The 70,508-nt window shown below is 35.3% G+C and overlaps 1 protein-coding gene across 3 annotated transcripts; it reads right to left on the bottom strand.

Annotated features, from left to right (window-relative positions):
- Positions 1-15,059: 15,059 nt before the first annotated feature.
- Positions 15,060-37,343, bottom strand: LOC120076572 (transcription factor BEE 3-like). Of its 3 annotated transcripts, none has more exons than XR_005481575.2 (7): positions 36,984-37,343; positions 36,584-36,703; positions 26,524-26,589; positions 26,346-26,414; positions 25,592-25,675; positions 24,987-25,046; positions 15,060-15,405 (listed from the first exon to the last, which is right to left on the bottom strand). XR_005481575.2 is itself a non-coding variant. In XM_039030447.2 (7 exons), the coding sequence occupies exons 1-6, from the start codon at positions 37,182-37,184 to the stop codon at positions 20,255-20,257; spliced, it is 576 nt and encodes a 191-aa protein (XP_038886375.1). In that variant the 5' UTR covers positions 37,185-37,343; the 3' UTR covers positions 15,060-15,405; positions 20,220-20,254. The 3 variants fall into 3 exon arrangements, 2 of the variants coding, with proteins under 2 accessions (XP_038886375.1, XP_038886374.1); XM_039030447.2 differs by lacking the exon at positions 24,987-25,046 and adding an exon at positions 20,220-20,290; XM_039030446.2 differs by lacking the exon at positions 24,987-25,046.
- Between the last annotated feature and the right edge of the window lie 33,165 nt (positions 37,344-70,508).

Below are 70,508 nucleotides of genomic sequence, written 5' to 3' on the forward strand. Positions count from 1 at the left end.
ACGATCGTATAGATGACTACGTTGCTATGAAGCACGATCATCTAGACAATCATAGAATAAGCGCTAAGCAACTTTTCCTTCGCGATTGTGTAGTCAGTGACTAAGCGATAAAGCTTGCTGAGCTACACGATTGTTTATTGCGCACGCGTTCACCTTGCTGTCGAGTATCCTATACTCAACGATCGCTTACCCCATCGTTTACACGATCTGACCAATGCTTGGTCTTCTTCTTCCTCAAAGTAATATGCAACTCCTTGCCTTGAAGCTTCATCACGAGTGACTCACACTAACTTAAACACTTTGAATTACAGACTCGATAGCAAGTTAATATGCCCAAAAACACAGGGGCAGTTACAATTAACTTTGAATGTAAAAAAATTAAATAACTAGAGGCAACCATCCGTAAAACTCCATTAATCCACATCCACAAACATGTTTAACACTTAAACTGATCGCAGACACGCTTCACCCACCAAGAATGTAAATGTTATTCTATACAACAATGGATTTGGAATATCAGAACCTGACTCTAATATCAATTGAAGGAAATCTTATCAAAGAGCACCCATGAGCGGAAGCGCGATCGATCCAAATTCATTGTGACAAAATTCCAAGCATTCACAAACATACAAACTAGTTATGTATATTAGAACAAATGATGACACGCTTTCATAAATAAATAAAAAGAGAATGAGATACATACTTTTGAAGAACGTTTCTTCTGACTTTCTCTTGCTCTCGTGGAGTCTGGAACAACAACATCTCGCTATCTCTTAGAACGCCAACCTAATCGTCTAGTGGACCATCTTGTCAACCACGGACAACCTTCTCCACGAAAAAGCAGCCTCTCGGACACCACCACTCAGTAACCTGGGTATTCTCGGAATGAGAATCCAAGAGGTGTGGGCTTTGTTGGATTTGGTAGAGGTTTGGAGGACACAACAATCACACTCAACGACCAAGCAAGTGGGAGAGTATTATGTCTATCATATAGACTTTGTGCTTGATCGTTTAGTGAAAAAAAAAAAATAGCATGTACATGATGGTTTAGGAAATTAGGTATGATTGTTTACATAATTGTTTAGTGAAACTCGCTTGCCACACAATCATTTAGTAAAAGTCTACACGATCGTTTAGAGAATGACGCGTGTACACGATCGTTTAGACAAACACTTGAAGGCTGTCGTGTAGTCTCTCGTGAGCTAAACGGTAAGCAGTGTACTTAATGAAGCGATATCTTTACAAAATTAAGAAATTTTCATTTTATCTTTCAGTTATGAAAATTGAATGAAACCTCCCACTTCATGCCCAGTTAAAGAAGAAATTGCCTACAATTATCTCATAATTGTTTTAATTAAAAATAAATCTAATAACTAACTTATTATATTATATTTATAACCTATGGTTTTAATATCACACCATATACAACATTTAAACCATAGTCCTTTTCGCCTTTACTTGATAGAAATCATATTTATATCATTTTCCTCCAATTAATGTATCTCATACATCATGTCAACTATATCACATATAATTGAACCAGTTTAATCATATCATGTATAATCAAACTCCCTCTTGTCAATTTGAACACTTGAAATTGACCCAAAAATTGATTCTCAACTTGAATCCATTGAGAAACCAAGGGGACCTTATGGACCTATAGCTTGAAGCTCCAATAGTACGTGAATACCTGACTAAACTCTTTAGTCACGAAAATCCACCATCCGTTAACTATCGTGCACTCTAGTAAAGACTGACAGCTGCACTTTTCTCAATATAGATATATTTTTGTGCCCATTGGATATAACTAGTCAACAGTACGATAATCCTTCATAGATGCTCGTAAGTATAGCTAGGCCAATTTACCATTTTGCCTATGTAGTTACATTTAACTCCTTAAGTACCACTGATCCCTTTAATGAACAATACATCATAGTTCTACTATGAGTGGACACCTCTCAGGCCTTGAGAAGGCGTGTGGCGCTACATTGTTTAAGCCCCGGAATCAGCCCTTAAGGGAGCAATCAATCTACTTACCCCAGCTTTGGGGAAAAAGTGAATTTCATCTTGTGAAGTTGAGTTTCTAACTCCTCAATCAGACGAATCCCAAAAGTGTAGGTTTGAGTTGGCAATCTGGCCACTCGCACCCATGCAAATCAAAGGATTGCCCTCAAAGGCACGAGTTCCCAACTCACTCAGGATTAAGGTCATGTTACTTATGGTCATCCTAGTCAAGTGAAGTCTCTGTCATGAACGTCGTTATATAACGAGATTAAATACTTCATGGTCTGGTCTTATCAAACTATTTTGTATAGGACACCCACGCTCGCATGTCTTCACATGAATGGTCAGGTTCAGACCATCTGTAGCATGTCACAACACTTGTAACTATCTATAAAGCAGGCCCCGTCCGTAGTGTCACCAAGATAAGGTTTCCTTCCTATATCCATATACTATAGACCATTTTGTTTATCACTTAAGGCATGATCCACTTGTATGTCTTCATATACATGCTTAAGTTATAACGATAACCAGGGATCTTAGTTTATTGTGTTTGTGGTAAATGCAAATAAAACATCTCATGTTTTGTAGACAATAGTGACGAAAATATCTCATATTATTATATCACAAGCATTTGCAAACTATAGGACCCTACGAGAGTTTAGAGCATCAACCCCAACTCTTAGTTTATTGGTTTGTGGTTAATGCAACTAAAATATCTAATATTTCATAGACAATAGTGAAGAAAATATCTCATATTATTACATTACAAGCGTTTGTTCATACAGGACCTTACGAGATTTAGTGCATTAACCCCAACAATCTCCCACTTGTCCTAAAGCAAGTGGGTGTACAAGATAAAAACAAGTACAAAACAACAAACTAGGAGACTGAGGCCCAATACAAAATCTCCCACTTGCCCTAGTCCAGCTGCAAACGATTTCATAGACCCATGCTTTGTTGGTGACCCTAAAAAACTGTAGTCGTGAGAGCCTTCGTAAACGGGTCAACAATGTTGTGCTCCAAAGTGATCTTCATGAAGATCACGTCCCCTTGATGCACAATCTCGTGGATGAATGATACTTTCGCTCTATATATTTGTTGCACTTGTGACTCCTAGGCTTCCTGGAGTTCGCCATAGTACCACTATTATCACAATAAAGAGACATGTATGGAATAACTTCAAGAAAAGTCAGGAACTTCCTGAGCCAAATGGCCTCCTTAGCAGCTTCACAAGCCGCTACATACTCAGCCTCCATCATGGAGTCAGCGATGCACCCCTGCTTAGGGCTTCGCCATACTACAGCTCCTCTGTTAAAAGTGAACACTGATCATGAAGTAGATTTTTGTGAATCCTTATCAGTATGAAAATCAAAGTTCGTGTATCCAATAAGGATCAAATCCTTAGATCCATATACGAGCATGTAGTCTCTCGTTCTCTGAAGATACTTGAGGATGTTCTTGATGGCAGTCCAGTGACACTATCATGGATTAGACTGATATCTACTGACTATCCCCACAGAGTAGCAGATGTCAGGTCGAGTGCATAACATCACATACATCAAACTGCCAACTGTAGATGCATAGAGGACCCGTCTCATTTCCTCAACCTCTTGAGCTGTCTTAGGACACTGTTCCTTAGACAATGTAACTCCATGCTGAAAAGGTAGTAGGCCCTTTTTGAAGTTTTGCATCGAGTACTTGATCAACATCTTGTCAATGTACGATGCCTAAGACAACGATTGCACTTTATTCTTTCGATCCCGAAAGATCTGATTACCAATAACAAACTAAGCCTCTCCCAAATATTTCATTTGGAATTGGGTCGCTAGCCAGTTCTTAACTGAAATCAGTAAACCTACATCATTTACGATGAATAGGATATTGTCTACATACAACACTAAGAAAACTACTGAACTGTTGATGATTTTCTTGGAGACACAAGGCTCATCAACGTTTTGGTCAAAGCCGTAAGATTTGATGTTCAATCCTTCACTTTGCAAATCACTGATGATAATTTGCAATTCTTCAATTTTATTCACTACCAATTTGGTATAGATCATCTTATAATCCTAGAATTTTCCTACAAGAAATTTCTTAGTACCCGTATCTTCTAGTTTTTACTTCTTGTCTAATGTAACAACCCAGATTTGTATGCATACGGGAAATTAAATGTCAAATATTAAGCAGGACGAAATTTTGTTTAAATGGGTGGTAAATGTAATACCCTAACCCTAATTTAGAAAGTTGGAAAATAAATAAAATATATAATTAAGAATGAAAAATATATAAATTTAATAGAAAAATCGGGTGGAAATTTAGAAGGGGAAAAATAGGAAATTTGTTAAAAAATAATGAATAAGGGAGCAGAATCAGGGAGGATTAATTAGAAGTTGGACACTAGTTAATTCAGGAGACAACGGGCAATAGATAACTTTTTGTTTGGGCACTACTCATTGGAAGAATTGGAGATGAATTAATTGCCCATATACTCTTAAAATTTGAAAGAGTTAAAAAGAGGAAGTGGAATCCACAAGCAGTGAAGGCAACCACGCGTGAAAACTAGCGAGATTGGAGAGAAAATTGAAGAGAGCGAGATTTGAGAGAAAATTGGGGAGAGCGAGAGTAAAGAGAGCAAGATTCTCAGCGAGACAATGGGAGAGAGTGAGCGCGGAAGCGAGAGCGGGAGTGGGAGCGAGACGAGCGAGAGCGAGATCGAGAGTCACAAGAGCCAAACCAGTGAGAAAGCTGAAGAGAGCGAGATTCTGAGAACAAAGAGAGTGAGATTTGGACAGAAGCATGGATTATGCGTTGAATTTGGCCACGATCTTATAGAATATACATGGAAAAACCCTAAAATTGAATACTAACAAAGAATGATGACGTAAGGGCAAACGTTAGCCAAGATTAGGTGTCTTATTGAGAGGAATCCTTAAACCCTAAGTAATTTTAAAGAAGCCACCTGTACAATGATTTGTCACACTGAGAAGAGCTGAAAACTACTATAAATAGAACCCTTTGCCTGAAAATTTAACCCATTCTCAAAAAAATCTCAGTAACAAAGAATCGTGTGAAAAAGTAAGTGTGAGTGAGGAAGTTCTGTGAGGTTAAAAGAGAAAAGCTCGGGTAAGGTGCTGCCCAAATTTCTGCCCAAATTTCCTTCTAGTTTAAAAAGGGAAAGCTCTGTTGATCAAATCATAAAGAATAATAAGGAATAATTAGATCACCGTCAAGGTAAGTAGTTTATCTCACCCTCTCTTTAAATGTTCTATGGTAGTGTACCTTTATTATGTTGCATGATTATGTTAATTGTTATATTGTATTACATGTTTAGAACACGTTTCTCTACAAGGGACCCCATGCATTATGTTTGTTCACGATTACGTTAAAATCAAGTTTTAATTAGTTGTAAGTTATGCTTCCAGTCTAATCTTACGTTTATGTTAATGGTTGATGCTGGATGCGACTCTGGCCCTACTGACTGCATGACCCGTTAATCATCAGATGGGTTAGTTTCCTCTTAAGTCCTCATCTTCCTATCAGGGCGGAGAAATTTATGCTTCCAGGGCTGGCAGGGCATGTATGGTTGCACCCCTCCAGGCCTAATCTTACATTATGTTTATGCTAGGGACTAGCAGGGTATGTATGGTTGCACCCCTCTAGTCCAATATTACGTTTATGCTAATGGTTGATGTTGGATGTGATTCTGGCCCTACTGACTACATAACCCGCTAATCATCAGATGGGTTAGTTTCCGCTTAGGTTCTCATCTTCCTATCAGGGCGGAGAGATTTATGTTGGAAGCATAACCGACCACCACATGTTATTATACGTTTTCGGTTCCAACCATATGTTTTCATGACATGTTGCTTGTGATTGTGCATTTGGTCACTACCCTACGTGAGAACTACTTACTGGGTATATTATATACTCATCCTATATTTTTACAGACTTTGTAGGTAAGAACACAACGTAGATGGCAGAATTGGACGTCGCTCAAATGACCAACCATCAAACTCACTATTATAGGCACATGCATTTTGTACCACCACGCTAATGTTTTATGGATCCTGGTGTTTTGATAAATAAACTTTTTATATAGTTTTTCTATCTAATTAATAAAACTTAGATATATTCTTTGAAATTTTCACCAAAACTCATCTCATGATAGAAAAGTCTAAGTATGCATGTCGTAGCGGTCGGATCATAATGTGTAAGGATCTAGTCGTTACATCTAATGCCTCCCACACAAGTTTTGATGTATTGTAGGCATTTTAGTAGATATTATGCAAAGTGTTCTCAAGCCCACTCGGTATATAATTATGACATAGGAAGTCTGAATGCATCCATGCTTGCTTTGCAACTTCTGTTTCAGGAGTTATAGCTTCTGGTGGGGTAACTAGGCAATCTTCCGTCAATGTCTGAGTAAGATTCAGGGTGGTGAGATAGAAGATCGTCTTCTGTTGCCATCTCTTGAGATTGTCTCCTTTGAACTTCTCTGGTTTTTTAGCATGAGATTTGACAATGGGCGATCTAGTGATGGTAGAAGTAGCAACATTGGTGGAAGAGTTTGCAGCCATCAGTTCAAATATAATAATTGTCTTCAGATTATTAGGGAAAATGGTATATATAGAACTTAATACATTAGCAAACTGATTACACCTCAATTACTAGAAACAATACACTCAATATATAATATTTAAACGAAAGCTAAAAGGTGTAACAAGTCTTAGATATGAAAATAACTAAAGACTTGAAAGAACTTAAAAAGCTTTGGAGACTGAAAACATAGTCGAGGCACGCTTATAGGAAATTATTCATTCTGCACGGGCTGCAAGCAGACTATAGTGATTGTATCAGCAGGATACAATGACTAATTTTGGTAAAATTGCAATCTCAAACTACTTGAATCTAACAGAACTCTTGAATACTTGCTGTCAACTCAACTCAAGAACAAAAGAAAGAAAGAAAGAAAGAAAGGAGACAACTCTTCAATTTGGAATGGGATGCTACAAATGAAGAACCAAGTTGCTATTTATAGGCTAATAACTTGGTAATTCTCCAAATGACAAAATAAAATCAAATAAATATAAGAATTGAAACATTTGCCAAATTTAACTCAATTCAGTTGTTACCTGTCATAAATCAAACATAACTCATTCAAATTGAAAAAAGTACAAATTTAACTTTCATACATATTAAATTTGTATATGAAACATCATTTTAATTTGAAATTTCAATTAAATTCGAAAGTTTCTAAACAATGAGTTTAATCTAAACAACTAAATTCATTTTATGTTTCAAATCTTCACCAAACCTTCACTTTCTTTTACTATATATATCAAACATGTCGAAATTAATTTATATTTTGTGTTGAGAATCAAAGTAACTCATATTAATTGTTAACTATTTAAGTTGTTTTGAGAATCAAATTATCTTTTGAACACTTTAAGGAATTTTCAATATTATTTTTTAGAATTTTGACACTTTTTAGTAGGGGTGTGCATCTGTTGGTCGGTATCGGATCTTGGAGAAAATCGGCACCAAAAATCGAGAAAACGAGTACATGAAATCCGACCGTCGGTCGGTCAATTTGGTTGGTTAGTTTTGTTTTTTTTTTTTTTTTTTTTTTTTTTTGGCAAACAAAGCCAAAATGAATGAATATATAAGATGGATTGATGAAGAGTTTTTATTAGGTTAACATAATTTATAACTTTTTAAAATTTAAATCAATCATTTTTTATGAAAAATTTAAATCAATCATTTTTTTATGAAAAATTTAAATCAATCATGTAGTGGGCTTGAAATTTAGGCAACATAAAAAAGAAAATAATAAATTAATACTAAGACAATAGGCTTGTGCTTGAGTTGATGGTATTGAGCTTACTTTTATACTTAATTTTTTATAAACAAAATTAAAAAAATAATATTTAAATATATATATCGGTTGGTCGGCTGGTTTTCCAAAAGTTTTTATATGAAGGTCGAAAATCATCCGACCGACCTCAATTCGGTCAGTTTCAATCGATTGGATCGGTTTTTGGTGTCTTTATGCTCACCCCTACTCTTTAGGTGCTTCTTAGTAACTTTTTAAGTTGGTTTTGAGAGTGAAATTACCATTTCATATTTAGGTTGCTTTGAGATTTAAAGTATCACTTATACACTTTTTAGAAAATTTATAATTAATTTTGAGAATCAAATTGACTCTTATAAACTATATTTAGGTTGTTTTTTTAGTCAAATTGGCTATTTGATTTTTTTTTTTTGGTACTTTTTAAATTTGTTTGAGAGTGAAGACGTCATTTAGACACTTTTATGTATATTTTAGTTTGGTTTTGTAGTGAAAATAACACTTGAGCATTTTAAGAGTTGTTTTGAGAGTTAAGGTATAACAAACACACTTTTTAGAAACTTTATAATTTGTTTTGTTAATCAAATTGACTTTTATGAACTATTTAGGTAGTTTTGGGAGTCAAATTATCTTTCAAACATTTTTTAGGAATATTTTATGATGTTTTAAAAATTTAGACACTTTTTAGGTGATTTTGATACTGAAAGTGGCAGTTGAGCATTTTAAGTGAAATAATATTTGTTGAGACGAAAAATGATAATTGTATTCTTTCAATCTTTAAAGAAAATTTTTGGAATGATATGTCTTATTTTTTTGTGTATTTTCATTGATTTTGGGTGTGTTTGGTTTAACTTTTCAAGTGGTTAATTTTGAAAATATGTCATTTTGAAACAAATTGAAGTATTTGACAACTATTCAAAATAGCTTTTGAAATACTTTCAAAGTATATTTAAACAATTTTTATCAAAAGAGTTTAAATAAAAATGATTTTTTTTCTCTAGTCATTCCAAACATCCTTCTTCTAAATAATTTTCAAATATAACCCATTTAGTCAAATTGTTTTTGTAATAACATTATTCTTAAAAAAAAAAATTAATGGTAGTAGTGAAACTGCATCTTTTTAAAAATTTTTGCGTCTACAAAATTTGTGATAAAAAAATGGTAAAATTATTAATGCTGGAACTGGCTACCCTCCGATGGTGAAACTTGACAACAACGAACAATAACGAATGGAAGTTGTTAGAAATGTAAAACCTACAAAATAAAAAATCGTTACAGACTGAGTCGTGGATCTTGCTCCTTTAAGACGTTTTAGGGCTCTACCCAAGTGTGCAAACAGTTCAACCGTATTGCCTCATCGTCCCTAAGATAACAACCCAACAATATAAAACTGTCTCGATTGGAGATGCACAATACCTGACAGAAAAACTCAGACCCTTCGATATGATATACTCGAAAAACGGATGGAAATAGAGGAAGGAATGGAGAGGGATTAGATTTGTGAGTGGAAAATGAGCTGTGAGAAATGATGGAAGGTTGGTGCTTTTTATACACCTTGAAAGCCAACTGGAGTGCAAAACTGCCAAGGAGGAAGACACGTCCAGCCACAGAACATGTGCGTGTAGAAGTTGACGTAGGCTATGCAGGCGGAAGATCGACGACTGAAGACCAAAATTGTTATTAGCTTTATTTACAAATAAATAAATAAAATAATAATAAATTTTAAAAAAATAATTTTTATTAAAAATAATCGTGCACACACGCATGCTTGGCCTCGTCCGACTGATCAACCGGATGGACGATAGTGGTGGCGCATGCGTGTGGGACGTCCACCGTACCTGCATATATCTATCTCCTCACTCCCTCTAAAATATGGATACCCCCCTTGGGGCCTAAACCCACAACTTGAGGTAGGAGTATATGAAGGAGATTCCACTTCCCAACCTAAGCAATGTGTGATTCTCAAAAAAAAAAAAGAAAAAAAAAAAAAATCTTTTTTAAAAACTCATATTTTCACCAACAATCCCCCACTTGAAAATTTAAAAACATAAGAAAAGCATTTTTCATCGAGCAAAATTAGTTTATACAAGACTGTGTATAAGTAAAGGTTTCTTATGACTTGAACCTTTACGTAGTATAGATGATTCAGAATATACTATAGTAACTCATGGTTTTGAACTCTATCTCTAACAACATCTCACACATAGTATCATTAAGGTGTAGTTCAAAAGTTCATGCTTTAAGGCCTAGCATGTGTATCCCGGTTTAGTGAACACTCTAGCGAGTTTACCTAAAAACTCCATAGGAAGGGGTCCCCACTTCCATATTCACATAGGCGAGTTTATCAAGAGTACTCCTGTACCTAGGTACCCCACTTGAAATCAAGTATAAATCTCATTAAGACCTAACTTCAACCTTTCTTACACTTTAGGATATCATGTTTAGACTCTAGGTCATAGAAAGGGGACTGTGTTAGTTTTAGCATGATTCACTTTATGTCACTTGTGATAAGTTATTATCCGTTGAACCTGTTTCTTGGGATGAGTCTACAGGTTGGATTTTCCTCACAGTGATTCATTTCTCTATAGGCATGAGTCTAATCCTTTCTAGGGTTTTGGTACTGTACTTATGACATATTTGTCATCTCTTTCCGTTGTAATAACGGTTATGAACTTTTGCAATTGCTGCAGTACTATTGCAATGGATCAATATGGATAGTATCGGTTTTTCCCATAGGGGAATCTCTGATAGCAGACTTCTAAGCCAGCCCACTTCTTTAGTAGCTGTTACTAGTGCTATCATTTCTGACTCCATCACAGATTGAGCAAAAATAGTCTGTTTCTTGGACTTCCAAGAGACAGCTCCGCCTGCTATATTAAAGATATAGCCATTTATAGCCTTTGAATCATCCAAGAGAGTGTTCCAGTCAGCATCACTGAATCCTTCTAGGACAGCGAGAAACTTCTGATAATGTAATCCTAGGTTTTGGGTTTTCTTCAAGTACCTTATAACCATTTCTATAGCATTACAATGCTCTATTATAGGTCTGCTTGTAAACCTATAAAGTAATCCTTTGGCATAAGGTATATCAGGCCCAGTGCAATCAATAGTGTATCAAAGACTACCTATCATACTTGCATACTCAGATTGATTAACACTGTCACCAGTGTTCTTGAACAACTTAACACTTATGTCAAAGAGTACATGTTGGTTTACATTCAAAGTAATTATATTTCTTTAGAATCTTTTAAACATAGTGAGATTGATCCAAAGAAATTCCCTTTTCAGACCTAGTCACTTTTATGCCTAAGATTACACTCGCTTCTCCTAAGTCTTTCATGTCGAAGTTTGCACTAAATGTAGATTTGACATCATTTATGACGTGCAAGTTCAACTCAAAGATTAACAAATCATCTACATACAGACACAAAATAGTGCAAAGATTATTTTCAAACTTATAGTAAATGTATTTGTCACTTTCATTAACCTTGAAACCTTTAGATAGGATTAGGTTATCAAACTTTTCATGTCATCGCTTAGGAGCTTGTTTCAGACCATAGAGAGATTTATCTAGCTTACAAACCTTATTGTTTTTTTTACCATGGACTATAAAGACCTCAGGTTGTTCGATGTAAATCTCTTCTTCAAGTTCACCGTTTAGGAAGGCGGTCTTTACATCCATCTGATGTACTACGAGGTTATAAAGGGCAGTGAGAGAAAACAAAACACATATTGAGGTAATTCTAGTGACAGGGAAGAAGGTGGCGAAGAAGTCCATATTTTTTCTTTGTCTAAAGCCCTTTGCCACTAACCTGTCTTTAAACTTGTCAACCATTTCATTAGGTCTAAGCTTCTTCCTTAGGATCTATTTGCACTCTATTGCCTTACAACCTGGGGATAGGTCTACTAAGTGACAAGTCCTATTTGACTCAAGAAGGTCCATTTTATCATTTGTAGCTTCTTGCCATAAGTTGGCATCTACAGAGGACAGGGCAGCTTTTAGGTCTTTAGGATCTTCTTCTACATTATAGGTCTGGAAGTCATCCTCAAAATATTTGGCGATTCTAGTTCTTTTGTTTCTTCTAGATTTTTGGTTGATTCCTCTGTAGAGGTAGGATTCCTAACTAGGATTAGACTACTGGATCTCGAGCCCCCACTATTTCTCGATTTCAAAGGAAATCTATCCTTAAAGAAGTCGGTATCGATTGATTCAATGATCACTTAGTTTACTAGATCATAAAACCTGTAGGCTTTACTATTTATGCCATAACCTATAAAGACACACTCATAGGCTCTACTAGCTAGCTTTCTTCTTTTAGGGTCGGAATCCTTACAAAGGCTAGACATCCTCATATTTCAAAGTATGACAAGTTTGGTTTCATATTCTTGAGGACTTCGTAAGGTGAAGTTGTGTTTTTAAACTTTGGTATTTTATTTAGGACATAACACATGGTAAGGATAATTTCACCCCACCAATAAGATGCGACTCCTGAACTAAGTAAAATAGCAACTACTAGCTCAACTAAAGTTCTATTTTTTCTTTCAGCTTTAAAGTTCTTTTCAGGAGAGTAAGGTGCAGTCTTTTCGTGTATAATACCATGTGAATTAAAGAACTCATTAAAGGATTTTGAGTCACATTCAAATCCACTATCACTACAAAGTCTAAACCTTTATGTTAAACTAATTTTCTACTTCAGTTACAAACGATTTGAAAGAATTAAATGCAATATTTTTGTTTTTCAATAAATACACAAAAGTGAAATCAGAGCACGTTAATAAAAGTAATAAGATATCTTTTACTGTTCCTAGTCAAAATGACATAAAATTCACATAAATTAGAATGAATTAAATCTAGAGGCTCAGATTCCCTATGTACAGATATATGCGGAGTCTTTGTTCTTTTAGCCTGACTACAATACTCGTATTTATCAAAATCATTCATGGATAACTTAGGTATCATTTCCAGCCTAATCATGTTACTGATTAATTTCTTTTTAACATGACAAAGTCTAGCATACCAAACATTCAAAGAATACAGCATATACATAGAAGATTTCATTTTATTTATGTCTGTATTCAATCTGAACATTCTCTTAGTTGCATAACCTTTCCCTTTGAATAATTATTCTTAGTAAGGGAATAAATTATTCCCGAGGTAAACTTTAGCTCCATCTCGCCAGTTCCAGTAACTTTCGTTGAGTGGTGATCCCCCAATAGAATATTTTTATCCTTAGTTTCAATATAAGTTTTAAAAAAACTAAGGTCGTGACAGACATGGTGCTTAATGCCAGTGTCTATCCACCACCCCTCAGAACTACCAATCACATTTACTTATGTGATCATGGCAACTAACGGTTCCTCTGTCAGGTTTTCGTGATCAGCAAGACAACACCTGTTCCTACAGTTCCTAGCCATGTATCTAGGTTTATTATAGTTAAAGCAATGGAATTATACTATTTCTCCCGGGTAGGGATGAGGAGAGGGGTTCTGCTTCTTCTGTTGGTTCTGGTTCTTAGAACCACGGTTCTGACCTTTCCTCTTTGTCTCTTTGGACTTAGATAAGCTTTATCACGGTAGAGGCAGATCTCCCAAGTATGATGTTTACCTCCTCCCTCTGGTCTTGCTTTTGGGCTTCTTCCTCAATCCTTAGTCAAGTGATAAGACTCTCCAAGGAAAACTCCTTGGTCTTATACCTCAAGGTGTTCTTAAAATTCTTCCTCAATCCTTAAGAGGGTAAGTTTGTCAATAATAACAGCAACTTGACATTTTTCGTCTAAGGGTATACCTTCAGTTTATTTCATGGGCTATCTTTTGTAGTTCATGGGACTAGGCCTCCACAGATTTTTCATCCATCATCTAGAACTTGAGGTAATGGTTGACAATGTATTTTTTCGACCCATCCTCCTCGATATCATACTTCTTTTGTAGGGCATCCTAAATTTCCTTTGTTATCTTCATTGTGCTGTAGTAATCATACAGGTCATCAGTCAAACCATTTAAAATGAATTTTTTATATAAAAAGTATTTTTCTTCCCAATCAGCTCTTTTATTTGTTGTTCAGTCGGGTCTTCATTCAGAATGATTGGCTTATCCTTGGTACAAGTGTTGGCAACTTTCTTGACAGTAAGGAAAAATAGCATCTTCTAGTTCCACTGTTTGATGTTTGCTCCTTCGAATCGAAATGGACGATTGAGATCAAAAGTCATAATGTCATTATGATTGTAAGGGTCACCACAATAGCGTGATGAAAACGTCTTAAAATTGTTGGAATCGGCTATAATCTGACTAGGAAACTTAAGAGTGGCGAACAGTAATGAACAACATCGTCAGAAATGTGAAACCTACAAAATAGAAACTTGTTACAAGCCGAATCATGGATCTTGCTCTCGTTAAGACGTTTCACGGCTCTGCCCTAGTGTGCAAGCAGTTCAACAGTATTGCCATATCCTCCCAGGATAAAATAGCCCAAAAGTATAAAACTGCCTTGATCGGAGATGCATAGTCCCGACCAAAAAACTCACACCCTTATGATATGCTTAGAAAACGAATGGAAACAAAGGAAAGAATCTAGAGGATTGGATTTGTGAGTGGAAAATGAGTTGTGAGAAATGATGGAAGGCTAGTGCTTTTTATAGGCCTCGAAGACCAACTGTAGTGCAAAACTGCCAAAGAGAAAGACGCGTCCAGCCACAGAACGCTTGCACGTAGAAATCGACGTGGCCTATGCGGGTGGAAGACTAATGAATGAAGACCAAATTGTTATTAGTTTTTTTTTTATAAATAAATAATAATCAAAATTAAATAATAAAATTAAAAAAATAATTTTTATTAAAAATAATCACACTCACCTCGCCACGCCTGAGTGACTGCGTGTGAGATGTCCACCGTACCCACATTTATCTGAGATGTCCACCGTACCCACATTTATCTATCTCCTCATTCTCTATAAAATATGGGTGCCTTTAGGGTCCAACCCCACAACTTGAGGCAGGAGTGCATGAAGGAGATTTCACTTCCCAACATAAGTAATTTGGGATTCTCAAAAGCATTTTTCTCTTTTTTGAAACTCAAATTTTCACCAACAATCAACTTTCGGACTTTGTAATGTCGAATAATCATATTTGTAATCGATAAAAAATTTCTTTCCTTGAGTTTAACAATGGTGGGAGATTGAATCATTGATTTCTAGAAGATAATGTCAATTACCATTATATTAAGTTCACTTTGACCAATAAAAAATTTATCTCGTCTATACTTTTAGAGATTTATTACATTCAACTTTAAAAGGGTAAAATTAAAACTCACAATAACCTCAATTAACTAATTGAAATCATATATTTTGTTTATCTTTAATCATATATATATAGTAATGTGTTTTCATGGAAACAATTTAAAGCATTATAGCTTGAAAAGAAGGAAAGGAAGTGTGTTGAGATTATTTTGTATTGAAGTTAGAGAGGTGGCAAAGTAGAGTGGTGGTTAAAGGGCCCTCCATACCCTTCTTTAAGTACAATCCTCTCCACATGTTGCATATGATCACACCCCTTTGTGGCCTGCCAAAAACAACTTTTGTCAACCCTTTAAGCTTTGTATTTAACTCAAACAATTCCATCAATAATTTATTATTATTATTCTAGAAGCTCATATATAAGACTAATTATAATAAAGTTATAATGAAAGTGTGAAGCCATGTATGTTAATTAAGCATGATAGTTATGTGCGTGTGTGTTTATTTAATAATATTGATTTTTTTTTTTTTTTTTTACTTTTGCTTGGTTGGATAGCACTTTCGTTTTTCTTTTCTTTTGAAAATTATTATTGTTTTTCTCATTTCTATAGTTTTTATATTTCTTGGAGAAATATTTGAATTCCCAAAAAAATACAAAAAATAAAAATAAAGTTTAAGAACTTGACACGAATTTTGAAAATACTTCTAGAAAATAGATAATAAAACAAAGAAACTCATTAGTGGAGTAATGTTTATAGTTTTTAATTTTAAAAAACTAAATACAAAAAATCGTAAGTCACATTTGGTAACCATTTGGTTTTTGGTTTCTTGTTTTGAAAATTAAACTTATAAACACTCATTTAAACACTACTTACTTTCTTATCTACTTTTTTTACCAATGTTTTAAAAGACCAAACCAAACTTTGAAAGTTTAAAAAAGTAGTTATTTAAAAACTTGGTTTTCTTTTTAGAATTTTGCTAAGAATTTAACTCTCTTAAAATTAAGAAAGATGTAACGACCTTACTTGAACAGGATTCTTTAAGTTGTACTATTGTGTCTTTGAGTAAACTAAGAAAAAGGTAAATCATGGTAAGAAATTGGGAGGAATTAGGCTTAATTTGCAAAAAATTAAAAACTGAAAACAAAATAGTTACCAAACTAGTCCTTAGTTATCAAACGGAGCCTCCATTATTTTTAACATAATGATACTAAATTAAGCATTCTTGTAAAATGCTCCTTAACATAAATTATTTATAAAAACTAGAAAGAAAAAACTAATTGGAAAAATACATTTTTAGTCCCTAAGTTTCAAATGCTACACTTGCCCTTGAGATTTGAGTTTTGTTTCAATTGTTCCCTAGGTTTCAATATTTATTTTTCCCTCATAACCTCAAAATTTCACTATATACTCACTTTCTGTCTTTAGTGTTGATTCCTTTTAATTACTTTGAAATAATTATAAGAATTGTTATTAATTAAATTTCACTACTTTTTATCATTATTAAAATTAGTTGATAGACACTAATGTCGAAGAATAAGAGTGAGTATTTAGTGAAAAAAATGAGGTTTAAATTGTAAAATTTGAAATATAGGGGCCAAATTGAAACAAAACTCAATAAGGGTCAATTTATAACAATTTGAAACCAAGGGACTAAAAATAAATTAACTTAAGAACTAAAAGTGTAGTATAGAGAGTATACATGGGTTGGGTTGGGTAGAGTTAGAGGAGTATACACAGGTTAGGTTGGGCCGAGTTAGAGGCTTTTTTTGGACCAACCCGAAACATCGAGTTGGTTAAATACGTAATCATATCGGTTCTTTATCAACAGGAAACCAAACCGAACACAACCCAACCCAACCAAACCTAGTATTTTTTTGTTGAGTCAGGTTGGATCTGTTGGAGTTGATGCCCTAAATCTCGTGGGTCTATAGTTTGTAATTGAGTTGTACAAATAGTTTATTTATTTAATAAAATTCGAGGTGTTTTATTTGACATTTAGTAGCATCAACCTACAAAACACAAGCATCCAAAGTTATCTTCTGTACCTTAAACATGTATGTGGAGACATAAAGGTAGATCGTGTTTAAGTGATAACTTGAATTGTCTGTAATAGATGGATAAAGTTGGGTGCCTTATTCTGGTGACACTACAAATACAACTGACTTTATAGATATTACAATTGTTGTAAAGTTCTATAAATGATTTGATCCTGATCATTCATGTAGAGACATATGAGCAATGGTATTCTATACAAAAGGATTTGTATAAGACCAAACCACAAAATGAATAGTCTAATTATATAACACCTTTAGTAGTAGAGACTTACATTTCACCAAGATGACCATAGGTGACATGACCTGAATTCTGAGTGAGTTGTGAACTTTACCTATGAATATGGTCCTTTTATTTGTATGGGTGAGAGTGACTAGTCCGTCGACTCGATATGCCTACTATTTTGGAGATTCATCTGATTGAGGAGCAGAGAAGATAGCTACACAAGACGGAAATCACTCCGTCCCTAATGTTGGGGTAAGTAGATAAATTGCTTCCTTAAAGGCTGATTCTGAGACTTGAACAATGTGGTGCCACACCCTCTCTTGGCTCGAGAGCACCTTGGTCATAGTTGGACTTTGATTTATTGTTCATTAAATGGATCAGTGCTACTCAAGGAGTTAGATGTAATTACAGAGGCAAAACAGTAATTTTGGCCAAACTGTACTTACGAGTAATTTGTGAAGGGTCATGACGCCGTTGATTGGTTATATCCAATGGACATAAAAATATATCTGTAGTGCGAAAAGTGTAGTTGTCGATCTTTAGTGGAATGACTGACAGTTAATGGGAGTTGAGTAATTTAATTCAAAGAGTTTAATTAATTATTCAAGTATCATTTGAGCTTCAAACTATAGGTCCATAAGGTCCCCTTAGTAGCTCAACTTGGATTATTGAGAATTATATTAATTTTGGTTTAATTTTAATTGTTCAAATTAATTAAGGTAATTAATTGTATATGATATAATTAATTTAATTTAATCATATGTAATATAATTAAAATAATGTATTTGATACATTATAACATAAAATTTATTTGAAAGGAAATAAATATTTGAATATAATTAAAATATTAATTATATAAATTGGATTCATATAAATACTATATGTTGAATTGATGAATTTGACTTATATTAAGTACCGTAGGTTTAATGAGAGAATTTCAAACCCTTGGTTACGTTTTTTTTCTATTATTTAAATTATGGATTATATGTTATATTCGACTTAACATATAGCATAATGTATATTATATGATAAGTGAGTTATTATATAATTTATATTATATTAATTAAATTTAAATTTAGTTTTTATTTAAATTCATTCTTTAAATTTAATTAAATGAGGGAGTTGAATAACTCCTTCCATGATTTTCTCACGTTTGATCGTGAAATGAGAAGTTAAAAGGGATCTTTTTCTTGATTTGTAACGCAGAAGAGAGATCTCAGATAATGTAATTCCCCAAAAGAATTCTCTTAGAACATCCATCTCTTTCAAAAATAATCTCTCATTTTTTCCCTAAATTATCTATACAGAGCCCCCAGACATTTCTGTGATTTTCATCCCATAAGAAAATACATAGGTCTCACTGTTGGTGGGGTCCAACCAAATTGAGATTTGGCATTGTTGTGTTTTTTGGGTGTTCGTGATCCAAAAGGGTTCGTGACCAACCGAAAGGAATTCATGAAGATATTGTGTCTTCAAAGGTTAGTATAACAAACCCTAAATTCCCTCTCTACTGTTTTTAAGACATGTTGTAAAATTAATTTTTCTCATTTAGAATGCATAACTAGGTTTTTATAATTTTAATTTCTCTGAAAATTGAAAATTGGGATCGACCCCAGCTTTCGCATTGGACCTCACAGTCCTTCAATTAGTATCAGAGCCAGGTTGTGTCCCAAGTTTTTTTTTCCAAAATTATTATTTTTTATTTCATGGTGGGATTGAATTATCGCACTGTATTCAATATTGATGATTTTTTTTTTTTTTTTTTTTTTTTTGTAATTATGGATGTTTTTGGGAATGGTCTTTAGATTATTGCTTTCATTTACAAATTTGTTTATAAGGGCTCGTTGTTTTGGGCATAAATTTGCAAAAGAGTCAGTAATTTGTAAGTTCAGTGTCGTTTGTGAGTTTTCCAGCTTTTTTTTTTTTTGTCGAGAAAACGTGGCTCAAATCGAAGCCAAAATGAAGAAGAAAGACATTTTGGCCAATTTGTGTGCGGTTCATGGATTTTGGGCTTCCCGGTGCACTTGGTTCAAACCGTTCGCGGTTTGGTTTGTGACACTAGGCCGTTTAGCCTATTTTGAAGCTTTTTTTTTTTTGTAATATTTTTTTAATTGATTAAACTAATATAAAAGTTATATTAATTTAAATAATTGTTAAGAAGTCCAGTCTCAATCCATTTATTGGTATTTAAATTATGCATTTGATGTATGATTTACTTTTTTTACATATGTCATAATATATGCCATATAGAAAATCCCACCATAGGTTATGTATTTTTTCATGTATGATATATATTATAAATGTTATAATATAGTTGTATGATTTAATTTTATAACATGCTCATGCATCATATAATATAAATGTTATAATATATGTTTGCATGCATAATAACATTGTCATGCATCATTTATATTATAAGAGTTATAATATATAGCTGGATGTATGTATGAATGTTATAATTTTATTTTCATTACTTGAGTATATAATGGTTATGTATGTTTAAGAAATGATAATTAAAATTGAGATTGCATGAAGCATGACACTACTTTAGGTAATTTTATAATTGTTACAATTTTACTTACTTTGTCAATAGTTGCAATCTTGGGTTTTAATTTACTTCATTTCTTTATAATTGTTATAATTACATGAAATTAAAAATTAAAATCAATAATAAAGAGTTGCATGCTAACTTAGGATAAAATCATTTTTTAAAATAGTTTTAAAATATGATTCACATAGACCTACATTCACAATGTTTCTAATTTGATTAGAAATTTGTTTAATCTTTTTAATCAGTTTAACAGGATTAAATTGGTTTTAATAAAAGATTAAAGTTGTAGCAAATATATCTATAAGGAACCTTTGTCTAAGGCCAGTTCGGTCTAGGCTTGGTATTTAAGCTGACGGAAACAGAATACTCCTACCTGAGAACTGATTTAAAAGGTGAATTAGATACATTTGCTACAAGCATGTAATTGTTGATTAAAATTTTATTAAAATGTTTAATGAACAATAATCAAAGTTGTTTCACTATCCAAAGTAAATGTTGCTGTTGGGCAAATTTAAACAATCTCTTAGTAAAAATAAGTAGTATCTTTTATAAATTAAATTAACCCGACGTAAAACACTCAGTGGGAGGAAAATAGAGTATATGATACTTCATTATTCCTATCATGTTTCTCCTTCATAGTTCACACCGTAAGACCTATACTCGTCATTGACACATCTTTTCTTGTGTCCCCCTACGTGTGGCGTTTGTATAGGTCAATACCAAGGTTAATGAAGAGAGTATTTATAGTAAGTGAGAACAGGATGTGTGTCAACACATCCCACGGTCTCTCTCTGTAGTTTGTAGTAAATTTTCATGCTCGGGCTTGAGGCACCTTTGCTTGTGTCCCTATACGAATGGCATTTGCATGACTCTTTACTCAAATTCCATAAATGGATAGGGCTGCTTTAGTTTTTGCCCCAATCGATTTTTTCCTACGGTTGGCTCATTGAGACAGAACTCTAGAATCTAAAATGAGGGGTTACACTTGTAAGAAAATATTAAGCTAGTTAACAATTTCTGGATCGAATAATGGTGACTAATAATTATAGGAACAAAGAGTTGTTCTATTTATTGGTTGAGATGATTTTATTTTAGTGAATGGGTACCTGATCAACCTACAGTGGCTTTTACCCTGCCTCATGAAATATCATTGCAAAATACATGTCACATAGGGTGCATTAAAATATTTTGCTAAATTTGATTGGTTTTTGAAACATAGGTAATGCATGGATTACTAATATAACTAAATTGTATGTTTCAACAATATTATCAAAATAACTTCCGTGACACTTAACATGTTATCTGCTGACAAATTAACCAGCAATAATTATATAACCTAGAAAACACAATCAATATAGTTCTGATCATCGACGACTTGAAATTTTTCTTCGTTGAGGAGTGTCCTCAAGTCCCCACTTCAAATGCCACTTGAAGCGTTTGGGAGGCATACGAACACTGGGTACGGGAAAATAAAAAGGCTCGAGCGTACATCTTGGCAAGTCTTTCCGAGGACTTGGCCAAGAATCATGAGCCCATGCTCACTTCCCACGAGATAATGGAGTCCTTGTGGGGAATGTTTGGATAGCCGTCCACTCAACTCAAGCAAGATGCACTCAAATTCATCTTAAATGCTCATATGCCAGAGGGGGCCTCTATTCGAGAACACATTTTGTACATGATGGTCCACTTTAATGTGGCTGAGATGAACGGGCCTGTTATTGATGAGGTCAGTCAGATTAGCTTCATCTTGCAAAATTTACCTAAAAGTTTCCTACAGTTCCATAGCAATGCTGTTATGAACAGGATTGACTAAAACCTGACCACCTTGCTCAATGAGCTACAGAATTACCAATTTTTTTTATGAAAATCAAAGAATAGAAGGGTAAGGCAAATGTTGCCTCATCCTCAAAGAAGTTCTGTAGAGGTTCGACCTCTAGAACTAAGTTTATGTCTTCCTCTTCCAGCTCCAAAAAATGGAAGAAGAATAAAGGTGCAAAGGGGAAGGCTAACCTACCATCTACTCCAAAAAAGGGCCAGAAGGCCAAGGCTGTAAAGGAAACATGTTTTCATAGGAGGGACGTTGGAGAAGGAATTGTTCCAAATACTTGGCGAAAAAAAACGAAGGCCAAGGTAAATATAATTCACTTTTATTGGAAACTTGCTTAGTGGAGAATGATGATTCACTTGGATAATTGATTCGGGGGCCACTAACCATGCTTGTTTTTCATTTTAAGGAATTAGTTCATGTTGGCAACTGAAGGCTGGTGAGATGACGATGCGCCGTGTTGGAATTGGGCACGTTGTCTCAACTACGACAGTGAGAAGACTTCGACTTTGCTTACAGAAATCATATATTTTATTAGATAATGTATATGTGATTCCAATCTTGAAAAGGAACTTGATTTCTATAAAATATTTGCTTAAACAAAATTACTCTTTAAATTTTAATGTAAATAAAGTGTTTATTTACAAAAATGGAGTACATGTTTGTTTTGCAAATCTCAAAGATGATTTTTTATGTGCTAAGACTGTTAGCAACAAAAGCTCTCCTAAAAATTAAACTGTTTAAGACTGCAGTAACTCGGAATAAAAGATAGAAAATTTCTAAAAAAGAAAATGCCATCTTTAGCACCTAAGATTAGGACACATAAATCTCAATAGAATTGAAAGACTGGTTAGGAACTGACTTCTAAGCGAGTTGGAAGAATTTTTTTTACTTGTATGTGAGTCATGTCTTAAAGGCAAAATGACTAAAAGATCTTTTAGTAGAAAATGTCATAGAGCCAAAGAACCCTTAGAGCTTGTACATAGACCTTTGTAGTCCGATAAATGTTAAGGCAAGAGGAGAGTTTAAATATTTCATCACATTTACTAATGATTATTCCAGATATGAATATGCTTATTTAATGCAACATAAGTCTAAAGCCCTTGTAAAGTTTAGGGAGTATAAGGCTGGAGTTGAAAATGCATTAAATAAAACAATTAGAACATTTCAATTAGATCCAGGTGGTAAGTACATGGATCTGAAATTCCAGGACTATTTGATAGAACATGGATTTGTATTTCAACTCTAAGCACCTGGTACACCTCAGTAAAATAGTGTATCATAAAGGAGAAATCGAACCCTGTTAGACATGGTTCGGTCTATGATGAGTTATGCTTCCTTACCTGACTTGTTTTAAGGTTATGCAGTATAGACTGCAACCTACATTTTGAACTATGTTCCATCTAAAAGTGTTATTAAAACACTTTTGGAGTTATGGAATGGTCATAAAGGTAGTTTACGCCATTTCAGGATTTAGGGTTACCCAACACATATGTTTGAGGAAAATTCTAAGAAATTGAAACCTTGTTCAAAGTCGTGCCTATTTGTAGGTCACCCTAAATGAATGAAAGGTGGTTACTTCTACGATCTTAAAGATAATAAAGTGTTTGTGTCGACAAACACTACATTTTTAGAAGAAGACCACGTAAGGGATCATAAGCCCTGCATTAAGATAGTGTTAAATGAACTTTCCAATGAAACTACTGAACCTTCAACAAGAGTTGTTAAAGAGCCCAATACCTCAACAAGATTTGTTGAAGTTGGTTCATCTAGTAGGTCACATCCACCTCAAATGTTGAGGGTGCCTCAACGTAGTGGGAGAGTTGTGAACCCGTATATATGTTATATGGGTTTAACAGAAACCTTAGCTATTATTGCTGATGATGATGTTGAGGATCCATTGTCTTATAAGAAGGCAATAGGGGATGTTGACAAAGATATATTATTTACCCTGTTAATTTTTTTTAATACATATATATATATATATATATATATATATATATATGTATATATAATCTTGCAAATAAATATATATAATATATAATTATATATATACCCTAAAAATAAATTATTTACAAATATTTATATAATTATATATAATTAATATATATTAAAAAAAAAGAACAACAAGGATGGTCTCACGGGGACCCGTTTTTCCTAGCGGGGAATCCCCGTCCCCATCCCTGCCTTCAATTGGCGGGGATGGGGGAAAATACCCCTGCGGGGATGGGGATGGAGAATCTCTCTTGCCTTGCCCCAGCCCCATTGCCAACCCTAAATATAGTATAATGTATATTAAATGATAAGTGAGTTATTATATAATTTATATTATATTAATTAAATTTAAAATTAGTTTTTATTTAAATTAATCTTTTTAAATTTAATTAAAGGAGAGAGTTTAATAACTCCCTCCCATGATTTTCTCATGTTTGATTGTGAGATGAGAATTTAAAGGGATTATTCTTTTTCCTGACTTGTAACGCAGAAGGGATATCTCAGATAGTGTACTTCCCCAAAAGAATTCTCTTAGAACATTCATCTCTCTAAAAAATAATCTCTCATTCTTCCCTAAATTATATATAAAGAGCCCAACACACTTCTGTGGTTCTGATCCCTAAGGAGAATACGGAGGTCTCACGGTTGATGGTGTCCAACCAAATTGAGATTTGGTGATGTTGTGTTTTTTGGGTGTTCGTGATCCAAAAGGGTTCTTGATCGGTCGAAAGGAATTCGTGAAGATTTTGTGTCTTCAAAGATTAGTATAGCAAACCCTAAATTCATTCTCTACTGTTTTTAAGAAGCATGCTGTAAAATTAAATTTTATCCTTTAGAATGCATAACTAGGTTTCTGTAATTTTAATTTATGAGAAAATTGAAAATTGGGACTAATCCTCACTTCCGCATCAAACTTCACAGTCCATCAGGGTCATCAGGTTGGGTTTTTTTTTTAATTATTATTTTATTTTTGCCTTCCGTTCCTATCAATTGAATCTGATTTTTGTTAATGTAGAGTGGTTTCAAACTTCAATTGACAGGGAGATCATGAACGATATGGAGCTATTAAAGACATGAGTTGAAGTCGTGAGAGATTGAGAGACTGAGAAAGGATTGAGGTTACTCAAAATCAGAATTAGAACCAAAGAAATAAAAATCGCTAAAATTAGAGCTTAAAAGAAATCCAAAAAACCCGATGAAACGAAAAATTGGGGGTGAGTTAAAGAAGAAGAATGAAGGCATCAGTAATTACAAACCTTATGAGAGAGGTTTTCTTCTTCGAGACCATGACATTTGTATTATTCTCATTAGATACTCTGCGACAAGCATAAAGAGTTGAGTGAAAACGTAGTAGGGCTTGACTCCTTCACATTCTCAGACGACGATGGTGGAGGTAGTGGATGGGGGTTGAGGGAGGGGGAGTCTGTTAGAGAATAGACGGCAGATCTGATGCAGTGTAAAGACCAAGAAGGGGATAAGCCAAGAGAAAAGTGGGATTGTTGAAAATGAAGAGGAAATTCGAGGAGGATTTGAGAGACGAAGTGTTTTTGAGAGGTGAAGTCGTCGGAATCGAAGGAGATGGAACATTGATGAGTTGAAGAATAATATAGCTCAACTAGCATTAAGTATATAAAGTGGCTTCGATTTTTGAAGTTCGATCTCACATCCCACATTTCCAAGTTTTTATTAATTTAGTACGTAAAGATATTCATTAATATACCACAGGCTTTGAGCATTTTGATTTTACATACTTGATTTTATACATGTAGAATAACATACTAAACTTCTATAGTAATTATTTTTTGAAAAAGTTGATGAAATTATTTTATAAAATGATAATTTATGCCGTCAAAGTCCGTACCTGCAATATCTCAATGCCATCAGTCTCGGGGCTGTTGTTGAAGTCATAATAGCGACTAGCAACTGAAAGCTTCATGGACAGGAACTTCAGAAAACAAAATAATATAATTAGCTATGTTAACATAATATTGGAACCATTTTATTATTTACTTACTATATAGTCTTACATATAGAATCCATTAACTTTTCCGATAGACTTCAATAAACTACTATATATGTCTATTATGACACAAATAGACAAAGATAATAATCTATTGCAGTAAAAGTTTGTTATATTTATAAATATTTTGGTTTATTTTTCTATATTTGAAAACAACCCTTTTTGTAATCCATTTACATATTTTGTTTTCAATTTTTGAAAAATAAAATTTTAAATCATACTTTCATTAATATAATTCCATTGGTATGAAGTTGTATTATAAATTTAATATACTCTCTCCACTCCCCCACATGCATGGACTTATACAATCATGATTCCAATTAGAACATTTAGACCTACACAAAATTTTAAAAACTAAAAAGAGTATTGCCGAAATTCAAATTAATTAGGACTTTCCACATAAATAATGTTTAAATTATCATTAAATTCAAAAGTTTTTTTTTCTCGTTTTGAGTATAACAACTATAAGGTGGAGATCGAATCTTGAACTTCTGAAAAGGAATGTCATGCTAATTATTATTGAGTTAAGCTCACTTTAACTATCAAATTTAGAAGTTTATACTATTGAACGTGAGTTTATGGTATAGTTACTAACCTCAATCTGATTCTGCAGAGATTGGATGTAATTTATGATCACATCGAACATAACTGCCATTCCCATTGTCTGAACAACATTATTAAAAAAAATATCCTTAATATGTTTTCTCTAACCAATATTGAGAAAAGAAATATATTAATAATTTGTAGATTTTACTCTCCTTTGTTTTGATTACCTTGTAGCATCCTGGAACCAAGTCCTGTAAGAATCTCAGCCTCTGGTTTATCTTTTCTCTTCTTACCTATAACCAAATTGTAATTTGTAAATCCTTTACACTTCTAAAAGTCACTGCACATTTTTTTGGGCAATTGCAATTTTAATTAAAAAAAATGGAAAATTGAACGTGTGTCTCTAAGTTTTACATGTTTATAAACATATAAAAAAACACATTCGCATGAAAATTTAATTATCGTCTGATTTCTATGTAATTGTTATGTGATTGTTATCTGATTTCTATCTGATTTCTATATGATTGCTATGTGATTATCACATTTGCAATTACAAAAAAGTTAAAGTCATTGTAATAACCCACATTTGTACGCATACACTACAGGAAATTAAATGTCAAATGTTAAGCAGGATGAAATTTTATTTAAAGAGGTGGTAAATGTAATACTCTAACCCTAATTTAGAAAGCAGGAAAACAAATAAAATATATAATTAAGAATGAAAAATATATAAACTTAATAGGAAAATCGGGTGAAAATTTAGAATTGGAAAAAAATAAGAAATTTATTAATTATCTAAAAATAATGAATAAGGGGGCAGAATCAGGGAGGATTAATTAGAAGTTGGACGCTAGCTAATTCAGGAGACAAATGGCAGTAGATAACTTTTTGTTTGGGCACTGCTCATTGGAAGAATTGGAGGTGAATTAATTGCCCATATACTCTTAAAATTTGAAAGAGTTAAAAAGGGGAAGAGGAATCCACAAGCAGTGAAGGCAACCCACACATGAAAACTAGCAAGATTGGAGAGAAAATTGGAGAGAGCGAGAGTGAAGAGAGCGAGATTCTTAGCGAGACAGTGGGAGAGAGCGGGAGCCACGAGAGCGAGAGCAAGAGTCATGAGAGCCAAACCAGCAAGATTCTGAAAACAGAAAGAGCGAGATTTGGACAGAAACGTGGATTATGCGTTGAATTTGGCCACGATCTTATAGATTATACATGGAGAACCCTAAAATGGAATACAAACAAAGGTTGATGACGTAAGGGCAAACGTTAGCCAAAATTAGGTGTCTTATTAAGAGAAATTCTTAAATCTAAGTAATTTTAAAGAAGCCATTTGTAGGATGAGTTGTCACACAGAGAAGAGCTGGAAACGGCTATAAATAGGAGGCTTTAGGCTGGAAGTTAAACGGATTCTCAAACAAAACTCAGTAGTAAAAATCGTGTGAAAAAGGTGAAGTAATTCTGTTAGTTAGAAGGAGAAAACGCAAGGCGAGTGCTGCCCAAATTTCCTTCTGATTTAAGAGGGAAAGCTCTACTAATTAAACCATAAGGAATAATAAGGAATAACTAGGATCGCAGTCAAGGTAAGTAGTTTATCTCACCCTCTCTTTAAGTGTTTCACGGTAATGTACCTTTAATATGTTGCATAATTATGTTATTGTTATGTTGCATTACATGTTTAAAATATGTTTATCGACAAGGGACTCCATGCACTATGTTGGTTCATAAGATTAAATTTTAATTAGATAAAGATTATGCTTCTAGGGCTAGCAGGGCATGTATGGTTGCACCTCTCTAGACCCAATTCTATGTCAAGATTATGCTAGGGTCTGACAGGGTATGTATGGTTGCACCCCTCTAGTCCAATCTTACGTTTATGTTAATGGTTGATGTTGGATGCGACTCTGGCCTTACTGACTATATAACCCGCTAATCATCAGATGAGTTAGTTTCCGCCTAAGTTCTCATCTTCCTATCAGGGCGGAGAAATTTACATTAGAAGCATAACCGACCACCACATGTTATTATATGTTTTCGGTCCCAATCATATGTTTTCAGGACATGTTACATGTGATTGTGTATTTGGTCACTACCCTATGTGAGAACTACTTACTGGGTATATTATATACTCATCTTATTTTTACAGATTTTGTAGGTAAGGACACAACGTAGGTGGCAAAACTGGACATCGCTCAAATGGCCAACCATCAAACTCACTATTATAGGTATATACATTTTTGTATCACTACGCTAATGTTTTATGGATCCTGGTGTTTTGTAAAATAAACTTTTTATATAATTTTCTACCTAATTAATAAAATCCTAGATATGTTCTTTTGAGATTTTTTCCAAAACTCATTTCATGATAGAAAAGTCTAAGTATGCATGTCGTAGCGGTCGGACCATAATATGTAAGGATCCAGTCGTTACAGTTTGGTATCAGAGCATTTGAGCCAATTAGGCTCTACTAATTACAAGAGTCGTGGTGTTTGATGGTTCGGCTTGTTAAGTGATGCCCACGGTTATGCCAAATACGCTGGTAAGTGGAATTTTCAAACAAGTAATTTAGTAAATAACTTAGTAAACATAAGGTATGAGTTAAAAAAAAAATTAAAATTAGATCGCTTCCTTATTATGAAAATAAAATGTGTGTACCAGATGCCACCACAAAGGGTTCCAACATGACGAGGTAGACCTCGAAGTGAATCCATAAGGGATCAAAATCAAGGACATGGATAGACGCCTTACGTGTTACTTACACCAGATGCGTTACGAATACTAATACAAAATATGAGTAATGGAAACACAACCTCGTCCATCACACCAATAACCAACGATATAAATGACTTGAAGTTCATTCGAGAATTTAGGAATTTCAATCCTTCAACATTTGATGGATCATCTGTGGATCCAATTATAGTAGAGAATTGGATAACAGAAATAGAAACTATTTTCCGCCACGTGAATATCCCAGAAGAAAAAAAAGTAAATTGTGCCACCTTCATGTTAAGAGGCAATGCAAGGTTCTGGTGGGAATCCACACAAAGAACAATCAAAGGTTCAGTCTCATGACAACAATTCAATCAGGCTTTTTATAACAAGTATTTCCTTTTGACAGTGAGATATCAAAAGGAAGTAGAATTTCTTAATCTTCGTCAAGAGAACATGTCGGTGGCAGAGTATGAACGGAAATTTGATCGCTTATCCCACTTTGTCCCTCGACTAGTGGACACAGAAAAGAAGAAGGTGGAAAGGTTTATTTGGGGATTAAAAGAAGGCATTCGAGGCATTGTTATTGCTTTCTGACACAAAGAGTATGCTCTTGCCCTCGAGTCGGTCTTACTCATGGAAGTAGATCTTGCTGTCAAAACCTCAACTTTTGAACGGGGATTCATGCCAAATCAAAAGAGAAAATTCACCCAATAAGGCTTCCAACGTTCACAACGGTAAGAAAAAATTTCACAAAGCACACAGGGCGTACAGTCACAATAGAAGAGTCAAACATTTACATATCCTAAGTGCAGAAATTGTGGAAAACACCATCAGGGGCAATGTCTTTGGAGCTTAGGGGTGTGTTTCAACTGCGGCCAGATGGGTCACTATGCAAAGGCTTGCCCAAAGCTCGTCCATCAAGTATCAACTGCCCAGACCACCCAGCCTACTAGTAACAAGGTTACCTAACAATAGAAAGGATGGGTGTTTGCTGTTACACGTCAAGAGGCAGAGGATCAAGATGTAGTTGTTACAGGTACATTACCCATCCTTGGGTATTATGTCTTTACTTTATTTGATTCGGGCTCTAGTCATTCATTTATTTCTACAACATTTGCATAACATGCTCAATTAACATCAAATCCCTTAGGCTACATTCTATCTGTAGCTACTCCTGCCGGAGTATCTATGTTGGCCCACTCAGTAGTAGAAAACTATGACTTGTTAGTATCAGGACATAAACTAGGGGTGACCCTTATCATCCTAGACATAAGTGATTTTGACATAATACTAGGTATGGACTGGTTAGCAGCAAACTATGCAAGCATAGATTGCCATAATAAAGAGGTCATATTCACCTTTCCAACAGGAACCAAGTTTAAGTTTAAGAGTTCTAATATACCATCAGCCCCAAGAATAATTTCAACCTTAAAAACTAAACATTTGCTCAACCATGGGGCTTGGGCATATTTAGCAAGCGTAGTGGATTTACGAAACTAAAAGGATGAAATTAAGACCATTTCTGTAATAAGAGAATTTGAAGATGTATTCCCAGAAGAGCTACCGGTTTTACCACCGAGTCGAGAAATAGAATTTTGTATAGATTTAATTCCCGGAGCTGAACCAATATCTAAAGCACCATATAGAATGGCACTTGCGAAATTAAAAGAACTCAAAATACACATACAAGAATTGATAGATAAGGGATTTATACGCCCTAGTGTGTCTCCATGGGAAGCACCTGTCTTATTTCTTAAGAAAAAGGATGGATCAATGCGTTTATGTATAGATTATCGAGAGTTGAATAAGCTGACAATAAAGAATAAGTACCTCCTCCCACGCATTGATGACCTATTTGACCAATTACAAGGAGCCTCAGTATCCTCCAAAATAGACTTACGATCTGGATATCATCAACTACGAATCAAGGAGTCTGATATACCCAAGACTGCATTTCGAACAAGATATGGGCATTATGAATTCGTTGTAATGCCCTTTGGATTAACGAATGCCCCAGCAACCTTCATGGACTTGATGAATACAATTTTTAAGGACTATCTTGATAACTTCGTGATCGTATTTATAGATGATATTTTGGTCTATTCCAAGTCTGAGGCAGAACATGAAAAACATCTTAGGGACGTCCTTTCCATATTAAGAAATGAAAAGTTGTATGCCAAATTCTCCAAGTGTGAGTTTTGGACGTGACAAGTTGCCTACCTTGGGCATATTGTAAAGCAAGAAGGAATTTCAGTGGATCCTGCTAAGATTGAAATAGTTAGCAAGTAGCCTCGCCCAACAAAAGTTAGCGAAGTGCGAAGCTTCCTTGAATTAGCAGGATATTATAGACGATTTGTGAAGAATTTCTCAAGTATAGCATTACCCTTAACTAACCTCATCAAGAAGAATAATCCTTTTGTCTGGAACTAAGCATGTGAGCAAAGCTTCCAGGAACTAAAAGAAAAGTTAACCATAGCCCCTGTACTCACTATACCTGATGGATCAGGGGGTTTAACTGTGTACAGTGACGCATCGAAGAATGGGCTTGGTTGTGGATGCAACACAGAAAGGTAATAGCGTATGCTTCAAGACAACTAAAACCTTATGAACAAAACTATCCTGTTCATGACTTGGAGTTAGCTGTCGTAGTCTTTGCTTTAAAGATATGGAGACATTACTTATATCGGGAAAAGATCCAAATTTATACTGATCATAAAAGCCTTAAGTACTTCTTTACCCAAAAAGAGTTAAGTACTTCTTTACACTACTTATATCGGGCAACAAAAATGGTTAGAATTAGTCAAAGACTATAACTGTGAGATCCTCTATCATCCAGAAAAAGCTAACATTGTTGCTGATGCTCTTAGCAGAAAGTCAGCTCATACAGCAGCTCTAAGTTCCATCTCCAAACACATAATGGATGACCTTGAAAGAGCTGAGATCTCACTAATACTAGAAACCTTCACAACTCGAATAGCACAGTTAATTGCAAGACCTGCATTAAGGCAAAGGATAATTGATGCACAACAAATAGATAAATACCTAAACAAACAACTGCAGTCAGAGAATGGAGAAACCAGTCAATTCTCTACAGCCTCAGACTCTGCACTCCTCTATCATGGATGTCTATGTGTACCAGATGATGGAGAAATCAAGAAAGAACTATTGAAGGAAGCTCATGAATCATGCTTTTCAATACATCCTAGGAGTACCAAAATGTATCGAGACTTGAAAGCACATTACTGGTGGTGTAACATGAAAAAGGATATAGCCGACTATGTAAGTAAATGTTTGGTTTGTCAACAGGTGAAAGCTTTACGGCAACGACCACAAGGACTCCTCCAGCCTCTAAGTGTTCCAGAATGGAAATGGGAGCATATTTCTATGGACTTCATCTCAGGACTCCCGAGAACTGTTAAAGGCCACAACATGATTTAGGTGATTGTGGATCGACTCACCAAATCGGCCCACTTCCTACCATGCAAGACTACTCACACTACGGAAGCACTAGCTCAATTGTACTTAAAAGAAGTCATCCGGTTTCATGGAATCCCAGTATCAATTATTTCAGATCGAGACCCTCGTTTCGTCTCCAAGTTCTGGAAAAGTTTGTAGAAAGCAATGGGCACACAGCTAAATTTCAGCACAGCCTTCTATTCACAAACTGATAGCCAAACAGGATGAGTTAATCAAATCTTAGAAGACATGTTGAGGGTATGTGCTTTGGATTTTACTGGAGCATGGGATTCACAGATACATCTTATAGAATTTGCTTATAATAATAGTTATCAGGCGACAATTGGGATGGCTCCCTTCGAAGCCTTATACGGAAAGAAATGCATATGGGTACACTGGGATGAAGTCGGGGAGCGAACACTACTAGGGCCTGAATTGGTGCAGCAAACATCAGAGTCAATAAAGCTAATTCGGGAAAGAATGCAAACAGCTCAAAGTAGACAGAAGAATTATGCTGATAACCGTCGAAAAGAGTTGGAATTCAAAGTAGGAGATCACGTATTTCTAAAGGTAGCACCAATGAAAGGCATTATGCGTTTCGGACGAAAAGGCAAACTTAGCCCCCGCTTTATTGGACCCTTTGAAATATTAGAACGTTTTTGCCAAGTAGCTTATCGATTAGCATTACCACCCACCATTTCTACAATACATAATGTCTCTCATGTATCGATGCTTCGAAAATACGTCTTTGACCCATCACATGTAATAAATTATGAACCTCTACAAATAAGTGAAAACTTGGAATATGAAAAGACTCCAGTTTGCATCCTAGCAAGAGAAAAGAAGTCACTTCGTAATCGAGAAATAAGTTTAGTGAAGGTTCTCTGGAGAAATCAACAAGTAGAAGAAGCTACATGGGAACGAGAAGAAGAGATGAAAGTCAAATACCCTTATCTATTTATGAACCAAGAAAATTTCGAGGACGAAAGTTCTTAAGGGGGAAAGAATGTAACAACCCACATTTGTACACATACACTACAGGAAATTAAATGTCAAATGTTAAGCAGGATGAAATTTTATTTAAAGAGGTGGTAAATGTAATACCCTAACCCTAATTTAGAAAGCAGGAAAACAAATAAAATATATAATTAAGAATGAAAAATATATAAACTTAATAGGAAAATCGAATGGAAATTTAGAATTTGAAAAAAAATAAGAAATTTATTAATTATCCAAAAATAATGAATAAAAGGGCAGAATCAGAGAAGATTAATTAGAAGTTGGATGCTAGCTAATTCAGGAGACAAAGGGCAGTAGATAACTTTTTGTTTGGGCACTGCTCATTGGAAGAATTGGAGGTGAATTAATTGCCCATATACACGTAAAATTTGAAAGAGTTAAAAAGGGGAAGTGGAATCCACAAGCAGTGAAGGCAACCCACGCGTGAAAACTAGCGAAATTGGAGAGAAAATTGGAGAGAGCGAGATTCTGAGAACAGAAAGAGCGAGATTTGGACAGAAGTCTGGATTATGCGTTGAATTTGGCCACGATCTTATAGATTATACATGGAGAACCCTAAAATGGAATACAAACAAAGGTTGATGACGTAAGGGCAAACGTTAGCCAAAATTAGGTGTCTTATTAAGAGAAATTCTTAAACCTAAGTAATTTTAAAGAAGCCATTTGTAGGATGAGTTGTCACACAGAGAAGAGCTGGAAACGACTATAAATAAGAGGCTTTAGGCTGGAAGTTAAACGGATTCTCAAACAAAACTCAGTAGTAAAAATTGTGTGAAAAGGGTGAAGTAATAGAAGAAGAAAACGCAAGGGAAGTGCTGCCTAAATTTCCTTCTGATTTAAGAGGGAAAGCTCTACTGATTAAACCATAAGGAATAATAAGGAATAACTAGGATCGCAGTCAAGGTAAGTAGCTTATCTCACCCTCTCTTTAAGTGTTTCATGGTATTGTATCTTTAATATGTTTCATAATTATGTTATTGTTATGTTGCATTACATGTTTAAAATATGTTTATCGACAAGGGACCCCATGCATTATGTTTGTTCATAAGATTAAATTTTAATTAGATAAAAGTTATGCTTCTAGGGCTAGCAGGGCATGTATGGTTGCACCTCTCTAGACCCAATTCTATGTCAAGATTATGCTAGGGACTAACAGGGTATGTATGGTTGCACCCCTCTAGTCCAATCTTACGTTTATGTTAATGGTTGATGTTGGATGCATCTCTGGCCCTACTGACTGCATAACCCGCTAAGCATCAAATGGGTTAGTTTCTGCCTAAGTCTTCATCTTCTTATCAGGGCGGAGAAATTTACGTTAGAAGCATAACCGACCACCACATGTTATTATATGTTTTTGGTCCCAATCATATGTTTTCAGGATATGTTGCATGTGATTGTACATTTGGTCACTACCCTATGTGAGAACTACTTACTGGGTATATTATATACTCATCCTATTTTTACAGACTTTGTAGGTAATGGCACAGCGTAGGTGGCAGAACTGGACGTCGCTCAAATGGCCAACCATCAAACTCACTATTATAGGCATATGCATTTTTGTATCACTACACTAATGTTTTATGGATCCTGGTGTTTTGTAAAATAAACTTTTTATATAGTTTTCTACCTAATTAATAAAATCCTAGATATGTTCTTTTGAGATTTTTGCCAAAACTCATCTCATGATAGAAAAGTCTAAGTATGCATGTCGTAGCGGTCGGACCATAATATGTAAGGATCCGGTCGTTACAGTCATGGCTTTAGTTTCTTAAAATGTATTTGACATACGATCTAATTTCTCTTCTTTTTTTTTTCTCTCTCAAGTTCAAATTTGAAGTAAGTATCCTAATAAAAAAAAACAGTATACTCTCTATATATGCTTTAATTAACTTGCAAACAAATATTGCGTTTGTCAAATTATATTAATTTTTGTTATAAAATGTTAAATACATCCTGATTTCAAAAGAAGGCTCACTTAAAAGGCTACCTTTCTAAACCATTTGATTTTTTATTTTCAGATTTTAAAAATAGGATTTTTTTGAAAAATTATAAATATAACAATCATATCCAAAGTATTGACAGATATAACACACAAAAAAAATTGCAGATATAATAACATTTAAATCCAGTTCCCGAAGTCTATCATTAATATACCATATCGTTGGTAAGAGTTTATCAACAATATAAATCTATCAGTGATAGAGTCTATCACTGATAAATCTTTCTATATTTACTATTCTTTAAAAGTGTTGTTATATATACACTTAATTATTATCCCTAAAAATGTTACCCATTGTAATTACCCTTTCTTTCTCTTAGATTTTCTTTATAATTTTTCCTATGGAAACATTTGATTCTTAAGTAAATTCCAAAAATAAAAACAAGTTAATAAAAATATATTTTTTTATAGCTTTCAAAACTCGACTTAGATTTTGAAAACATTTTGCAAAAGTAGATAACCAAGCTTATAAGATAGAAGTTTCAAAAACTAAAAACTAAGACTCCGTTTGATAAGCATTTCATTTTTTATTTTATGTGTTTGAAAATTGAGTCTATAGATTTCTACTTCCAAATATCTTCATTTGTTATCTACTTTTTACTAATGATTTAATAAACCAAGCAAAAATTTGAAAATTAAAAAAGTAATTTTAAAAAAATTGTGTTTGTTTCTAGTATTTAACTACAAATTTAGTCATTATACTGAGGAAAGATGTAAATAATTGTAAGAAATAAGGATAAAATATGTTGATAATTTTCTAAAATAAAAAAAAAAAAAAAGAAATCGTTACCAAATGTAGTATAAAAAAATCAAAATATTTTTAAACAACACCTTACAAAATTAATGTTGATATAATACATTCATTAAGAAGTACAATATTCTCTTAAGAAGCTTAATTTAATTAACAAAATCGAATGGTGGTTATTAAACAGGACCTTACAAATTAGAGTTGACATACATTCCTCCTTCATTAACAAGCAGCATATTATATTAACAAGCTTAATTTTAATTAAATTAATGATTTTAAGTTTCGAAACCTCAATATTTTCCCAAACAAAAAGGCTATTTTGATCAGTAAAGCAATTTAGAAAGCTTACCCTTTCTGCTAAACTGTGACTATCAGTAGCTTGGCCTCTTTTTGCCCTCACATGAATCACTTCTTTTGGCTTCTCCTCATCCCTTTCATTTTCTCTTTTCCTCTTTCTTCCTCCCAAGCTCTGCCCAATTCCGAAACAACAATTAATTAACTCCCAACGTAATGGCATAATCGATCAAAATCCCACTCGATAACAATTTCGTTTTTCATTAGTTTTTCGTAAGTTTTTCACCTTTCATGAAGAACAAACTCTCATACCAAATTTAAAGGAAAAAATAAAATTTCTAAACCCACATTTATTTATTTTCAAAAGTTTAGATTTTGAAAATATTCTTCCGAAAATGTGAAAGTAATGTTTATAAGTTAAACTTTCGTAAAAAGAATAGAAGAGACATTTTTACCTTGGGATCTCCTCTGTTAAAGGTAGGAAATGAAGAGTAAAGAGGAGGTGAAACACAGCTAGGGATTTCATTAAAATGAGCAAACTTTTCAAAACAAAAGCTCTCAGTGAAAAAAGGATTGATTGGTCCTTGCTGATCATTTTGATTGGAGCTCTCCACTGTAAAATGGTTGCTCATCATCTCTAAATGATTGGAGCTCATCTCTCCACCAAAAGAAGCTTTTAAAGTTTTTTTTTAATAAATTAATTTAAGTATTGCAAGAAGCAGTTTTTGGAGACTTTCATAGAACCCAAAACCAAAGCTATTTTTTATGGAAATGTATATATATGGATAGTTTTTTTGTTTGATTTATAGAGCTGATTGAAGTGTAATGAAAGGTTTGATTTATAGAGCTGATTGAAGTGTAATGAAAGCCTATGTTACAAATGCATGGTCTTTGATTGAAGTATGGGTCCATATTGATGATACATTGATGAAGTAGTAATGGAACCTTATTCTTGGAAATCAAACGAGGGATGTCGATATCGTTACCAAACGTAGTTTTTTTTCTTGAGTATGCCATAGGGTTTATTTTTTTTATGTACGATAGGGATGGAGAAATTCGGACTATAGACCTCTTTATTGCTAACACATTTGTATGTCAGTTTGAGATGCTTATTTTAGCACTATGCTATAGGTTTTATAGGGTTGAATCGTTCATACCTAAATTGTTTCTAATTTATTATAATGTATAAATCATATTTTATTTTTATTTTATAAGGTTTAAGCATCATCGTCTAATAAACAAGGTAAAAAATGGCCTAAATGAATTTAAAAAATGGTAAAATGAATTTGAATATTCCTAATGGATTGATTTGGGTGTAATGTCATTTCTTTTCCTACGATATAGGAATCAAATCGTGGACTTCAAGGAAGAAGTGCATGCTAATGAGCTAAGCTCGCTATAGACATTATGAATCAATAATTTAGCATGCTAAAAATGGATATTAAAATAGTTTATTTGAAGAAAACATATTGAAGTAGTATAATAAATGGGAGTACTGAGAAGTTTGAATCCACAACCTAAAAAAAAGTAATACATGTTATTTGTCACTAAATTAGGCTTATTTTGGCAAATATAAGTTGGATTTTCTTTAACTTTTTACGTTTTCCCTATAGGTTAAAATTCATGTTATGTATGTAAATCATTAATTTTGAAAGCATCACAATTTATCTCCCTTTTCAATATTCAAATCAGGGATAGATCACAATTCAAATCTCCTACTCTCGACTGCCAACGTGAACATAATTTAATAGACATAAATTTGTGTTATCAATCTCATAATCAACCGTTCGATTCTCCACTCACTCACACATGTAAAATTAAAAAATAAAAAAGAAAATCACCCTTGACACTTCTAGCATCATGGGCCAAGGACTCATCTTCCATTTTGTAGGAATCTTACAATCCTATACTTTTGTGTACAACATTAACCAAAATTTACCCACTTTTGAAACTTTAATTCAAACCCATTTGTCAAAATTGTAGCAATAAATAAATAAATAAATGAAATTTTCCATTTTCCACTCCAAGAGAGAATTTATATTAGAATTATTGGAAAAGGTGAAACAAGTGTGCATGGGGTTGATCAAATCTTTCATAGGAGTGTGTTAGCAGAACAAAAACTAGAAGGCATATAATTAATAAAATCTACATCAAATGAGGAAAAACATCCCAGATTATGGACCTTCAATTATTTTTTCCTATTATCGCCGCATGCCTAATTTTTATGTGGTTAAGAAGTTGTGCAAAAGCTAGAGTTTAGAATGGGTTTTACACTCCTACTTTTTTGTATATGGTACGTAAATTTTTTTTAAAAATTAATAATGAGAGAAATATCATTCCTACAATAAAACTATTGGTCCATGACATTTAAAATTGTCACGACGAATTAATTGAGAAAATTAATTATAATGTATTTGATAAATGGTGAGAGGAATTTGAATATGATTCAAATACAAATTATATGAATGTGATTCATGTAATTAAATATAAATATGATTGCTATTGAGTCGATTAAAATATTTGGATATGATCCAAATATCATTTATATGGATGAGATTCATATAAATGGATTTAATATAAATATGATTTATATTAAATGCCATGTATAGTTAAGAGAGAATAAAATCTATTATGTTATATTTGATACAATATATAATTATAGGCTATATGTTATATTTGATATAACATATAATGTATATATAATAAGGTAGTTATTATATATTTTATTTTATTAATTTATTTGAAATTAATAAAAGGGAAGGAGTAATAACTTCTTCCCATTATTCTCTCAATAACTAACTTGTGATAAAAGAAGTTGAGAGATCATCTTCTTCCTGAATTGACACAAAGAAGTTTTATCTGAAAGAGAAAGGTTCTCTGAAGAAAACTTCTCTCTCATCCTCTCCATCTCCTTCCCTCTTCCTAGGATTCAAGTAGGAGCCCACAACTCCTGCTTGAGTCTTTGAATCCCAAAAGAGAATACAGAGGGTTCTCGATTGTTAGTGTTCGTGCGTGAAGAAGGAGATCCACGAAGAAGGAGTTCTATTCGTGACTTGTACGAGGGAGTACTTGAAGAAAGGTTCTTCAAATGTGAGGTTTCTTGAAACTTATTTTCTTTGTAAAAGCATGCTATAATTTAACCATGAATGCATATCTATTTATATGTTTACTGTAAATTTTATATTCTATAATTAATGGAATTTGGACGATCCGCTTCCGCTCAAGAATCTCTTCGTGTCGAGTTTCCTTCAATTGGTATCAAAGCCAGGTTGGTTTATGATTCCAAATTCCATTCTTGTATTAAAATCGTTTACAGTACTTGTGGGTTTTATAATTTGCATTGCATTTATGTGATAAATGTGAAGGAACTCTATTTATAGATAACATTTGAGTGGAAGCGGATCGTCCAAATTCCATTGTGATTGAACACATACATATACAGCCATACAGAACAGATTATGCATAAAACTAAATTACAGCATGCTTTCAAAATAAAAACGAATGATTGTAGATTATACCTTTGAAAAACCGTTCTTCAAGTAAATCCCTCAATCATACTCGTTCACGAACACATCGAACCATGAACTCGTTCGAACAAGCAGCAAGCAGCAACTCAATCCTCGAACCAAACAAGACACTACCACTTGGTGACCTTGGTATTCTCGGTGTGACCTTGACTAATTTTGGTTAGAGGGGAAGTTTGGAGTTTGGAGGAGGAAGCCGATCAAGTAGGCACAAGGCGATCGTATAGCCAAACACTCTATTGTTTAGTGAAAATGAGACTATCGCATAGGCTCTCTGTTGGGATTGATGCCCTAAAGTCTCGTGTCCTGTAGTTTGTAAACAATTTGTACGAACACTTGTGATGTATATATAATATATGATATTTTACTTCACTTCTTGGTTTTGCTCAGTTGTTTGTTTTATTTGCTTTATCACAAACCAATAAACCTAAAATCCTTGGCTATCTGTATGTAACTTAAGCATGCATGTGGTGACATATAACTGGATCATGTCTTAAGTGATTACCAAAATGATCTGTAGTATATGGATATAGGAGGGAAACCTTATCCTAGTAATGCTACAGATGTGGCTCGCTTTGTGGAATGGTCACAAATGTTGTGACTTGTCACAGATGGTCTGATCTTGATCATTCATGTAGGAGACATATGAGCGAGGGCGTCCTATACAAAGAGTTTGTATAAGACTTGACCACAAAGTGATAATGTCTCGTTATATAACACCGTTTATGACAGAGACTTCACTTCACTAGGATGACTATAGGTAACATGGCCTCAATCCTGAGTGAATTGGGAACACCTGCCATTGAGGGTAGTCTTTTGATTTGTATGGGTGCGAGTGGTTAGGTCGCCGACTCAAACCTACCATTTTGGGGATTCACCTGATTTGGGAGCTGGGAACTCAGCTACACAAGATGAAATTCACTCCTTCCCCAAAGCAGGGGCAAGCTCCTTTAAGGGTTGATTCCAGGGCTTGAACGATGTGGTGCCACACACCTTCTCTTGGCTCGAGAGGTGTTCACACATAGTTGGACTATGTTATATTGTTCATTAGAGGAATCAATAGTCCTTAAGGAGTGAGATGTAACTACAGGGACAAAACGGTAAACTGGCCCAACTGTATTTATGAGCCTCTGTGAAGGGTCATCGTACTCATGATTGGTTATATCCGATAGACATAGAATATATCTATGATAAGAAGAGTTTAGTTGTTAGTCTTTAATGGAATATCTGGTAGTTAACGGATGGTGGATCTCGTGGCTAAAGAGTTGAATCAGCTATTCACGTACCGTTTGAGCTTCGAACCACAGGTCCATAAGGTCCCCTAGGTAGCTTGGATAAAGTCGAGAATCAGTTTTTGGGTCAGTTTGAAATGTTCAAATTGACAAGAGGGAGTTTGATTATATATGATATAATTGAATTGGTTAATCATATATGATATAATTGACTAAATGTATGAGATACATTATTTTGGAGGAAATTAGATATAAATATGATTTATATCAAATAGAAGAGAAATTACTATAGTAGATATATGATATCAAACTATAGGTTAAGAATATAATATGATTATATTCATTTATTAATTAATTGGTAGGTTATGTGATAATTGGTTGAAAATTTCTCTTGAATCGTACGTTAGTGGGAAAATCATTTTCGGTTATTGTAACTGAAAAACAAAATAAAAATTCGTTTCATTTTTGCCAGGAGTTCAAAAAAACCGCTCAAGGTGTGAAAACGTAACGATCGCTTAGTTGAGAGCCTATACAATAGTGATTTATCACCTTAACGATCGCACACCCCGCGTACTAAACGATCGGACACGTTCTCTAAACGATCGCTCAATTTCTCTAAATGATCGCTTAGCGCACTGTTTTTTTTTCCGAAACGGTCGCGTTCTAATTACTAGACGATCGCTTAGTAAAAGCTACACGATCATGTACCTTTCTCTAAACGTTAAGCATTCGACTATACGATAGTCTCCTACTATCTCCCATTTGCTCGTCGTTTTACACGATCCTTCTTTCCTCCTTCCTCTACCAATACCATCAAAGTCCACTCTTTGGATTTTCTCTCTGTGAATACCAAGAGCTCTAAGTGGTAGTGTTGTCCCAGTTGCTACTTGTTCGTGCGTTGTCGTTCATGTAGACGATCGTGCTGCTAGGCGACTGTTTGTTGGGCGATAAAGACCATAGAGGGTTACTTCCACTGGATTGAGTTCGAAGTGAAGACAATCTTCAACTGGTGCATATACTCAATTTATTGTATTTTATTTATCAAAGCATGCCTATAATTAGTGTGAAAATGCATATCTATTAGTTAGAATGTGTATCTGGTAATTCGGTCAAAATGAAATAAGAAAGATCCGAGCACGCTCACGGATACTCTTGTTTAAAAGTTCCTTCAATTGGTATCAGAGCTAGATTATGATATTCCAATTTCATTGAAGCAACGAATTGCATATACATTCGTGGTGGGTGCATATCTGCTCTATTTAATCATTAAATTATTTGTGGATGTGCGGATAAATGGAGTTTTCTAGGATGTTACCTCGGTTTGATTTAATTCTTTTGCATGTTCGGTTGATTGTAAAGGCCCCTCTGTTTTTAGGCACAATTATTTGTTATCGAGTCTGTAATTCAAAGTCAGTTTGTGTCTTGAGTCGTTCGTGAAGAAGTTCGGAGCAAGGGTTATTGTTCTTTGAGGAAGAAGACGATCAAGGGTTGATCGGGTCGTCTAGACGATGGGGTAAGAGATCGCTGAGTATTAGATGCTCGGGTATCGTTTAATACGCGCGCGCACTAGATGACCGTTTAGCTTAGTAAGCTTCGTTGCTTAGTAACTGACTAAATGATCGTGGAGTAACGCACGATAAATCGTTTACCTTTTGCCGCGTTAAGCGATCGCCTAAATGATCAGGCTTCGTAGCCTCGTTGTCGTCTAAGCGATCATTTAGCTTTTCACACTATCGTCTACTGTGCACTAAGCGATCATTTACCTGCAGTGTTTACTAAACAATGGAGTTCTCCTGGTAGTTCAAGACTTGTTTCGCCTATGAACTAGTTTGCTCAATGGAAAATGTAATAGATAGAGTTATTTCATTTCAGTTTTTGTAAAGGTTCATCCCGGTCCATTAATCTTTGGTTTATTACATGAGATATAATATTTTTTTTATATGTCATATGGTATGCACATATAGTAAATCCCACCTTAGGTGATGCATTAGTTATGCATTAGTCATGCATCATCTCTTTATTGTAATTGTTATAATTTAGAGAAGAATGTTGCACCATATAATATAAGAGTTATATTTATGCATACATAAAAAGCATTAACATGCATCATCTTTATATTATAATTTTTATAGTATAAGGGTGTATGGAAAGCATATTTGCTTGGTTATTACATGTGTATAAAAGTTATGTATTATAATGACCGGACATTACATGAAGCATGACACATAGGTTTCTTTATAAGCATTATAAACAACTAGTTGTGCACAATGTATTTTAGTTGTTTCTTTTTAAAGGTTAAAGAAAAATTATAACTAAAAGAAATAAGAAAGACATGCATGCTCACTTAGGTTTAATTCATGGTTTTAAAATGTTTAAAACATCGATGACATAGACCTAAGATCATGATTCGAATATGATTAGCAACCCTTAGGGTTTAATCTTTTAATCAGTTTAATAGGATTAAATTGACTAATAAAAGGTTAAAGTGTAGCAAATCTATCTATAAGGGACCTTTTGTCTAAGGCAGCCTCTGTCTAGGCTGGGGTATTTATGTTGACGGAAATGTAACACTCCTACCTGGGAACTTACCTGGAAATGTGAATTAGATAGATTTGATGCATGCATGCAAGTTAAGGACAGTCCATTAAAGTGTTTAAATGTGATTACTTGAACTTGTTCATTTATAGATAAAAGTTTTTTATGAACGGACTTAAAAAGATGACTTAGACTAAAATCAGTAGCTGGATTGTCTAAGTTAATGAACCCCTAGGTAGAATATTCAGTGGGAGGTACTTGCGGCATATGATGCTTCACTTAAACCTTTCATGTTTCTCTTATATAGTCCACACCGTGAGATCTACCCTCGGCCTCATGGCACCTTTGGCGTGTCCCCCTAAATGATGGTGTTTGGGTAGGTCAATATCATGGTGGATGGAGAAAGTGTTCATAGTAAGTGGGAGTAGGAAGTGCGACAGCATATCCCTCGATCTCCCTCGTTGGATTGATAAAGTTTTTGCACATCGCCTCAAGGCACCTTGGGAGTGTCCCCCTATAGGATGGCAGTTTTACGCATTTCTATATTTGATCTCCTGTAAGAGGATAAGGTTACTTAGTCTCTTGTCCTAATCTGCTTCTTCCCTACCATAGGCTCATTAGGACAGGACTCTGGCATCGAAAGCGAGGGATCACACTGTAACAACCCAAATTTGTACGCAAACATTATAGGAAATAAAATGTCAAATGTTAAGCAGGACGAAATTTTATTTAAAGGGGTGGTAAATGTAATACCCTAACCTTAATTTAGGAAGCAGGAAAACAAATAAAATATATAATTAAGAATGAAAAATATATAAATTTAATAGGAAAATCGGGTGGAAATTTAGAATTGGAAAAAATAGGAAATTTATTAATTATCCAAAAATAATGAATAAGGGGGCAGAATCAGGGAGGATTAATTAGAAGTTGGACGCTAGCTAATTCAGGAGACAATGGGCAGTAGATAACTTTTTGTTTGGGCACTGCTCATTGGAAGAATTGGAGGTGAATTAATTGCCCATATACTCTTAAAATTTGAAATAGTTAAAAAGAGGAAGTGGAATCCAAAAGCAATGAAGGCAACCACCGTGAAAACTAGCGAGATTGGACAGAAAATTGGAGAGAGCGAGAGTCGCGAGAGCCAAACCAGCGAGAACGCTGGAGAGAGCGAGATTCTGAGAACAAAGAGAGCGAGATTTGGATAGAAGCGTGGATTATGCGTTGAATTTGGCCACGATCTTATAGATATACATAGAGAACCCTAAAATTGAATACAAACAAAGGTTGAAGACGTAAGGCCAAACGTTAGACAAAATTAGGTGTCTTATTAAGAGAAATTCTTAAACCTAAGTAATTTTAAAGAAGACATTTGTAGGATGAGTTGTCACACTGAGAATAGCTGAAAACCACTATAAATAGGACCCTTTGCCTGAAGATTTAACCCATTCTCAAATAAACCTCAGTAACAAAGAATCGTATGAAAGAGTAAGTGTGAGTGAGGAAGTTCTGTGAGGTTAGAAGAGATAAAGCTCGGGTGAGGTGCTGCCCAAATTTCCTTCTAGTTTAAGAGGGAAAGCTCTACTGCTCAAACCATAAAGAATAATAAGGAATAATTAGGATCGCAGTCAAGGTAAGTAGTTTATCTCACCATATCTTTAAATATTCTATGGTAGTGTACCTTTATTATGTTGCATGATTATATTAATTGTTATATTGCATTACATGTTTAGAACACGTATCTCTACAAGGGACCCCATGCATTATGTTTGTTCACGATTACGTTAAAATCAAGTTTTAATTAGGTGTAAGTTATGCTTCCAGTCTAATCTTACGTTTATGTTAATGGTTGATGTTGGATGCAACTCTGACCCTACTAACTGCATGACTCACTAATCATCAGATGGGTTAGTTTCCGCTTAAGTCCTCATCTTCCTATCAGGGTGGGGAAATTTATGCTTCCAGGGCTGGCAGGGCATGTATGGTTGCACCCTTCCAGGCCTAATCTTACGTTATGTTTATGCTAGGGACTAGCAGGGTATGTATGGTTGCACCCCTCTAGTCCAGTATTACGTTTATGCTAATGGTTGATGTTGGATGTGACTCTGGCCCTACTAAATACATGACCCGCTAATCATCAGATCGGTTAGTTTTCACTTAGGTCCTTATCTTTCTATCAGGCCGGAGAGATTTATGTTGGAAGCATAACCGACCACCACATGTTATTATACGTTTTCGGTCCCAACCATATGTTTTCATGACATGTTGCTTGTGATTGTGCATTTGGTCACTACCTTACGTGAGAACTACTTACTGGGTATATTATATACTCATCCTATATTTTTACAGACTTTGTAGGTAAGGACACAGCGTAGATGGCAGAATTGGACGTCGCTCAAATGGGCAACCATCAAACTCACTATCATAGGCATATGCATTTTTGACCACCATGCTAATGTTTTATGGATCCTGGTGTTTTGATAAATAAACTTTTTATATAGTTTTTTTTATCTAATTAATAAAATTTAGATATGTTCTTTGAAATTTTCACTAGAACTCATCTAATGATAGAAAAGTCTAAGTATGCATGTCGTAGCGGTCGGATCATAATGTGTAAGGATTCGAGTGTTACAGTTTGGTATCAGAGCATTTGGGCCAAATAGGCTCTATTGCATTAGAAGAGTCGTGGTGTTTGATACCAACCTGTAACGACCGGATCCTTACATACTATGGTCCGACCGCTACGACATGCATGCTTAGACTTTTCTATTATGAGATGAGTTTTGGACAAAAATCTCAAAAGAACATATCTAAGATTTTATTAATTAGGTAGAAAACTATATAAAAAGTTTATTTTACAAAACGCCAGGATCCATAAAACACTAGCGTAGTGATAGAAAATGCATATGCCTATAATAGTGAGTTTGATGGTTGGCTATTTGAGCGACGTCCAGTTCTGCCACCTACACTGTGTCCTTACCTACAAAGTCTGTAAAAATAGGATGAGATATAATATACCTAGTAAGTAGTTCTCACATAGGGTAGTGACCAAATGCACAATCACATGCAACATGTTCTGAAAACATATGATTGGGACCGAAAACATATAATAACATGTGGTGGTCGGTTATGCATCTAACGTAAATTTCTACGCCCTGATAGTCATTTATCCATTTACTACAGACCATTTTGGTTATAACTCAAGACATGATCCACTTGTATGTCACAACATACATGCTAGAGTCACATACAAATAACAAGGAATTTTATGTTTATCTGTTTGTGGTTACAAATGAAACAAATAACCGAGAAAAACAACAAGATGTAAAGTAAATATCATATATTAATAACACGTGTTCGTATATACTATTTACAAACTACATGACACGAGACTTTAGGGCATCAAACGACTATCGGGCTCGGCGGGGTGCCTCGGCGCCCAATTTTTTACCGCAAACTTTTCAGCGGGCGAAAAATTTGAAAATGGACCTAGGGGTTCAGAACAATGAGAAAAAGTTGTGCACGCAGACGGTTTTGGGAACGGAGCTCGTTTCATGCACCAAACGGTATCGGGCCCGGCGGGGGTGCCCCGAGGCCCAATTTTTGTGCACGAACTTTCCGGTACGCGAAAATTTAAAAACCAACCAAGGGGTTAAGAACGATGAGAAAAAGTCGTGCGCACAGATGGTTTCGGGAACGGAGCTCGTCTGGTACCCCAAACGGCTATCGTGCCCCGCGGGGGTGCCTTAGGGCCCAATTTTTGTGCGCGAACTTTCTGGTAGACGAATATTTGAAAAGAGATCCAGGGGTTCAGAACGATGAGAAAAAGCAGTGCGCGCAGAAGGTTTTTGGAACGGAGCTCGTTTGGTGCCCAAAACGACTATCGGGCTCGGTGGAGGTGCCTCGGGACCTAATTTTTGTGCGCGAACTCTCTGGCAGGCAAAAATTTGAAAATGGACCCACAGGTTCAAAACGATTAGAAAAAGCTGGATGCTAGATGGTATTGGGAACGGAGCTCGTTTGCTGCTCCAAATGGCTATCGAGCTCGGCGGGGGTGCCTAGGTGCCCAATTTTTTGTGCGCAAAATCTCCGGTGGGCGAAAATTTGAAAACCGACCTTGGGATTCAGAACGATGAGAAAAAGCCGTGCGCATAGACGGTTTTGGGAACGGTGCTCGTTCGGTACCCGAAACAGCTATCGGGCCCGACGAGGGTGCCATGGGGCCCAATTTTTGTGCGCAAATTTTTCGGCAGGCAAAAATTTGAAAACGAACCCGGGGATTCAGAATGATGAGAAAATGTCGTGCACGCAGACGATTTTAGGAACGGAGTTCGTTTGGTAACCCAAACACCTATTGTGCACCGAGGCCCAATTTTTGTGCGCGAACTTTTTGGCGGGCGAAAATTTGAAAACGGACCCTGGGATTTAGAATAATGAGAAAAAGCCGTTCGCAGACGGTTTTGGGAACGGAGCTCATTTGGAACCCCAAACGGCTATTGGGCCCAGTGGGGTGCCCTGGGGCCCAATTTTTGTGCGCAAACATTCGGGCGGGTGAAAATTTGAAAACGGAACAAGGGGTTCAGAACGATGAGAAAAAGTCGTGCGCGTAGACGGTTTTGGTAACGAAACTCGTTTCATGCGCTAAACGGCTATCAGGGCCGGCAAGTATTCCCCATGGCCCAATTTTTGTTCACAAATTTTCCGGCGGGAGAAAATCTCAAAAGATACCCAGGGGTTCAGAACGATGAGAAAAAGTCGTGCGCAGAGGGTTTTGGGAACGGAGCTCGTTTGGTGCCTTAAATGGCTATCGGGTCCGATGGAGGTGCCACATGGCCCAATTTTTGTGTGCGAACTTTCCGGTGGGTGAAAATTTGAAAACGAACCTAGGGATTCAGAACGATCAGAAAAAGTCGTGCGCAGATGGTTTTGGGAACGGAGCTTGTTTGGTGTCCCAAACGGTTATCAGTCCCGGCGAGGGGCCCTGGGGCCCAATTTTTGTGCGCAAACATTATGGCGAGCAAAAATTTGAAAACGGACCGAGCAGTTCAGAACGATGAGAAAAAATCGTGCGCGCAGGCGATTTTAGGAATGGAGCTCGTTTAGTGCCCTAAATGGCTATCGGGCCCGACAGGGGTACCCGGGGGCCCAATTTTTGTACGCAAACTTTCCGGCAGCATTTTAAAACGAACCTAGGGTTTCAGAACGATGAGAAAACGCCGTTCGCACAAACAGTTTTGGGAATAGAGATTGTTTTGTATCCCAAACGGCTATCGGGTTCGTCAAGGGTGCCCCGGCAACCAATTTTTGTGCGCGAACTTTCTGGCGGGCGAAAACTTAAAAACGGACCCAAGGGTTCAGAACGATAAGAAAAAATCTTCCGCGTAAACGGTTTTGATAATGAAGCTCGTTTGGCGCCCCAAACGGATATCGGGCCCCGCGGGGGTGCCCCGGGGACCAATTGTTATGCGCAAACTTTCCAACAGGAAAAAATTTAAAAACAGACCTAGGGGTTCAGAACGTTAAGGAAAAGTCGTGAGTGTAGATAGTTTTGGGAACAGAGCTCGTTTGGTGCTCCAAGCGGCTATCGGGCCCGGCGGGGTACCACGGGGCCCAATTTTTATGCGCGAACTTTCCGGCAAGCGAAAATTTTAGAATGGACCCAAAGGTTCAGAACGATGAGAAAAGGTCGTACGCACAGACGGTTTTAGGAACGAAGCTCGTTTGGTGCCCCAAACGGCTATCGGGTCCAGCGGGGGTGCCCCGGGGACCAATTTTTGTGCGCGAACATTCCGGCAAGTGAAAACTTGAAAACGAACCCATGGGTTCCGAACAATGAGAAAAAGCCGTACGCGCAGCAGTTTTGGGAACGAAGCTCGTTTGGTGCTCAAACGACTATCAGGTCCGGCAAGGTGCCACGAGCCCAATTTTTGTGCGCGAACTTTCCGGTGGGCAAAAATTTTGAAACGAACCCAGGGGTTAAGAATGATCAGAAAAAGTCGTGCGCACAAACAATTTTGGAAACAGAGCTCGTTTGGTGCCCCAAATGGCTATCGGGCCTTGCGGAGTTGCCCTGGGCCAAATTTCTGTGCACAACATTCTGGCAGGCGAAAATTTGAAAACGGACTGAGGGGTTCAGAACGATGAGAAAAATTCGTGCGCACAGACGGTTTTTGGAACGAATTTCGTTTTTTTGTTTTTAATGCCAAAATCGATCTACTTTAGTGTTGTTTACCTATTATGCATGTGATGTATAATGTGTTTGATTATGTGTGCATATAGTATTCCATATAGTTTTAAAACCCCACCATAGGAAAAGCATGTGACATGCGTTTGTTATATGTTATAAGTGTTATAAAATATATACTATGCATGCTTAGTTTTAATATAAGTGTTATGAATATTTCAAAGTGGGTATGAATATTTCATAAGTTTTATTGATGATTATTCAAGGTATGGTCATATTTACCTAATGCATCACAAGTCTAATTTTTTTGAAAAGTTCAAAGAATATAAGGTTGAGGTTGAGAACCAGTTATGTAAAACAATTAAAACACTACGATCAGATCGAGGTGGGGAGTACATGGACTTAAGATTCAAGGACTATATGATAGAACAAGGAATCAAATCACAACTCTCTGCACCTAATATGCCTCAGCAGAACGGTGTATCTGAAAGAAAAAACAGAACCTTGTTGGACATGGTTCGCTCAATGATGAGCTTTGCTAAGTTACTTGATTCCTTTTGGGGACATGCATTAGAGACTGCTGCCTATATTTTGAATAACGTTCCCTTTAAAAGTATATCAAAAACGCCGTATGGGCTATGGAAAGGACGTAAAGGCAGTTTACGTCACTTTAGAATTTGGGGATGCCCGACACACGTGTTGGTGCAAAATCCTAAAAAATTGAAACGTCGTTCAAAACTATGCCTATTTGTAGGTTATCCAAAAGAAACAAAAGGTGGTCTATTTTACAATCCTCAAGAGAATAAAGTATTTGTATCGACAAATGCCACATTCTTAGAGGAAGACCACATATGAAGTCAAACACCTCATAGTAGACTAGTATTGAATGAAATTTCCAAAGACGCTACAGATAGAGCTAGTTCATCGACTAAAGTAGTAGATAAAACTAATACATCTGGTCAGTCACATCCTTCTCAAGAGTTGAGAATGCCTCAACGTAGTGGGAGGGTTGTTCATCAGCCTGACCGTTACTTGGGTTTAACAGAAACACAAGTCGTCATACCTGATGACGGCATAGAGGCTTCATCGACCTATAAACAGGCGATGAAAGATGTGGACCGTGATCAGTAGGTCAAAGCCATGGACCTCAAAATGGAATCTATGTACTTCAATTCTGTTTGGGAACTATAGATCAACCGAATGATGTAAAACCAATTGGTTGTAAGTGGATCTACAAGAGAAAACAAGACCAAGCCGGTAAAGTACAAACTTTTAAGACTCGACTTGTGGAAAAGGGTTATACCCAGAGAGAGGGAGTGGACTATGAAGAAACTCTCTCTCCCGTTGTCATGCTTAAGTCGATTCGAATACTCTTATCCATTGTCACCTTTTATGACTATGAAATTTGGCAGATGGATGTCAATACAGCCTTTCTAAACGGCGATCTTGAGGAAAGTATCTATATGGCTCAACCAGAGAGGTTTATTGCACAGGGTCAAGAACAAAAGGTTTGTAAGCTTCAAAAATCCATTTATGGGTTGAAACAAGCTTCTAGATCTTGGAAAATAAGATTTGATATTGTGATCAAATATTATGGCTTTGAAGTCGAGGGGAGCATGCGGAGCATGCGAGTCGGATCCGGGCTTTAGGTCGGGTCTGGGAGCACCCTTCTTGGGTCTGGGAGTAAAACCGGGTCTGTGAACATTTTTTTCTTCAGTTTGAAGTCGTCCTCTTTCCCGGAACCGAGCAATTATAACCTAATTTCAACTCTAATGACTCTAACAAATTTACAGACCATTTTTCACACATTAATGCTCATAAACATGTGAGCAATTACAAATTAATACTACAAAAAAAACTTAATTTAATTGCCAAAACCTAAAAACCATTTTAGTTTTCAATCTCAATTTTATCTAATAAATTGATACCCACCACATGCAATTGAGTAAAATTATAACATGCTCTGATACCACATGATGGAAAAGTCGGTATGCACAGCGAAAATAAGAATCAATTCTAATCTAATTGCCCAAATTAAACATGCAACCCTAAATAAATTAATTAGGGTTATTTTGAAATAATACCTTTGAAGCTCCCAAAACTCCTCTATTGCCGCTCAAACACGAACCGGACAACCACTAGAGCTGACCTATATCCTCTGGACTCAGAACCGGGTTGTGGGACCCGATGGATGAAGAACCTGAGAGAGAGAACAAAATGGAAATAGTAGAAGGGATTTTGGGTTGGGTTTGTAACAACCCGACCCCCTGGATTTAAGTTAGGCCTCACATGCATGCATGGAACTTAAAATGACACTCTGTTATGGTGAAATAAATGCTAATTAAATAAGGTAAATTTAAAAGACTTTGCATTTAATTTCAAATATTAAAAACAACGGTAAAGTACCCATAAATCATAAATGATAATAAATAAATCTGGAAGCGATTCTAAATAGTAAGTTTTAAACACCAACACTGAAAGCTAAGAAAAACATGAAAAGAAGTTTAAATCTCATGAGCGGAAGCATAAAACTGGTCCCAGTGGCTCGTTCACAAATTTTGCTTGTCATTCGTCGACACGTCCTACTCTTACCTCAACTTGGTCAAAAAACGCAAAACAAAATCTCCTTAGAACTTCTTTAGCACACTTGAATCAACCTAAAGTTATGGCTTGGTCCAAGACAAATTCCAATACTCGATTTAATTAGCCAATCGATCTTCACTAATTTTCTGTAAAATAAAATGGTATCTAGCTTGATGGTCAATGCCTAAAAACTTCCAAACCTTGAATCCAAGGTTTTCCTCAAAATTCCGGCAAAGATCGGGGCAATGGCGGTCAACGACGCGTTGACTTGTGGCTGCCATAGATAGGCAACGTGTGTTGCTATAAAACGGCATAAATTGTTTAGGCAAGCAGCTGGTAGTGAGGGTCTTGCATGAGGAAAGTTTGCAAGAGTGGGAGAGAAGGGGAATTTCTAGTTTACAGATTTTATTCAGCAACGATTACGAACAAACCAGATCTTCAAACAACAATCCAACCGTTCAAAATGAAACTTTATATGTCTCGGACAGGCTGACCAAATGTGAGCACGATCGAACGGTTCAAACTCTGGCAATCGATAATTTTGTGAAAGCTAACGCTGAAAAACCGAATTGCTTTCTCTCCCAATTTTTGACCTCTTTTCACTCTCATTTAATTTCGGGAAAAAAAAATCTCAATTCTTTTATTTTTTCCAAATTTTGAAAAGATAAATAAAATATTTTATCACAATATCTTCAAAATCTCCAAAGATTCTATTAAATTTAGAAATTAACTAACTTTTCAAATTATCTTAATTTAGGCTTCAAAAACCAAAATTAAAGGGCATAGGATCCATCAATTTGATACAAATTAAATCCTTCCAAATATTTAAATCAATTCAAAACCACATGAAATTAATTATCTCTTTTATTTTTATTATTATTTTTTTAAGTTGGCCCTAAAATCCAAAATCAAAGGGAAGCAAAATTCAATATTTTCAAGATAATCAGTTCGAATATCTAATCAATTCAATTCAATTTATCCTAATAAAAGTCTTTCAATTATTTCAATTTAATCTCAATTTTTCAAATGAAAGGGAAATTTAAACTCAATAATTTTAGATAATTAACTTAAATTCTCATGAAATTCGGGATGTTACATTCTTTCCTCCTTAGGAAACTTTCGCCCTCGAAAGTTCACGTCCTTAAAGGCTCGTGATACTTAGTTCTTATCTCATCCTCATGCTTCCAAATTGCTTCTTTAGACCGATAAAAAGAACTTTTAATTAGCACTAACTCCATGTTTCAAAAAGTCTTCACCTCTTACCATGAATTATATAACTTATCTGAGATAATATCATGTTACTCTTTAATCTTAAAATAAACACATAACACCATTTAGACCCTCCTAGCACGAGTCCGAAATTCTCATTAAAATGAGGCTCTTAAAGTCTCCATAAAAATACATCACCATAACCTCATAATAGCTGTAACCATTACCTAATGTCAGTTTCTAAGATAAAGACCTTCATGATTGCATATATCTTTATTGAGAATGTTCACACTCCATAGAATGGGTCACCTCACTGTCCTGCAACAGAAAATATATCTCTCGTGGCATCTTAAATCTAAGATTCAGAATTCGGATTCGACATCAAATTGCCCTGACAATCCCCTGCAACCGAGATACACTATCATATTCAATTCGTAAAAGTTGATACAAAGTCGCGTGAATCATCTTTCTTTCCTAATAAACAAAGTTCATGTGCTCCAAGAAAAAAAATTAAGGCACATATTTACTTTGCTAAATGGTTCTTGTATAAGTGACTTAGGCTATTCCAACTCTGCTAGAGTCCTTCTATGAGGAGTCTTAAGGATAGGAGTTGCTCTCAACTCATGTTCATCTCTAGTGCTAGGGGTCATTGTGGGTGATCAAATTTACTCAACCTTAATACTCATATAGCTTGTTTCTACTTGGAGCTAGATTACTTTCACCTTAAAAAAAAATCGATGGCTTCATTAATTCCGATAACGAGGGATCTGTTACTAGGCCACAGGGACTATCTAGACTTACGTAGTAAGTCAGCCTACAGAACCCAAAACATAGGCTCTGATACCAATTGTAACGATCCGACCCCCTAAGACTTAAGTTAGGCTGTTACTAAACACATGCATGCATGGAACTTAAAACGACACTCTGTTATAGTAAAATAAATGCTAATTAAATAAAGTAAATTTAAAAGACTTTGTATTTGATTTCAAATATTAAAAACAACAGTAGGGTACCCGTAAATCTTAAATGATAATAAATAAATCTGGAAGCGATTCTAAATAGTAAGTTTTAAACATCAACACTGAAAGCTAAGAAAAATATGAAAATAAGTTTAAATCTCATGAGCGGAAGCATAAAACTGGTCCCAGTGACTCGTTCACGAATTCCAATTTTCATTCGTCAGTACGTCTCTACTCTTACCTCAACTTGGTAAAAAAATGCAAAACAAAATCTCCTTAGAACTTCTTTAGCACACTTGAATCAACCAAAAGTTGTGGCTTGGTCCAAGACAAATTCCAATACTCAATTTAATTAGCCAATCGATCTTCACCAATTTTCTGCAAACCAAAATGGTATCTAACTTGATGGTCAATACCTCAAAACTTTCAAACCTTGAATCTAAGGTTTTCCTCAAAATTCGGCAAAGATCGAGACAATGGCGGCCGACGGCGGGTTGACTCGTGGCTTCCATAGATAGGCAACGTGTGTTGCTGTTGGACGGCATAAATTGTTTAGGCTAGCGGCTGGTAGTGAGGGTCTTGCATGAGGAGAGTTTGAGAGAGTAGGAGAGAAGGAGAATTTCTAGTTGACAGATTTTATTCAGCAGCGATTACAAACAAACCAGAGTTTCAAACAACAATCCAACCATTCAAAATGAAACTCTATATGTCTTAGACAGGCTGACCAAATTTCAGCACGATCCAACGGTTCAAACTCTGACAATCGATAATTTTGTGGAAGTTGTCGCTGAAAAACCGAATTGCTTTCTCCCCCAATTTTTGACCTCTTTTCACTCTCATTTAATTTTGAAAAAAAAAAATCTCAATTCTTTTATTTTTTCCAAATTTTGAAAAGATAAACAAAATATTTGATCACAATATCTTCAAACTCTCCAAAGATTCTATTAAATTTAGAAATCAATTAACTTTCAAATTATCTTAATTTAAGCTTCAAATTCCAAAATTAAAGGGCATAAAATCCATCAATTTAATACAAATTAAATCCTTCCAAATATTTAAATCAATTCAAAACCACATGAAATTAATTATCTCTTTTATTTTTATTTATTTATTTTTTTAAGTTGGCCCTAAAATCCAAAATCAAAGGGAAGCAAAATTCAATATTTTCAAGATAATCAGTTTGAATATCTAATCAATTTCAATTAAATTCAATTTAACCAATAAAAGTTTTTCAATTATTTCAATTTAATCCCAATTTTCCAAATGAAAGGGAAATTTAAACGCAATAATTTTAGATAATTAACTTAAATTTTCCTGAAATTTGGGATGTCGAGTTTTTTATTTAGCCCAATTTTAGAAAACTATATTGGTAAAAAGTCCAAAAGTCTTTAATCCAAAATCACAAGCCCATATTTATAGAAAAGAGTCATGCAAAATTGCATGAAAAAACTTCATAAAATCCCAACACCTAAAATAGTCAACACCCAGCTCACTATTTTGTTAGTGGAATTATCCAACAAAAGTTTGGATTTTCCCACTAACTTTAGTCAAAGTGCAAAATAGTCATTTGGTCAAAGTCAAACATTGACCAAAAAGTCAACAATTTTGACTTTTTATGATTTATTCCGTGTTGACTAATTTTGACCTCCCGAGCATGAATCCGCATTCATTTTCTCAAAATTCAAATAACATTTGAATATAAAGTCGGTCAAAGTTTGACTTTTCAAAGTCAAAAGTCAACTCTTTGACTTTTTACATCTGTGACCATTTCCATTATTTCCGAGCTTTCGAATATGAACGTATTCATATTCTTGATATTTAAATTACATTTAAATATTAAAGTTGTATCTCTAAACTGAAAAAATTGACCACTATATCACATATACTTGTCGGTTTCTCTCTCTTCACCTAATTCGAACAATTCTAATTATTCTATCATATTGTTCTAAGTTTATTCCATATGAGCTAGTAGGGGAACTTAATGGACCTGTAGATCATGGGATCCAACGATCCGAGATTAGTTGGCTAAACTCTTTAGATGGAGCTAATCAACATTCGTTAACTCATGGGTCATTCCACTATAATCTCGTAGTTGCACTCCCCTCACTATAGATATATTTGTGTCCATATGATATAACCATGATTAGTAAGTTAATCCTTCACATGTTGTTCGTAATCTCGGTTGGGTCATAAAAACCATTTTACCCCCGAGACTACATATTATTCCTTAAGTTCCACTGATCTTCTAATGAACAATTGATTTAAGGTCCAACATATAAACCGAACCCCACTCGGGCCTATGAGAGGGTGGGCCCCTTATTCAAGACCTGGATTTAGTACTAAAGGGAACAACCTATCTACTATCCCTATAATGGGTAGGAGTGAATTTCGTCTTACACCCTATATTCCCAACTATCCACCTGATCTTACCTCTGAAATGAGAGGCTTAATGGGCCAGCGATAATGAGCTGCCCTCACCTATGCAGATCTAAAGATAATTCCGAGTGAACAGGAGTTCATAGTTAGCTCAGGATTAAGATTAAGTTACCTAGGTCATCAATTAACAAAATAGTCAGTTTTATACATTAAACGGCATTTAGAACGTAAAAGTGACTATTTCATGGTTCAGTCTTATCTAAACTATTTACATAGGATGCCCCAATTTTCATATCTCCACATGAACGGTTTAGGATCACATCGTTTGTACTAACTACCAAATGGGCTGCAGCCATAGTGTCCCCAGAATAAGGCGTCCAACCTTATTTATATACTATAAACCATTTTGGCTATATATATTTGAACTTGATCCACATTCATGTCACTGCATAAAGTTCAAACTTAAACTTAATAATCTCGGAACCTTAGTTTATTGGATTCATGAATATAGCATTTAAATTTACTAAAGATTTTCAATAATAGTTTTATTGAACAAAAATATGATATTACAAATTACGAGTTTTAGGACATAAAATCCAACACGTTTGGTGCCCCAAACGGATATCGGGCCCGGCGGGGGTGTCCTAGGGCCCAATTTTTGTGCGCGAACTTTCCGGCGGGCGAAAATTTGAAAACGGACCCACGGGTTCAAAACGATGAGAAAAAGCCGTGCGTGCAAATGATTTTAGGAACGGAGCTTGTTTCGACTGCCAAACGGCTATCGGGCCTAGCAGGGGTGCCCCGAGACAATTTTTGTGTGCAAACTTTCTAGCAGGCAAAAATTTGAAAACGGACCAAGGGGTTCAAAATGATGAGAAAAAGGCATGCGCAGACGGTTTTGGGAACGGAGCTTGTTTGGTGCCCCAAACGGCTATCGGACCCGGCGGGGGTGCCTCGAGACAAATTTTGTGTGCGAACTTTCCGGCGGGCGAAAATTTGAAAACGAACCAAGGGGTTCAGAAAGATGAGAAAAAGTCGTGCGCGCAAACGATTTTGGGAATGAAGCTCGTTTGGTGCCCCAAACGACTATCGGGCCCAACAAGGGTGCCCCGAGGCACAAGTTTTGTGTGCGAACTTTCCGGCGGACGAAAATCTAAAAACGGACCCAAGGGTTCAGAACGATGAGAAAAAGTCGTGCGCGCCGACAATTTTGGGAACGGAGCTCGTTTGGTACCCCAAATGACTATCGGACCCGTCAGGGGTGCCTCGGAGCCCAAATGACGAGCGAAAATTTGAAAACGGACCCAGGGGTTTAGAACGATGAGAAAAAGCCGCGTTCGTAGACGGTTTTGGAAACGGAGCTCGTTTGGTGTCCCAAACGACTATCGAGCCCGATGGGAAAGCCCTGGGGCACAATTTTTGTGCATGAACTTTCCCGCGGGCGAAAATTTGAAAATGGATCCAGGGTTCAGAACGATGAGAAAAAGTCGTGCGCGTAGACGATTTTGGGAACGGAGCTCGATTGAAGCCCCAAACTGCTATCGAGACCAATGGGGGTGCTTGGAGGACAATTTTTGTGGGCTAACATTCTGACGAGCGAAAATTGTAAAACAGACCCGGGCCCGCCAAGGGTGCCCTAGGCCTAATTTTTGTGCACGAAATTTTCGGCGAGCAAAATTTTGAAAACGGACCCAGGGGTCCAGAACGATGAGAAAAAGTCGTGCACGCACAAGGTAAGGAAAGGAGCTCGTTTGGTGCCCAAAATGGCCATCGGGCCCCGCGGGAGAGCTCTGGGACCAAATTTTTTTCAACGAACTTTTCGGGGCTCGAAAATTTGAAAACGGACCTAGGGGTTCAGAACGATGTGAAAAAGTCGTGCACAAACGGTTTTGGGAACGGAGCTCGATTGAAGCCCCAAACGGCTATCGGGCCTAGTGAGGGTGCCTCGGGCCCATATTTTATACACGAACTTTCCGGCTTGCGAAAATTTGAAAACGAACCCAATGATGCAAAACAATGAGAAAAAGTCGTGCGCATAGACGGTTTTGGGAACGGAGTGCGATTATCAGGCCTGGGGGTGCCCCGGGGCCCAATTTTTGTGCGCGAACTTTCTGGCATGCGAAAATTTGAAATTGATTTAGAGCGATGAGGAAAAGCCGTGCGCTCAGACGGTTTTAGGAATGAAGCTCGTTTGGTGCCCCAAACGGCTATCGAAATTAACGGGGGTGCCCCGAGACAATTTTTGTGTGCGAACTTTCCGGCGGGTGAAAATTTAAAAACGGACCCAAGGCTACAGAACGATAAGAAAAAGTCGTGCGCGCAGATGATTTTGGGAACGGAGCATGATTGAAGCCTCAAACGACTATCGGGCCTGGCGGAGGTACCTCGGTGCCCATTTTTTGTGCGCGAACTTTCTGGCAGGCGAAAATTTAAAAACGGACCCAGGCATTCAGAACGATCAGAAAAAGTCGTGCGCTTAGACGGTTTTGGGAACGAAGCTCGTTTGGTACCCCAAACGACAATCGGGCCCGACGAGCGTTCCTCGAGACAATTTTTGTGTTCGAAATTTCTGGCAAGCGAAAATTTGAAAACGGACCCAAGGGTTCAGAACAATGAGAAAAAGCCATGCGCACACACAATTTTGGGAACGGAGCTCGTTTTGTGCCCCAAATGGCTATCGGGCTCATGGGGGTGAACCGGGGCCCAATTTTTGTGTGAGAACTTTCCGACGGACGAAAATTTGAAAACGAACCCAGGGGTTCAGAATGATGAGAAAAATTCGTGCCCGTAGATGATTTTTGAAATGGAGCTCGTTTGGTGCCCCAAACAGCTATCGAGCCTTTCAGGGGTGCCTCAGGAGCCAATTTTTGTGCACGAACTTTCCGCCGTACGAAAATTTGAAAACAGATCCAGGGGTCCAAAACGATGAAAAAAAAATCGTGTGCGCACACAATTTTAGGAAAGGAGCTCGTTTAGTGCCCCAAACGGTTATCGAACTCGGTGGGGTGCCACGGAATCAAATTTTTGTGTGCGAACTTTCCGGCGGGCGAAAATTTGACAACGGACCCAGGGGTCCAGAACGATGAAAAAAAGTCGTGTGCGCACACGATTTTAGGAAAGGAGTTCGTTTGGTGCCCCAAACGGTTATCGGGACCGGTGGGGGTGCCCCGATGCACAATTTTTGTGTACAAACTTTCCGGCGGGCGAAAATTTGAAAACGGACCCAGGGTTCCAGAACGATAAGAAAAAGTCGTGTGTGCAGACGGTTTTGGGAACGGAACTCGTTTGGTGCCCCAAACGGCTATCGGACCCGGCGAGGGTGCTTCGAAGCCCAATTTTTGTATACGAACTTTTCATCGGGTGAAAATTTGAAAATGGACCCAGGGGTTTAGAACGATGAAAAAAAAGTCGTGTGCGCAGACAGTTTTGGGAACGGAGCTCGTTTGGTATCCCAAACGGCTATCGGACCCGACGGGGGTGCTTAGGAGCCCAATTTTTGTGCGTGAACTTTCCGACGGGCGAAAATTTAGAAACAAACCCAGAAGTTCAGACTGATGACAAAGAGCTATGTGCGCAGACTATTTTGGGAACGGAGCTCGTTTGGTGGAACGGCTATCAGGCCCGACGAGAGAGCCCCGAGACCCAATTTTTGTGCATTAACTTTTCGACGGGCGAAAATTTGCAAACAGACCCAGGATTCAGAACGATGAGAAAAAGTCGTGCGCGCAAACAATTTTGGGAACAGAGCTCGGTTGAAGCCCCAAAGGGCTATCGGGCCTGGCGAGGTGCCCCAGAGACCAATTTTTGTGCGCGAACATTCCGGTGGGCGAAAATTTGAAAACGGACCCATGGAATCAGAATGATAAGAAAAAGTTGTGCGCATCGACGTTTTTGGGAATGGAGCGTGATTATTAGGCCCGACGAGGGTGCCCTGAGACACAATTTTTGTGCACGAACTTTCTGGCAAGTGAGAATTTGAAAACGAACTCAGGGGTTCAGAACGATGAGAAAAAGTCGTGCGTGCAGACGATTTTGGGAACGGAGCTCGTTTGGTACCCCAAACGACTATCAGACCCGACGGGGGTGCTTCGGATCCCAATTTTTGTGCGTGGATTCCGACAGGCAAAAATTTAAAACAAACCCAGAGGTTCAAACTGATGAGAAAAAGTCGTGCGCGCAGATGGTTTTGGGAACGAAGCACGATTATTGGACACGGCGGGGGTGCCTTAGGGCTCAATTTTTGTGTACGAACTTTCCGGCAGGCGAAATTTTGAAAACGGACCCATGGATTCAGAACGATGAAAAAAAGCTTTACGCTCAGACGATTTTGGGAACGGAGCTCGTTTGGTGCCCCTAACGGCTATCTGTCCCAGCGGGGGTGCCTCGATGCACAATTTTTATGTGCGAACTTTCCGTTAGGCAAAAATTTGAAAACAGTCCCAGGCGTTCAAAACGATGAGAAAAAGCCGTGCGTGCAGACGATTTTGAGAACGGAACTCATTTGGTACCCTAAACGGCTACGGGCTCGGCGGGGATGCCCCAGGGCACAATTTTTGTGCGCAAAATTTCCGACAAGCAAAAAATTAAAAACAGACACAGGGCTTCAGAACGATGAGAAAAAGCCGTATGCGTACACGATTTTGGGAACGGAGCCCCTTTGGTGCCCCAAACGGCTAGCGGGCCCGATGGGGGTGCCCCGAGGCCCAATTTTTGTGTGCGAACTTTTTGACGGGCAAAAATTTGAAAACGAATCCAAGGATTCAAAGCGATAAGAAAAAGTCGTGCGCGCTGACGGTTTTGGGAATGGAGCTCGTTTGGTAACCCAAACGACTATCGGGCCCGAAGTGGGTGCCTAGGGACCCAACTTTTATTCATGAACTTTCCGGGGAGCGCCAATTATGAACTTTTATTCATAACTAGGGACCCAATTATGAACTTTTATTCATAATTGTTTTGACGTACAACAAGTACGTGACCAATGTCCAGTCATTCTGCTTCGGAAGCATTTATTTTCAACACTCTTTGAACTCTTATCTTGTGGAGTTTTTCCTTTGTGATCATCATTTTGTGTGGTTCTTTTGAAATTTGAATGATTAGAACGACCACCACGAAAATAATAATTATTTCTTCATCTGCCACGGTCACGACTTTGACCACGACTACGATCTCAATCACGATTATTAACATTCATAGCATTCACTTCAGGGAATTGTATTATTCTAGTTGGTCGAGATTCGTGGTTCTTCATCAATAACTCGTTATTTTGTTCGGCCACGAGAAGACATGAAATTAGTTTAGAATATTGTTTAAAATCTTTCTCTCGATATTGCTACTGTAGGAGCATATTCGAGACATGAAATCTAGAAAATGTCTTCTCTAACATACCAACATCAGTAATTTTCTCTCTACATAACAACAATTTTAAACTGATTTTAAATAATGTGGAATTGTAATCACTTACTGATTTAAAATCTTGTAGCCTTAAATGCATTCACTCATAATGAGCTTTAGGAAGAATAACTGCTTTTTGATGATCATACATTTCTTTCAAATTTTTCTACAAGATACGAGGCTTTTTTTATTGTAAGATACTCTATTCTTAATCCCTCGTGGAGATGATGACGAAGAAAAATCATAATTTTTGCTTTGTCCTGACTGGATGTCATATTTTCTTCTTTAATTGTTTCTCCCAAGTTCATAGCATCCAGGTGAATTTCGGCATCGAGCAGCCATGACAAATAATGATTGCCATTAATGTCAAGGGTTGCGAATTCAAATTGATAAGGTTTGTCATGACAACACTTTATGACCTACCTTTAGCGATGGAAACAACATGAGCTCGTACTGATATCGTCTTGTGAAATTGAGGAGCACAACGAATATGGAGAAAATATAATATAATTATATATAAATATAGCAATAACCAAATAAATAATTATAACATAATAATAAAATAAAATAACTAAAATTATGAAAATTTAATAATATGAAAATCTCATGAAAATTTGAAGTGGATTTCTCACCAATGTGTGTGATTTTTATCATCCACCAGATGTCACTATTTATAGGCAAAGTAACAAGTAGGATGTGGTTTTGTATATACACCAAGTATGAATAAGTACAAGACACATAGACAACATGAAAATTAACACGTGACTTTTAAGACACTAAGCAATGGATATCTATTTATTTTTGTAATATTTATAATAATATTTTCGTTAATTTAATTTATTATTTTAATTAATTGAAGTTTTTTACCTTTCAAAAGTATATGTAACCTTTACATTCTTTAAAATGCTCCGAAAAATCGTGATTCATTATTATAAAGTGTTTTTTTTTTTAATTTAATTATAATTTAAAATGAACTATTAATAACCATTTGTTTTTTAAGATTTTTTTTTTCTTCAGATAATTACTTTTTCGTGACCTTTCAAAAATCAATCGGACATTTATACTTTTTAAGGTTGCTTGGAATTTTGTTATTTCATTATTAATGAAGTGATTTTTAGTCGATTATTTATAAAGTTATTTTCTCATACTTTTAATTATAACTAGTGATCAGACACTGCATCGCACGTGATTTTGTAGACATAATTTTTTAACGTAAAATTTTAATACTACTAAATGAAATATTTTTATTCATTTCAATGAGTAAGATTTGATATTTTAAATTTGTAATGTAAGATGAAAATCTCTTAACATGAATTGTAGGGTAAAATATATATTCTGATTTAATAGACTTTTCATTATGTTTAAATGTAATCTGATTACCTTAAATTTAAAAGTAAGGAAATTATATAAAAATGAAAAAAAATAGATGGATGGATAAAATTAAAATTCATATATATGATGTAATTGCAACTAAAGTATATTTATTAGATTTTTCTATTTAAGTTAAGAAGTCATTGTATTTTTTTTTTTTTTGTTGTTGTTATTATTCTTTTAAGTTTGTATAAATGGCTAGGTCCGTAACTGTTCTATTTAATTTACATGGGTGGGGTACGTTAGTTAAGAATTTGCAAATTTTTTTCTTGTTTGTAAAAAAATGATTATTATTATTATATATTTTTTACAATTTTATCATATATTTATAGAAATGATGTATGTTATATTTTAAATTGTAATACAGATGTCATCTCTAAATTATTTAACAAAGAAAGTAAAATACCATACTTGTTTAATTGATTTTATAATTTATATTAACATTCAATGTTTTTTAAAATATTTATTTTCATTTTTATTATTTCTATTTTTTTCAAAAAGAAAAGTTAGTTGAGATTGTTTTTAAGGAAGTTACTATGGGTTTTTTCGTGTGTTACATGGAATATTTAAATTAGGCAATTAACCGTAGGAGCAATGGAAGAGTAAAATAGTAATTATAAAAAAAATAAAAGGACGGTAAACAAAGATTCTCCCATATTGTCCCATTTAATATAACTAGCTAGTCTAAAAATACTGTTGATAATTGGACCAAATCGACGGCGTCATGACAATGGAAGAGAGGGGACCGATGTGATGTAGCTTGTGCTGAACCAGACAACGAAGAGAAGAAAAAAAAACTAAATACAATATATTTTGTAGATACACAACCCATATATTTAGTAAAATATATTTACATTAACAATTTATATATATATATATATATATATATATATATCATATCTAAATTGCCAATGAAATCTCAAAGCAAGTCCACCCTAACAATTTAGTGCAATTTCTTTTTTGGTTGTTAATAATTGGCCACCATAAAAATTTATATCTCTCCATTTTTTTCCCATCTTTTTACTAAATATCCTCCCTTGGTTTCCTTCTTTCACAAAAAAAAAAAAAAAAAAATCACCTTGATCCATAAAAGACTTCATTATGAGAGCCTTGGGTGTTGGTGACAATAGAAATCCACTGCATAAAAAAACCAATACAATAGATATATGAAGGAGGATCGAGACCATTATAAAATAGAAAAAAGAAAAGAAGAAGATAGATATACAAAGGAGGATCGAGACCGTTATAAAATGGAAAAAACAAGAAGAAGAAGAAGAAACTCACTTTGATCCATAAAAGACTTCCTATTTGAGCCTTGGCAATTATAATGTGATGGAATGTGTCGAAGTGATGCAATTTTGTAGAGGGATGTATCTATATGAAGTGATGTGTCAAAAGAATTCGAATTCAAAAATAGAAAATAAGGAAAACTATTTACACAAAATAGCAAAATTTAATCTAATAGAAGTCTATGAAATCTATCCGTGTCTTTTTTTTTTTTTTTGCTATTTTTATAAATAGTTTGTCATTTTTTCTATCTCTTAGAATTTTCCTAATAAAAATTTTGATAATTAATTAAAAAAAAAACATCGTCCGAACTATATTGTTAAATTTTAAAATAAATGAACTAAATTGTTATAGAAATTACATTATTGTTACAAATTTGAAAAGTAAAAAAAACTAAGAGTGTGTTTGATTTAACTTTTCATGTGTTTACTTTTGAAGATAAATCATTTTGGAAAAAAATTGAAGTGTTTTGGCAACAAGTCAAAATAGTTTTGAAAACACTTCCAAAGTGTGTATTTTAAACCATTTTTTATCAACAAATTTTAAATAAAAATGATTTTATTTAAAAACACTTTTTTCTTTAATCACTTCAAAGAGGACCTAAAATCTTTATAATATAAAATTTAGGAATTAAATTGTAAATGATCAAAATTGTTGGAAAGCAATTTTAATCACTTCAAAGAGGACCTACAGATCAAAAGCGTGTATCATCCTGCTACTTTTATGGCCTCTTGCAATGGACTTTCTCTTCCTCTAAGGCTCCCGCTATCTCTCTTTGGAAAGCAAAAGTGCTTCCCAAAGCAAAGCTTTGTGTCTGGAGAGTGACCCCTCCTTTCTGTTTACAAGGATTTTGGTTGCCATCACATCTATGAGGGTGTGGATGTAGACAAGATTGAGAAGTTGATCGGTGCAAGGTCATCACTATCTTGTGGTGTCTTGGAGCTATCGAAATTCTATTAGCATCAATTCATCGAAAGGTCGCTTAAGCAGTTTCAAAGTATCCCAAATTCGGTGGTGGAACCTGTAACATCCCGAATTTCAAGAAAATTTAAGTTAATTATTTAAAATTATTGAGTTTAAATTTTCCTTTCATTTGGAAAATTGAGGGTTAAATTGAAATAATTGAAAAACTTTTATTGGTTAAATTGAATTTAATTGATTAGATATTCGAACTGATTATCTTGAAAATATTGAATTTTGCTTCCCTTTGATTTTGGATTTTAGGGCCAACTTAAAAAAAATAAAATAAAAGAGATAATTAATGTCATGTGATTTTGAATTGATTTAAATATTTAGAAGGATTTAATTTATATCAAATTGATGGATGCCCCTTTAATTTTGGTTTTTGAAGTTGAAAAGTTAATTGATTTCTAAATTTAATAAAATCTTTGGAGATTTTGGAGATATTGTGATAAAATATTTTATTTATCTTTTCAAAATTTGGAAAAAATAAAAGAATTGAGATTTTTTTTGAAATTAAATGAGAGTGAAAAGAGGTAAAAAAATTAGGGAGAAAACAATTCGGTTTTTTAGTGACAGCTTCCACAAAATTGTCAATTGCCAGAGTTTGAACCATTGGATCGTGCTCAAATTTGGTCAGTTTGTTCGAGACATATAGAGTTTCATTTTGGACGGTTTGATCGTAACTAGAAATTCCCATTCTCTTCCACTCTTGCAAACCCTCCTCATACAAGACCTTCACTACCAGGCCGCTAGCCTAAACAATTTACGCCGTCCGAAAGCAACACACGCTGCCTATCTATGGTAGCCACAAGTCGACACGCCGTTGGCCACCATTGCCCCGATCTTTTCTGGAATTTTGAGGAAAACCTTGGGTAAGACTTATGTTTCCTTATAATTTGGGTGGTGAAGTTCATCCCTTTGATTTTGGGTTAAATTAGTAACCTCTCTTTGGTTTTAAACTTAGATTCAAGTTTTGGAAGTTTTGAGGAATTGACCATCAAGCTAGATACCATTTTGTTTTGTAGAAAATTAGAGAAGATCGGTAAGCTTTGTAAATTGTTGGATAGTTATTCTTTTGGATTGAGAGTAATAGTGGGAAAATTAAATATTTTCAATTCTCCAAATACATTTAATTTGATAATTAAATGTTAATTATACATATATAATAATCCAAACCCTAATTTGAATTTAATATTTCAAATTCTCTCAACATACTATTCTAAGGTTTAATCTATTTACGAGCTAGTAGAGGAACCTAATGAACCTACATATCATGAGCTCTAATGATTTGAGATTAATTGGCTAAACTCTTTTAATCCAAATTAATCAATGCTCGTTAACTATTGGGGCACTCTAAAGCCCAGTAGTTGCACTCTCCTCACTGTAGATATATTTCTGTCCACTTGATTTACCATAATCAGTAAATCGATCCTTCACAGGTTGTTCGAAATTATAACTGGGTCAAAATTATCGTTTTACCCATGTTACATCTTACTTCTTAAGTCTCCACTGATCTACTAATGAACAATTGGTTTATGGTCCTACTGATAAACGAGTCCCTCTCAGCCATAGAGTGGGTGGGCCCCTTATTCAAGATTGGGATAAAATACTTAAGGGAACAACCTATCTACCATCCTTTAAATCGGGTAGGAGCAAATTCAATTTTGCAAGACTATATCCCTAGTTATTTACCCGGTCTTACCTCTAAAATGTGAGACTTATTAAGCAGCTATGTTGAGCCACTCTCAGCATTGTAGATTAAAGGATAATTTCGAATAACTAGGAGTTCATAATTAGCTCAGGATTGAGATCGAGTTACCTTAGGTCATCGAGTTGAAATGGTCAGTTTTAACCGTAAACAGTGATATAAAGAAAAGTGACTATTTCATGGTCCAGTCTTATGCAAACATCTTTTCCATAGGATGCCTCCACTTGCATGTCTCCACATGAATGATTTCAAGATTACATCGTTTGTATCAAATACTTCCAGGTCACATCCATAGTGTCCCCAAGATAAGGTACTCAACTTTATCCTCTTACTTATAAACTGTTTTGGCTATATACTCAAACTTGATCGTCTTTTATGTCTCTACATAAAGTTTAAGTATTCATGCTAGTCAGGGTTCGTTTAGTTTACATGTACAATAACAACATTATTAAATGAACCTTAATAACAACTTTATTGTAAATATAATAATTTAAATATTACAAACTGCAAGTTTTAGGACATACAACCCAATAGTAACACTGTTGACTAAAGAGATTAATATTTCATAGGATGACCGTATGTAACTCAATCTCTCTGAGTGATTTATGGACTCATGTCTATGAGGCTATCCTTTGATTTGTATGATGAGAGATGGCTCGAGTTGCCGACTCAATCAACCTACCATTTTGAGGACTTGTCCAAGTGCAGAACTGGGAACATAAGTACACAAGATGGAATTTACTCTTTGTTGTCTTTAGAATAAGTAGATGAATGGTTCCCTTAAATGCTAGTTCTGAGTCTTGGAAAAAGGGTACTTGCCCTCTCATTGGCCTGAGAGGGACTAGGATTTATGGTAGGACCATAAATAGATTGTTTATTAGAGAGATCGGTGGTACTTAAAGAGTAAGAGGTAATTACAGGGGTTAAACGATAATTTGACCTAGCTATAATTACGAAAAACTCGTGAAGAATCGACTTACTTATAGTGGTTAAATAGGGACACAAATATATTCTACAATGCAAAGAATGTAGTTGTAGGTCTTTAATGGAGTGACCCATAGTTAATGTACGACATTAATATAATTAAAGAGTTTAATTAGTTAATCTTTGATCATTGGAGCTTCTAATCTGTAGGTCAACTAGGTCTCCCTTGTAGCTTGTAATAGGTAAAGAAGAACTAATAGTTTTGAAAGAATTTGAAATGTTCAAATTTATTAAAGGGATATTTATTAATTATAAATGATATAATTAAAATAATATATACAGATCCATTATTATGTAAACTTAATTTTGGATAAGATTCATAATTAAATTTATAATAAAAGGAGACTTTTTGTATTTGAATAAGATTCAAATATGAATTAGATTCATATTTAGAATTAATATGAATGAGATTCATATTAAAATAATCTACAGGTTATGAAGGAGATATATATTTGAGTAAGATTCAAATATTTAAATTAAATGTATTTGAATTAGATATTTAATTTTGTAAATTAATTTAACTAAAGCTAGCATTAATGTTTCTTTGGAAAGGATAATTATTTTCGTTAATTTAAGTCAGTATAATTTAATTTAAATAGAGAAAATGTGATGTTGGTGGTTTTTTGGGAGAGGAAGTTTTTTTTTTTTTTTTGTGTTGTTGGTTATTGTACAGAAAAACTCCTCCACATGTTCTTCTCCTCTCTCTCAATGAATTTAACAGAGAAGCGAGTTCTTTGTAAAAACTCTTGGAAGAAATTCAATTCCTTTTTATCTCTTTTAAAAGGCAGTTCTCACAAATTGGTCCTTGCTAGACTTTTTGGTGGCATCTTGTTACTGTTTATGGAAGAAAGTAAATCACCAAAAAAGGGTGTCGAAGAAAGACATTTAGAGGCCAAATCTGTATGCACGTTGCCCATTCATATAGTGACTTATGTAAAAGGGTAAAAGTCTTAAAACTTAGAAAGTAAATCAGATCTCATTTTCCACCAAATAGATTTTATAAAGTAAGTCAGCTTTCATTTTCCATCAAATATTAGGTTATTTGTCATTGTATTTCCGTTACTTTCTTAATTGATTAATAGTTACAAATCTTAAAAGACTCCTAATATCCAAAAAGAGAAAACCATTCAACTAATTGTGGATGTGGAGGCTTACACTTCTTAATAATAATGTCAATAAAAAGCAAAGTAGATGAAAATTGGTTAATAATTTCAATTAAGTTTTGGACACAATTAATTAAAAAAAACCGTAGATTTGTAAATAAAATTAGGAGATGAATATTGGTTAATAATTTCATTGTATTTAGGCATTTTGTTGGTTGTAAAAGGTGTGAGTGAGTGGAATTATGTGGTGTTAATGGATGGGAGTAGGTGTCATTTTGTTGTAATTTTTAATATAATATTTAGAAATTTTAATATAATGTTTCTCTCTCACCAAACAGTAACCATGCAACTTCTTCTTCTTCTTCAATCAAAACAAAAAAACAATTGCAGAGCAGCTTCACTCTCACTTGCAAGCTACCAAACTTTTTATTCTCTGTAATCTAAGTAAGAGCTACTACCAATTACCATCTTGTTTTATTTAACACTCCAATAATAATCACTCAATTCTCTCATGCCTTGCAAAATTTAATTCTTTTCTAATTTTTGGATTAACTAATCTCATCACTTTAATTTT

The sequence above is a fragment of the Benincasa hispida genome, chromosome 4, assembly GCF_027475165.1.
Source record: "Benincasa hispida cultivar pf3 chromosome 4, pf3_genome.v1.1, whole genome shotgun sequence".
In the NCBI taxonomy this organism is placed as follows: Eukaryota; Viridiplantae; Streptophyta; class Magnoliopsida; order Cucurbitales; family Cucurbitaceae; genus Benincasa; species Benincasa hispida.

What these genes read in the sequence shown, in the direction of transcription:
- LOC120076572 (XM_039030446.2), bottom strand. Translation starts at nt 37,184, where the DNA reads ATGAGCTCCAATCATTTAGAGATGATGAGCAACCATTTTACAGTGGAG. An exon ending in CTCTGCAGAATCAGATTGAG is followed by an intron (nt 25,676 to 26,345) that starts GTTAGTAACTAT and finishes TGTTTTCTGAAG; the next exon opens with TTCCTGTCCATGAAGCTTTC. An exon ending in ATGGCATTGAGATATTGCAG is followed by an intron (nt 15,406 to 25,591) that starts GTACGGACTTTG and finishes TGTTTTTGGCAG; the next exon opens with GCCACAAAGGGGTGTGATCA.